Raw genomic sequence first — 72089 nt, 5'->3', positions numbered from 1 at the left:
ACCAGCAGATGGAATATCTCTCTCTCACTTTACCTGTCAAATAAATCAATGCATCCTTTTAAAATTTTTATTTTTAATTAGTTTTAACAGATTCAATGTCATATGTAGATACAATTCTAAGAACAGAATGATATCCCATTCATCTCCTCTTTCCTCCATTCCCCTCTTCCTCCCACCCTCCTTCCTTCCCGTTTTTTTAATATATTTTAAATTTACATTACAGTAAAAAGGCATAATACTTCACCGAATGAAAGTGTAACAAGTAAAGGGCAAAAAGATCCTAGTTTAGTGGGAATATAGACAACAGTTATAAACAATAACTGAATGGAAAAAAATAATCCATCGTGGGAAATTCTTGTAGTCAGCTTTGAAAGTGTCTGGGGAACCGGCACTGTGGTATAGTGGGTTAAACCAACACCTGCAGCACCAGCATCCTGCATGGTGGCTGGCTCAAGTCTGGGCTGCTCTACTTCTAATCCAGCTCCTTGCTAATGTGCCTGGGAAAGTAGTAGAAGATGGCCCAAGTGCTTGGGCCCCTACACCCACATGGGAGAACTGGATGAAGCTCCTGGCTCCTGGCTTCAGCCTTCCCTAGCCCTGGTCATTGTGACCATTTAGGGAGTGAACCAGAAGATTGAAAATCTGTCTCTCCCTCTCTCTATATAATTTTGCCTTTTAAATAAAATAAATAAATCTAGAAAAGAGAGAGAGGAGAGGAGAGAAGAGGAGAGGAGAGGAGAAGAGAGGAGAGGAGAGGAGAAGAGAGGAGAGGAGGGGAGGGGAGGGGAGGGCAGAGGAGAGGAAGGAAGGAAGGAATAAAAGAAAGAAGAAAGGGAAGAGAAAGATGATATGTTTGTCCACGCTGAGTCATCAAATACTGCTTTAATGTTGCCTGTTTTATTTTTATTTTTATTTTTTATTTTTTTTTATTTTTTATTTTTTGACAGGCAGAGTGGACAGTGAGAGAGAGAGACAGAGAGAAAGGTCTTCCTTTGCCGTTGGTTCACCCTCCAATGGCCGCCGCGGCCGGCGCGCTGCGCTGATCCGATGGCAGGAGCCAGGAGCCAGGTGCTTTTCCTGGTCTCCCATGGGGTGCAGGGCCCAAGCACCTGGGCCATCCTCCACTGCACTCCCTGGCCACAGCAGAGGGCTGGCCTGGAAGAGGGGCAACCGGGACAGAATCCGGCGCCCCGACCGGGACTAGAACCCGGTGTGCCGGCGCCGCTAGGCGGAGGATTAGCCTAGTGAGCCGCGGCGCCGGCCCGCCTGTTTTATTTTCATTGTGACACCTTTCCCCATCTTACACTTACGTACAGCAAACACAGAGATTTGAAGGTAAAAGTTATTGGTCATTTTGCTGCTTTAGAAATAAAATCTAGGTGCTTTCTTCAGTGTCTGTTTCATCGTTATTAGCAGTGATGGCTTGTACTCAAATAAGATACACCTGTCTTCTAATGTAATAGCTTATGGGGCAAGCATTGTGGCTCAGCTGCCTCATGGGACACCTTCATCCTACACCAGAGTGCAGGTTCATGTCCTGGCTATTCCATTTCCAACCCAGCTTCCTGCTAAAGTGCCTGGAAAAGCAGCGGTGGGAGGCCCCGAGTACTTGGGTCCCTGGCACTCATGTGGTAAACTTGACTGGAGTTCATGGCTCCTGGATTCAGCCTGGCCCAGGTCCTTGCTGTTGCAGATGTTTGGGGAGTGAACCAGTGGATGGAGGTCCCTCTCTCTCTGTCCTTTTCTCTGATACTCTGCCTTTCAACTAAGTAAATAAATCTTTATAAATATATGTACATATATGTATGTATATACACACATATATATGAAAGACTCAGCCATTATCTTTAACTAATTGTTTCATTAGAAAGAAAGTCCTCAACAAAGGATTCCACTAATGCCGGCAAATTAAGTCTGTCTTTTCTCTTTTTACAGTTGTGCTCCAATAAAGTGACAACAAAATTCATGAGTGCTATTTAATTTTTTAATCATGTTATCAGGGTATATTGCCATGAGGAAATAATCTTTTTCCATCAAAATATATGACAATTAAACAGCTAAATTATACAGTTCTATCATTTAAAACAGTAAGTAGTACCTTAGAAGAAATGAAATCACAAAAGCAAAAAATGTCCAAAAATGTGGGAGGCCTACGTACTATCATGTCCATGTAACTTGGTGCTTCCTAATTCCCATGCCCTTGAAGGGGAAAAACTAAGTTGGGTCATGTCTAAGGTCTCTCTGATTCTATAGCGCTGTGACTCTAACCCATTTATTTAATATCTCCATGAGTAAACCAAAATATTTGTGTAATTCCCCCTATGCAGTTGCATTTGAAGAATTAGCTTCCTCTTTGCAATATATCATGTTCTTCCCTTCTCTTGTCACACTTTCTGAACCTCAGCACCTGGAAGATGTGTTTTCTTTCCCGTGGTTTGCAGCAATAGTCTCTTGCCTTGTGTTGGCTCCAATGAGAGCCCATCAACAAGACATTACTTGGCAGAAAGAAGATTTAGACTGAGCCTAGGACTGGTCATTGGCTGAGGCTGTAGAGGGGCGCTGGCTTCATACCTGTGCTCCTGCCTTTCTAGTCTAAGAATACTATTGTAGAAAGAGCATTGAATTCACATCTAATGACTGGAAGCTGAGCTGGAGAAATGGATCTAACCCTTGTGCACCATCATTCTTCTTTGTAAAATGAGGGCAATTGCAATAATTGATGAGACCATGTGAAAGTTCCTGGCACAGGACTGCACTGTGGGCACTCGTCAAACATGAGTGGAATCTGGATCTGACACTGGCACCGTTGATCGAGCACTCAAAGCATGCACACTGCTCATAGGCATGGAGTGTGTACATTTGTTCAATTCCTCTTCTTCAGTTGCTACCCATGAATGATGTTAGAGTTCACAGGGATTTTCAACAAGAATCCCATAAAACAATAATCTATGTCCCAGGGAGACTAATCTTCTCAGGATTTGTGACAGAGAGGATACCATAAGCATTGGCTGAGCAATCACCTTGTTTAAAGTCATATATTTAAGGCCATGTCAGCTGCTTACATTTAAAAATGGGTAAGGCTTTTTCAGTTTGGAGTCTGTGAGAGAGGAAGAATGTGTTTCTGAAGTAGGTTAAGAAAATGTGCTAATAGATTGTTGTATCCTTTGGAGGGTAAGTGCTGATTAGCATCCATCGATGGAGGCTGAGCTCTGAATGAGAGCCAATGGAATGGGGCTGTGTCCAAGGAGTGGTGTTTGTCAATGTCAGAGTGATCTTCAGGTCAAAAATCAATACATGTAAATTTCCAAACTGGAGTTTTGAGGTTAGGCCTCTCAAGCTTATGCCTTTCTAGTTTGACCTTGTGTCTCCTATGCAGATACGGGGACCCAAGGACCTGTGCCATCTTCCACTGCTCTCCCAGACCAGAAGTGGAGCAGCCAGGGCTAGAACAGGCACCCACATGGGACACCACCAGCACTACAGGCGGTGGCCTCACCCACTATGCTACAGCGCTCTGCTCCTGCAACCACCCACCTCCTCGCTTCTATTTTCAAACCCAGCAATGGCCATGCCACTGCAGAATCCTGGTATTTGTTTTGTTGTTGGTACATACACACATTAAAATGTCAATTCTTCTGTGTGTATTTACAAGTGTACTTAAAAAATATTCAGGGAAAATGGAACTAAAATACAAATTTATTTTTGTGCAATCCATAAACACAAGGAGTGTTCAAGAGTTCGTGAAAAATAATGTTATTATTTAAGAAACTGCATTCAATTCAACATTGTTTTGCATTTAAATAAATTTCTTTTAATTCTAGTTTTTCACAAACTTTTTGAAGTATTCTCTTATATTGGAGTATGTGCTTATTTATATATGTAAGTGTATATACACACAATTGAAAATATTTTTAATAGGATTACAAAATGTGTTGCTAGTAGTCAACAGCCTTGAAATAAATAGGTGTATTTTTAATTTATACTTTTATGTATTTTACATAATTTCAATATTGTGTAAGAATTATTCCTAGAGTCAGACAATACAACAAAATATATTAAATTATTTTAAAAGGAAAGTTGCTTCGCTGTGGCTGCACACCTATCTCTACTTCACCCTCTGGTAACTGTGAAATTTTGTATTCACCAATATTTGTACATAAAGATTTTCGGAATTGCTCTAAAATTGATCAAAGAGGAAAGAGTTCTACATTTGTTTGTTATGTCTACCATAACAAATTACCACAAACTTAGCAAACCGAACAGCATGAATTCATTATCTTCCAGTTTCGGAGGTCTTTTAATGACCAACCCAATGTCACTGGGTGTTCACAGGCTGCATTACTTTCTGAGATGTGAAGGGAAGAATCTTTTAATTTTCCACATTCCACTGTCTGATCCTGCCAGGTAGGTTTCTGCTTTTGAGGACTCCTTTATTAGATAGGATCCACCCACATATTCAGGATAACTCCTCATCTCAAGGCTTCAAGTTCCCTTATTCTGAGCACAGCTACAATTGTTCTTTCTGTCATACGACATGGTCACAAGTTTGGGCAACCGGGATATGAACATCTTTAGGGGACAGTTATTCTCCCTATTGTACCTAAATGTAAAAACTCTTTCTAATAATATAATTCTTGATGAAAGTGTTTCTTAGTTGCTCTATGATTAATACAGGACTTTTGAAAATCCATGTGAGATAAATAACACTGCATAAATCAAACAATTGTTTCAATTCTAACTGCCCTATTTTTTGTGTTTATCTGCTACTTATATTTTTTCTTCTTGAGGTATTAATTGGCTCAGGTCTTTATCCTGTGAGAATGATGCCTTTATGCTAAATATCTCAGGTAATCTAAGTGGCAGGGTTTGATTGCTTTGGAAATCTTCCATTTTGAACTTTTGTTAAGTATCATCATATTATGCAAGAAACCAGAGAGAGCAGGGAGATTTGAAGTATCAGTAAATTGTGAGACCCAAATGTTCAGGGCACCCTCCCTCCCAAAAAACAGAGAACTCTGCATGTAAAGAGAAATGTAAATATAATGTAAATGTAAAAATGTGAAAAAAATCATTGTGTCCAAATTGAGGTTGGAAGTTCAACCGGGGAAGTTGTCAACATGTTGCAGGGGAAAGGCAGAGGGAGGCTGGAAGTACTTTGCACCAGGTCTTTTCTCTGCACTCCTTTACAAAGGGGCTCAGATGAACCTCTTAGAGGTGCAGAGCTGGAGGATCGAAAACGCCTTACACCTGTAGGATCGCCTTACACCTGTAGGATCTCGTTTCCCAGCCTATCGCAGTATTTTATCAGCATGCCAATGAACACAGGTGCTGCCGGAGTCAGTCTCTGCTCTTTCTGTCACCAGGCAGATTACCCTGCAATTGGTCCCCAAATTGGCCAGCATCCCTCTTTTACAGTCTTGGTGACATTTTTCAAAATAAATGTTAAAAATAAGAAAGAAATCCCCCAAATAGCAACAATTAAAAAACCATTCCCTCACAGCCCCATTTCCTCATATATAAAATAGTGTAACTGTTCCTGGTTCTCCAACATCATGCGCTCTCAGAGTGAGACTTTTAATGAAACAGATGGTTTATCTCTACCACAGTCAGAACAAGAGGAAAGCTTATTGACACATCAGTGTTTGAATCCGAGGGTCAGTGTTTGCAAAGAAACAGCAGTACTGCAATAAGAGCTCTTTACCCCATCCTTGACACAAGCAGAGAAGGTCTGGTTCTCTCACCCCTGATGAAGATCAGAGCCACTTCCAGTTGAGTATGCTGTTGAGGAAAGTGTTTTATCTCATTTCCTTGAAAATTCATGATTTGCAGTGGCAATGCTGGCACCTTCTTCCTCCATCCCCTTCTCAAAATGCAGTTTTTAGATTCTCAAAGACGGCCAGTACTGTGGCATAGTAGGCTGAGCCTCCGCCTGCAGTGCTGCCATCCCATGTAGATGCAAGTTTCTGTTCTGGAAGCTCCGCTTCCAACTCAGCTCTCTGCTGTGGCCTGGGAAAGCAGTGGAAGGTGGCCCAAGTGCTTGGGCCTCTGCACTCGTGTGGGAGACCTGGAAGAAACTCCTGGCTCCTGGCTTCAGATAAGCTCAGCTCCAACCTGGGAGAGGCTCAAGTTTCAGGCGTTGATGCCTTTTGGGGAGTGAACCAGAAGATGGAAGACATTTCTCTCTGTCTCTCCTTCTTTCTATCTGCAACTCTACTTCTCAAATAAATAAATATTTATATTTAAAAAATAGATTCTCAAAGGCAGCTGTTTCCAGCACCCTCCAAAGCAGACTCTTAGGGAGAGGAAATAAATAGGAAGAATGGGAGAAGCGCCAGTCACAGAACTTGCTCCTCTGCTTTATGCTTCACTGCCCCAGATGTTGGCTTGATTTTGACTCAGGCCTTGGTAAATAAGTTCCCATTAAAGGCAGACAATCACTTTCTTATTAACATGCATAGTTAACCAGGAAGATAAAAAAAAAACTGCAAAAATGTAGCAGGTTACTTGTAAAGTCTTATTTTCAAGTCAAAAAATAAATTCCACATGTACACATTTTCATGCCCATCCACATTCTCCTTCAAGTTCTTGGAATTTTCAACATGGTGGTGTGGATTTCATTCCTTGAGCCTGAAATCTGGCTGCCACCCATTATACCTCTCTTTTCTCCACTTAGTATGTCAGCAAGTACTTTTGTCTATCTTAAGAATATGTTGCACATACTACAGGGCAGTTGTAATTGAAATAGCATGGTACTGGTACAGAAACAGATGGATAGACCAATGGAACAGAATTGAAACACCAGAAATCAATCCAAACAGCTACAGCCAATGTACATTTGATCAAGGATCCAAAACCAATTCCTGGAGCAAGGACAGTCTATTCAACAAATAAGTGCTGGGAAAACTGGATTTCCACTTGCAGAAGCACGAAGCAAGACCCCTATCTTACACCTTACACAAAAATCCACTCAACATTGATTAAAGATCTAAATCTACGGCCCGACAACATCAAATTATTAGAGAACATTGGGGAAACCCTGCAAGATATAGGCACAGGCAAAGACTTCTTGGAAAAGAACCCAGAGGCACAAGCAGTCAAAGCCAAAATTAACAATTAGGATTGCATCAAATTGAGAAGTTTCTGTACTGCAAAAGCAACAGTCAGGAAAGTGAAGAGGCAACCGAGAGAATGGGAAAAAATATTTGCAAACTATGCAACAGATAAAGGATTAATAAACTCCACAACATCAAAACAAACAACCCACTTGAGAGATGGCCAAAGGACCTCAATAGACATTTTTCAAAAGAAGAAACCCAAATGGCCAACAGACAAATGAAAAAATGTTCAAGAACACTAGCCATCAGGAAAATGCAAATCAAAACCACAATGAGGTTTCACCTCACCCCAGTTAGAATGGCTCACATACAGAAATCTACCAACAACAGATGTTGGAGAGGATGTGGGGAAAAAGGGACACTAATCCACTATTGGTGGGAATGCAAACTGGTAAAGCCACTGTAGAAGTCAGTTTGGAGATTGCTCAGAAACCTGAATATAGCCCTACCATACAACCCAGCCATCCCACTCCTTGAAGTTTACCCAAAGGAAATTAAATCGGAAAATGAAAGAGCTGTCTGCACCTTAATGTTTATTGCAGCTCAGTTCACAATAGCTAAGACATAGAATCAACCTAAATGCCCATGAACAGTAGACTCTATAAAGAAATTATGGGATACGTACTCTATAGAATACTATACAGCAGTCAAAAACAATTAAATCTGATAATTCGCAACAAAATGGAAGAATATGGAAAATATGATGCTGAGTGAAATAAGCCAGTCCCAAAGGGACAAATATCGTATTTTCTCCCTGATGGATGACAACTTACCGAGCACCAAAAAGGAAACCTGTTGAAGTGAAATGGACACTCTGAGAAACAGTGACTAGATCAGCCCTTGTCCTGACTATTGATGAACAACTTAATACTTTATCTCTTTTAGTTTTTTTTTGTTCTACTAATTCCACTGGTTGAACTCTGTAATTAACACACATTTATTCTTAGGTCTTGAAATTTAACTGAAAAGTGATCCCTGTTAAATATAAGAGTTTGAATAAGGGAGGGAGGAGATGTACAATGTGGGACATGCTCAATCGGACTTTCCCCAAACTGTAGAGTTAGAAACATGCCAGGGGATTCCAATAGAATCCCATCAAGGTGGCATGCACCAATGCCATCTCACTAGTCAAAGTAATCAGTTTCAGTTCACAATTGATCATAATGATAGGATGAAGAGTCAAAGGGATCACATAAACAAGACTAGTGTCTGCGAATACTAACTGATAGAATTAAAAAGGAGAGAACGATCCAACATGGTTACGTGGGATACACAATGGACTCATAGAATGGCAGATGTCCTAAATAGCACTCTGGCCTCAGAATCAGCCCTTAAGGCATTCGGATCCAGCTAAAAAGCCCATGAGAGTATTTTAGGCATGGAAAGCCAAGACACTCTGGCAAAAAAAAAAAAAAAATGACCTAAATGAAAAATGTCCTGAGTAAGATCCCAGTGGAAAGAACAGGTCATCAAAGAAGTAGGTACCTTTCTCTGAAGGGAGGATAGAACTTCCACTTTGACTTTGACCTTTTCTAAATATGATCAGAGTCAGGGAACTCAAAAGGCTTCCATAACCTTGGCAACTCATGACAAGAGGCTAGGGTTGTCGCTCCCCGTCTTCATGGAGGAACGACACAGGACCCTGCGCTGTTCTTTTGTCTGCTCGGCCCTCCCCGGGTTTGCTGCTGGTTCTTCCCGGGTTAGCTGCCGACCCTTCCACCTCCGTGGAAGGGCGGTTCCCCCTGCCACATTCCCCACTTCCGCGGGGGAGCGGCATACCGCCGGCCGGCTCTCTCGGGGGCTGCACAGGTGTTCCTTCAGATAGATGTTCCCCCTAGATGTTCCTGGTGCATGTTGTCTCTCTCCTCCTTTATAGTCCTCTTCCGCCAATCCCAACTCTGCTACCCACACGCCGAGTATGCTGCTCTCCTCCAATCAGGAGTAAGTCCCACAGTTTATTGGTTGAACTGGAGGCAGCTGTGTAGAAGCTGTTTCTCCCTTCTCAGCGCCATATTGTGGGAGAGCAGATGCATAGAATAAGTCTTAATTCCAGTAACTTAGTCTAGTCCGGGTTGCTCCCCACAAGGGTGATTACTGATGCCATAAACAAGAGTGTCAATTTGTTAAGTCAACAACAGGAGTCACTGTGCACTTACTCCTCAATCTCTGTCTTTAAAGCCAAGACACTCTGCCCCCCCCCCCCCAAAAAAAAAAAAAAAAGAAACCTAAATGAAAAATCTCTGTGGGTGAGATCCCAGCGGAAGAATGGACCATCAAAGAAGGAGGTGTCTTTCTCTGAAGGGAGGAGAGAACTTCCACTTTGACCATGGCCTTGTCTAAATAAGATTGAAGTTGGCGAACTCAAAAGGCTTCCATAACCTTGGCAACTCTTGACAAGAGGCTAGGGTGATTACTGACATCATAAACAAGAGTGTCAAATTGTTACGTCAACAACAGGAGTCACTGTGCACTTACTCCCCATGTAGGATCTCTGTCCTTAATGTGTTGTCCAATGTGAATTAGTCCTCTAACTAGTGCTCCAACAGTAATTTACACTTTTTGTTTCTTTGTGGGTGCGAACTGTTGAAATCTTTACTTAATACATACTAAATTGATCTTCTTTATATAAATATAGTTGAAAATGAATCTTGATGTGAATGGTGTGAATGGAATGGGAGAGGGAGTGGGAGTTGGGAGGGTTGCGGGTGGGAGGGAGGTTACAGAGTCAAAAAAGCCTCTGTAATCCAAAAGCTGTACTTTGGAAATTTATATTTATTAAATAAAGAAAAAAAGAATATGACCCAAATCCATGCCATTTATGTAAACAATAATGAATAGGATTCATTCAGAGGTTCAACCACAGCTTCTATGTAGGTCTGGGCTGTTAGTACCTTAAGCTCTTACCCCTAACAGCAAAGGGGATAAAGGATCCCAAAACAATAGAAGTGAGGTGATGATATTCCTCCATGGGAAGCAAGGTAGACTTGAGTATGTAAATGGGCGGAAGGCTCAGATTCGCAATAAGCATAACCTGACCTGCAGAGAGGTAAAGAATATGGAGTTGGTAGGAGCAAGATATAAGGTAGCCAACAAGTTTAGTGACTAATTTATATGTTTTCAAAAGAAAAGAAAAGTACATTATGTAGTTGAAGTCAGTCACCTTAATGAAAAGTTGAGATGTCTTGCCCACATCCTGAATGTTGCCTAGTATTAGACCTAATTTCCTCTGATTAAAGAAGAGGATCAGTCACAAGTAGGAGACACACAACACCACTCACAGTGGTTATGATTCACCTAATCTATCTCCAGTAGAACCTACAACTACTGATGTTGCTAGCCATACATTAGTGAAATTTTAAATATATGTTCAGTAAGTATCATGTTAATATCTATACTTTGGTTTTATGAGATCAGGGAATAAGTGGAATTTCAGATTGGTATAGCTCACACTATATACTTTGTATCTGTGGATGCTCTCAGTGGTTATTTTCAAGTCACTGATTGTACAATAGTTGGTAGTTTATAGTTTTCCATCTATGCGCCTTAGTTTGTAGGGTAATAGCTAGCATGGATGAAGGTTAATTAGAAGTCTCTAAAATTACCCCCTTCCATTGGCAACCAAAATAGTTTAGTCAAAGCAACAATGTATTCTTTTGTGAATGACAGAGGTTAATGCCACCTTTAAAGACCTAAGTAATTGTCTAGTTGGTTTCCCACATATTATATCCATTTAATTCACCAGAGTGGTCAATATAAAAAACATCCTGGAAGGAAACCATGGATTATCTCAAATCCACCCAAGTCATATCCTCAACTGCTACTCTTAGGTTAATTTTGGCATATGTATGATACAATAATATGGCTTCATGTGCCTGGTATATGGAAAATGAGTTTCTTTCCATCCCAATCAGGAGACAGACCAAAAGCAGTTTGCAGTCATATAAGATACAGAACATTATTGGTATACTTACAGTCTTAACCTAGACTATGTTAGAATCCTGCTCTCTATAATACAAAGTTCTAAAGCAACTACATTTTTTTTCATTGTCTTCAAGCTTTTTGCACTGCTATGAGAGCTAGGTAATTTATAAAGCACAAATTCATTTCTCACAGTTCTGGAGACTGGGAAGTCCAAAATCACATAGCAAAATGTAGACGGGCAAAAGGTGGGGGTGGGGAGGGACACTGTGTCCTCAGAGAACAACGAAGTAGAAGAATCTGCTGCTCTCAATCTATTTTACAGCAACACTAATCCATAAATTAGGATGCAGCCCTCATGACAAAAACATCTCCTCTCATTAGGCTCCCCATCTCAACTCTGCTGCATTGAGGATTGTTTCCAACACATGAATTTGGAGGGGGGCACATTTGGATCTTGGCAGACATCCAGCAGAAAATTGCATTGATCCATACATCCATGACATGATATTTATTAACCAAGCTGGATGAGCAAGACACAGCAAAAATGTTGGACACTTTGGCAAGTTGCATGTGCTCTAGACAATGGGGAATGAACCTAATGGACGTTCAGAATCCTGTCACATAACTGAACTGTTTTTAAAAGATTTATTTATTTATTTAAAAGGCAGAGTTACAGAGATAGACAGACAGACCTTCCATCCACTGGTTCATTTCCCAAATGGCTGTAATGGCTGGAGCTAGGCCAATCCGAAGCCAGGAGCCAGGAGCTTCCTCCGGGTCTCCAGCATGGGTGCAGGAGCCCAAGTACTTGGGTCATCTTCCATTGCTTTCACAAACACATTAGCAGGGAGCTGGATCAGAAGTGGAGCAGCTGGGACTCAAAACAGTGCTCAAATGGGATGCCAGTGCCACAGGCAATAGTTTTACCTGCTGCATCACAGCACCAAGCCCCATCACTGAACTTTTCAAAGATTCAGTAGTAGGGGTCATAGTAGAACAATACTAAAAGTAAAAGACAAATTAATGGATTTCAGGGGTAAATGTTTAGTGCTCACATCACATACTGCATGGCCTGATGTGAGTCCCCACTCACTTCCAATTCAAACTTCTTGTTCATGTGGACCCCAGAAGGCAGCAGATGGCTGGAGTCACTGCCACTCATGTTGGAGACCCAGATTGAGTTCTGGGGTCCTGGATTTGGCCTGGCCCAATTCCAGCTATTGCAGGCATTTGGAAAGAGAACCAGTGAATTGAAAATCTCTATCTCTCTGTATCACTCTACTTTTCAAGCAAAAATAAAAAATAAGGGGCAGGTATTGCACAGTGGGTAAAGCTGCTACTTCTGATGTTGGAATCCCATATCATAACGTGGATTCAAGTTCCAGCCACTCCACTTCCAATCCAGATGCCCCTTGGAAAACAGCAGATGATAACCTAAGAGTCTGTGTTCCTGACTTCAGCCTGGCCCAATTCTGGCTTGTAGGGCCATTTGGTGAGTGAAGCAGCAGATGGAAGATCTCTCTTTGTCTCTCCCTCTCTCTTTGTTGCTCTGCCTGGCAAATAAATTAAAAATAGATAAATAAATATTTTTTTAAAAAATAAATTTAAAGAAATTTGGGATTATCAAATGTTCATGACTATAAAATTAGCACAGCATTTGATTGGCCTCTGTAAGACATGGAGCCATCTCAGTTATCTTAGGAATACTGCTCTGACCAGTTTTGGGTGACGCAGATTGCTGCCTGCTTTGGGTGCCAGCTACAAAATGCTTCTGATCTTGGCCATGATGCCAGTAGCCCTGCTGCTTGGCCTACATACCCTGGCAGACCAATGGTATCAGAGGTACTTATGGTGGGAGAAGACACTCTGGCATTTGTGAGAAGATTCAATAGCAGAATCACAACAATGAACACTGAGGTGTTGGAGAAAGGCCATGATAGGATTTTATCATTTGAAAAATAGAATCTGGCATGCCACTATGCCCTGGGAGAGACAGACCAACTAATTGTGAGACACAATGACTCCAGGGCTAGATTGACTATCATGAGCTGTTTTTTCTCGAAGCAACCAAGACAAAGGTTTTGGTGGCTTAACAGCAATCCATCACAAACAGAAGAAGTACATTTAGATATTGGCATGGACCAGGTCAAAGGCCAAAGTAACCTACACATGCAAGGAGCTACCATTGGAGCTACCCCTGGAGCTACTGCTGTACCTCAGCTCACAGCCATAGCAGTGTGGGGTCCCTTATTGCCAGTAAAACTGGTTCATGGATGGGTTGACTGATTATATTTATGTAAGCCAAAAATGAATTGCTGCTGTACTGTAGCCCCACTCAGACTCAGATATAGTGCTGAAAGATAGTAGTGAGTCAAAATCTTCCCAATAAATGAGGCTTTAAGTGGTGAACTTGGACATCCACATCCTGAGGATATAGAAGTAGCCTGAAGTAATAATTTATACTAACTCATTGATGGTGATGAAAGGTTTAGTTTGCTAACTTGGGGATTGGAATTAGAATGATTGGAAGATTATTACAAGCAAGTCACAAAAGAGGCATGTGAATATATCCATGGAGACAGGTACAAAGGGTTAAGACCTTCATATTACATATTAATTACCACCAGAATTTTTCCACTGTGATTTGAACCTACCTCCAACACCAGCCACTCAGTGCTTGCACCACGGTACATTAATGCAGACATTTTGGTGACAGAAGTGGAGACTATTCATGGGACTTCCGCTTAGAAAGGCCACTGAGAAATATCTAACCAGCAGCCCCCTGCCCCCCAAAAAGAGCAATACTAAGTTCCTGATAACACTACCATTACGGGAGGAACCCAGTTATTCCCTTACTGGCGAGTCCATTACATTGAAACTCTTTCATTCTGGTGGAATCAGTGGAAAGATCAGCATTTCATCTAAGCAAAATGGACACATAATCTTGGTATTTATATATACACACATATGCATGTGTGTGTGTCCACAGGGTCTTATCTAGCTACCTTCCCTGATGACTTACAGGGTTTTGATCACTACAATAGAATCTTATATAACATGACATCTACCTAAGAGCATTGCTTTACAGAAAAGAAGTGTGTCAATGGGCATGCAACTATGGTAACCATGAACACTACTGCATACAACGGCCCTTGGAAACTGTCTACATGTTAGGAAAGTCAAAAATCCTTGGAAGGCTGAGGTGACCTCTTGATTATGACCTTCTGCGATATGTGGGTGATCCTGCAAGACCACCTGCCACCTGCCAGCAGTCAGGTTAACCTCCTGCATGGGCTTGGCAGGCTGTCTTACAGGATCACCCACAGCAATATCCACCAGAACAGCTGAATCAACCACCTGTACAGTTGCTACAGCCACAGTTCAGGAAAGCAAGAGGTGAAAGTGACAGTTCTGCTTTCTTTTATACCCAGAGAACCACCTGGAGAATACTCTCTTCTTCCCCCAATTTTAAGTTCTCTGTCAGTAGAGATCCCAGTTCCTAATAGGGAATTGTTTCATCAGAGAACAAGAAAGAATCATTTTAAACTTTAAGTCATGTCTTCCACCCTGTTTCTTCAGGTTCTTGGTGCCAAAAGATAAACAAAGAAGAGTTAACCTCTTGTTAGTGAAAATTTTCCCTAATCATAAGGAATTTCACAGTGGGGCCAGGGAAGCACACATGGGAATCCAAGTGATTCACTGCGCATTGCTTGTTGCCTCCCTGCCCGATTTGATGAGCAAATGGACAGCCAGTGAATGTGGCCTGAAGAAGGTATGGTGACTGGGGGATCCCACCTTTCACTGCTGAGTCACCTTATCAAAAATGTCCATCTCCACCAGCAGAGATACTAACTGGGAGTAAAGAGAATCTAAATTGACTTATGTAGGAAAGTGAGTATGCATGGCATTTCAAGGGTAAATTTCAAAGACAAGAGGCTATAGTTCATGCCACTAAACTTCTGTTTAGTTTCCCAAGAAGTGAAATTAGAATCCTAGAGGAACTCTTCTCTAATAGCATGGAATGTTATATGAAGTAAGTGGATCTTGGTAGCCTAATCAACTGTAAGACCCAACAGTAGTTGGGTACCACCCAGATCCCCTAAGACTCTCCTTCCCCAGCTGTTATTGGTGTTGTCAGCCAAGATCTCACAGACTGAAAAGTGATCTCAGCTGAAGCTCTTGGCTTCCTACACACTTACACGTCCTTCCCAGGAGTGAACTCATCAGTGGCTGTGTGATGTGGTACAAAGGCCCAGTGCCATTTCCGCAGTCGAGTCATTTGGAAGGACCGTGAGAGCTCCAGAGCTCCCTGTGGGGGAGGCTGAGGCCTCTATTGTACCTACATTGCACTTAGGTATTTCCTCTGCTGAATTCTGCCTCCTCAGTGCCTCACTGGTGGTGTTCCTGGGAGCACTTCCTGCCTAAATCTTTGCAAATGATGCTCTGTGCGTGGTCTGTTTTCCAGGTCAGCCAACTAAGATAAATACTCATCAAATTACTCATTGCTACTCATTTCATCAACCCAGAAGAGGGTTGATGAAAGCACAGGATCTGCTTATAAGATCATTTCTAGAGTAATGTTCTAGGCCCAATGTTTTAAAAGTGACAATCTGTATAGTCTGGTGAATTACACAGAAAAGGCTTCAAAAGCAGTTTGGATTTTTTTTTAAATTAGACCTTGGTATCTCATCAGTACTGTCTTCAGATTATTGAAAAACTAACAGCTGCAGCCTGCATTGTGGTATAGTGGGTTAAGCTGGTATTCCATATAAGCACCAACTCAAGTCCTGGCTGCTTCACTTCCAATGAAGCTCCCAGCTAATGCACCTGGGAAAACAGCAAAAGTTGGCTCAAGTATCTGGACCCTTGCACCCATGCAGGAGGTGAGAATGACTTGAGATCTGGGCTCCTGGCTTCAGCCTGGCCCAGCCCCAGATGTTACAGCAATTTGGGGAGTGAATTGGCATATGGAAGATCTCTCTCACTCACTCTCTCTCTTCCTCTCTCTCTCTGTAACTCTGCCTCTCAAATAAATAAATACAAGAAAGACTAATATATGCAGAATTTTGGGGGGGGTCACTCCAAAATATACATTTATGATGTCAATGAGTAAAAATTATAGAGATAATTACAATTCTTCATTAAAAGTAGCACAATGACTCAACACCATTCCAACAGTTGAATGAGCAGCTCTGAAAGACAAGGAAGTTCCCTGTCACTGAAAGAGTGTCTTAGTTCATCCATGCTGCTGTAATAAAAATGCCCAAAACTTGGTGACTAAGAACATAAATTTATTGCTTATAGTTCTGAAGGCTGGGGAATTCCAAGATCAAGGTGCTGGTAGACTCAGTGTCTGGGGAAAAGCTTGCTTTCTGGTTCAGTGACGGCACTTTAATTTTTCCTTTATTTATTTATTTATTATAAACACTTTTATTTAGTAAATATAATTTTCCAAAGTACAGTTTTTGGATTACAATGGCTTTCCCCCCATAACTTCCCTCCCACCCACACCCCTCCCATCTCCCACTCCCTCTCCCATTCCATTCACATCAAGATTCATTTTCAATTATCTTTATATACAGAAGATCGATTTAGTATATATTAAGTAAAGATTTCATCAGTTTGCACCACACGGAACATAAAGTGTAAAATACTGTTTGAGTACTAGTTATAGCATCAATTCACATTGGACAACACACTAAGGACAGTGACGGCACTTTTGAAGCCCATCCTCACGTCTGAAAGGGGCAAGGCCGCTCTCTGAGGTCTTTTACATGGGTACTAATCCCAGTTCCAAAAGCTCTACCCTCATGACCTAATCACTCCACAAAGGCCCACCTCCTAAGGCCACCACCTGGGGCTTAGTATTCCAACACGTGAATGAAGGGGGATGGGAACAGCAACATTTATACCACAGCAGGAAGAGATGTAAGGAGACGCTGCATGGTTGTTCATGTGGACGTTCAGAACAAACTGAATGAACTGTGTATTAGTTTTCTAATTACTCTCTAACAAATTATCACAAAGTGAACAACTTAAAACAGTAGAAAGTTATTATCTCACAATATCCATAGGTCAGGAGTCTGGGGCGTCAGCTGGGTCTGTCTCCCCAAGTAGAAATCAAGAAGCCAGATAGGACTGGGTCTCACCTTCTGCCTGGGACCTCTCCTAGGCTCACTCAGGAGGGGGCAGAGTGATCATTTCCTTGAGGGGCCTGCTCTGAATTCCTTGATGTGTGCCCCTCTTTGGCTCTATCATATTCTCATGCTTTCAATTTGTCTTTCAAGAATGGTCCAGGGCTTGCTTTTTTTTTTTTTTTTTTTTTTTTTTTTTTTGACAGGCAGAGTGGACAGTGAGAGAGAGAGAGAAAGGTCTTCCTTTTCTGTTGGTTCACCTCCCAATGGCCACTGCAGCCAGCTCACCGCACTGATCCAAAGCCAGGAGCCAGGTGCTTCTCCTGGTCTCCCATGTGGGTTGCAGGGCCCAAGCACTTGGGCCATCCTCCACTGCCTTCCCAGCCACAGCAGAGAGCTGGACTGGAAGAGGAGCAACCAGGACAGAATCCGGCACCCTGACCGGGACTAGAACCCGGTGTGGCAGCACCACAGGTGGAAGATTAGCCTATTGAGCCACGGCGCCTGCGGTCCAGGACTTTTTTAGTACCAACTTCATTAGGCCAATCCCCTCCAGCAAGTCAGCTGATTTCTGATATCATCAGAGGAGTGATATCCCATCATATTCACAAGTTACAGTCTAGTGGGAGAAAATCATTTGTACATGCATCTCGGGGCCATTTGAGAATCCTGGCTACCACAAAATGACTCTTCACCTACACTTTTTTTTTTTTTGAACTGATATCATCATAACCATCCATGGTGACCATGAAAAGTAAATATTTGGTTCATCTTCAAAGTAAGGTATTGGCTGTGAGTAGACAACTAACTAGCATAACAGCTTGCAGATGTGTGGAAAGTTACAAGTACCTAGCTAGCGTAACAGCAAGGTTACACACACCTGGATAGTTTTTAGGTAAACAAGATGTTAGTTAGGAGAGGTCCAAACAGCTGAAGCAAATGCCAGGAAGATTGTAATCTTGTAGTACTCAGCCAATGAGTAACTGGAGGAGGGACTTACATGCTAGGCACTAAATAGCTCACTGTAAACTACCCGCGGTGTGCTAGCCCACCAGGCACCCAATCTTGCAAGACGGTTCATGAAGTCTTGTTTCAATGACCACTGACTGAAGATCTCCTGGGCTAACAAAGTGCGCCTCCTGGGACTGATTACACAACCCAAATCAGCCTGACTCTAAGCCAGAGAGAGGTGCCTGGGGAGGCTGCATGTTCTGAGCAATGCTTGTAACACTGGCCTCCCTCAGCCACCCCAGAAACACCACAGCTACGGACATTCGCTGGAATCCTGAGCCCTGGAAGAGGCAGTGTGAACACACAGGACACCCTCCGGCTCGGGTAGGTGCATGCTTCCGAGAACAGGCCGGGACTTTCCAGGGGTCGGTTTCAGTTTTCAGCTTTCCATCTGGAGATACAAGGTTAGAACTGTGTACAGGATCACAACAGCAGCTCAAAACTGAGACACCTCTCTGGAGACAGGAGGGAGAGAATTAATGGGCAGGAGTTTAGGGATGGAAAGCCGCACACTCTGAGAGTCTGGCTACCCAGCCTGCAGGCCCTGAAGGAGAGAATCCAGGGACAATTATCTGCCATCCACATTGGACCAGCCTGATCTGCTCTCATTGTGTGTGGCTGCTGCCTTCTGGGATGGAGCCCCTCCAAATCAGGCTAAAAAGAACACATTTGGCTTCCCCAAGGTGAAAAACTGGGAGAGGTGCTGGCTCTCCTGACATTTTGGCTTCCAATTGCTGTATTGTTGGCCCTGGGAGAGCTGAGCCAAGCAAAGAGATTTTTATCTTTGTTCAGTGAGCTGCTCACTTCATCTTGAGCAGGAATCAAGCAACCTTTTAAAACAAAGGTGAACGGTTGGGCAGACCCTAAATAAGGAGCCCTGCATTGTCCAAAAGCTCTGTGCCCACTGATCTAAACTAATCTTCAAACAGAATAAAAGCATGTTATTTTCTAGGATAAGCAGCTAATATTTAGCTAAGCTTTTTTATTTCACTTCTAATCTTAAACCAACAGACTTCAAAAAATACTACTCTCGCTTCTTTATTATTCCATGTTTGTGTTTGTTAGTGTCTTAGTCTGCACACATGATCGTTCTAATGCAAAATAATTACAGAAGACATAATATTCTCAAGGAAAAACATAAAAATTATCTAAATTTTTTCCAGAAGTTACCACTATTAATGTGGCATCACATCTTTGATTTATTTCCTATATATCATGCACACTACTTGGTAGACTGGATTTTTTTATTATAAAACTGTATCATGCATGAGATTATGAGACAGCAGTGTCCATGAACTCCTCAAATCTCAAGAATCTACACTGAAGGTTTTTTATTTATATTTATTTATATTATTTATATTTATTAATATTATTTTTGACATTTAAAAAATTTTGTTCATTTTGAATATCCTTTTTTCTTTTCTGCCTCTTCAATTGTTCATCTTTGTGCTTTGGTAGTATTGAAAGAACTTGATTCTTCTTCTGTTTCTCTTTTGTATATCCACTCTTCTAGTAGATTTTATACTTCTGGGCATTTCCATGGTGATAGCTCTCTTTCTTTGGCTTCTGAATGTTGGACTCCCTTAAACATCTTTTGTAAAGCTGATCTGTAGATGCTGAGTTCTGTCAGTATTCTTTTGTCTTGGAAACTTTTTATTTCTCTTTGATTCATTAAGGATAACTTTGCTGGGTATAATATTCTACACTGGCACATTTTTTTTCCAAAACTTGGAATATGTTTCAAATATTCCATTTACTATTTGAAGATTTCTGCTGAGAAATCTGTTGTAGCATAATGGAAATTTCCTTAAATGTGACTTGACGTTTTCTCTTGTAGTTTTTAGAATTCTGCCTTTGCGTTGTACTTTTGACAGTTTGTCTATATTATACCATGGTGTAGATCTTCTGACTATGTTTAGTTGGGGTGCTGTGGCCTTACTGTACCTGAATGTCCACACCTTTCCCAAGACTAAGGAAGCTTTCAAGTGTCATTTCTTTGAGTAGGTCTTCTATGTCTTCCCCCTTTACAAGCCCCTAAAATTGAAATATTTGTTCATTTAATGATATCCCAAAGATCTCAGAGACTGGAATTATTATTGATTGATTGATTTTTATGACTGAGATATTTTATAAACTTGTACTCAGGTTGAGATAGTCTGTCTTCTGTTTGATCTAGTCTGTTGCTGGGGATTTTAACTGTAGTTTTACATGAATTCTTAAGCTTTTGATATATATATAAAATTTCTATTTGTCTCTTTTCTTTTTAAAAAATATTTATTTATTTATTTAAAAGATAGACTGTTCCATTTGAGCTCCTTAATGGAGTCTCCTTATGGCTTCTTCATCTTTAATTAATGACTTCTGGCAGAGTACACTTGATGGCAAGGTTGGGAGCCTTTCTGACACCAGAAACCATGCAAAGAGAGGCTACACTAGCAGCTCAGATAGGTGTAGTGTACATAGCAGTGGTGTCAGGACACCCACTATACAGCTACTCCAGCAAAGGGAGTGGTGGTACTGGAAATACACATTGAATATTTCCTCATCAGACACTGTGGTGGGTTGAGTGGAGGCATGGACTCCAGGTTGACTGACAGTTAAGGAAGGTGTTACGTAGTGTAGAATACAAGCTCTTGGAGGGAAGCAGCTACCAGAGGGATGCATCAAGCACAAAACTCAAGATCTCCATCATATAATGATGAACTCAGTTCATTAAGAGAATATGACAACTATATACAATCATTAAACATTGGGATAACTAAAAATAAAACAAATATTAACAAGATTGATAGGAAAATAATAATAATAATAGAGACTTCAGTACCCCTACTCTCAACAGTGAGTAGGTTGTCCAAAAATAAAATAAATAAATAAACAGCAGGCTAGAATAATACTGTGGTGAACATAACATATGTATATGTATACATATATATACATATTTCATTCCAATAAAGTAGAATTTACATTCTTCTCATGTGTACATCGAACAGTCTCCGGGATAGATCACATTGTAGGTCAAAAAACAAGTGTTGAAAAACCTAAAAAGGTTGACATTGTATCAAGTATCTTTTCAAACCACAATGGTGTCAAACTAAAAATAATTAGGAATTTTGAAAAAGTCACAAATATATACAAATTGAATAACACGTTCTCGAAATACTGTTGGATCAAAGAGCAATTATAGAGAGAAACCACAACTTATCTCGAGGAAAATGAAATGGAAAACAGCACACCAAAAATTATGGTATACATAATAAGCAGTAAGCCTGAATAGAGAAGTGTATATAAGTACTTATATAAGACTTTAGGAAAAATAAAGACCATCAATAAATTGTTTAACTTGACCTCTCAAGGAACTAGAAAAAGAAAAAAAAGGTAAGTCCAAAGTTAGCAGAAGGAAAGCCATAATAAAGATTAGAACAGTTGCATTGCATCAAACTAAAAAGTTTCTGTGTAGGAAAGGAAACAGTCAATAAAAATTAAAGTGAAACATATAGAACAAGAGAATATTAGCAAATATTATTAGCAAATAATATTCAGAAAATATTAGCAAATTACACACCTAATAAGGAATAGGTATCCAAAATATACAAAGAATTCACATGACCGAAGAGCAAAAAGTAAATTAACTAAATAACAGCTAATTTAAAAATGAGCAAAATACCTGAATAAACATTTTTCTGAGAAGGCAGCAGATACATGAAAAAGTGCTCAACGTACCAATCACTGGGGACATGCAAATTAAAACTGCAATATTTCAGCTTGCAGCAGTGCAGATGGCTATTATCAAAAACAAAATACGACAGGTATTATGGATGACACAGAGAAAAAAAGTCCTTGTACATTGTTAGTGGGTATGTAAGTTGGAACAGCCATTATGCAAAAACAATATGGAGACTCCTAAAAATTAAAAACTAAAAAAGCTACCATAATTAGCAACAATCCCAATTCTGAATTTAAAATGAGAACAGTATCCTAAAAAGCTATATGCAACTCTGTTCATTGCAGCATTATTCTTAATAGCCAATATATGGAAATAACATACTTGTTCATTGGCAGGTGACTGAATGGATAAAGAAAATATAGGACACAAACACATACACAGACACAATGGTATAGTTTCAGAAAGAAAAGAAGGAAACTCTACAATTTCCAAAAACATACATAAGCTTGAAAGACATTATTCCAAGTGAAATAGCTCAGAAATAGAAAGACAAATGCTGCAAAATCTCTCTTACGTAAGAAATTTTAAAAGTTCAAATTCAGGGCAGGCATTATAGCATAGCAGTTTAAACTGCCAACTATGATGCCAGCATTCCATATGGGTGCCAGTTTGTGTTCCTGCTAATGACCTAGAAAAAGCAATTAAAGATGGCCCAAGTCCTTGGGACCCTTCCACCCAATTCGGAGGTTCAGATGAAGCTCCTGATTCCTGGCTTCAACCTGACCCAGCTCCAACTGTTGCAACCACCTAGGGAGTGAACCAGCGGATGGAGTTTCTCTCCTCTCCTATAATTCTGACCTTCAAGTGAATAAATAAATCTTTAAAACAAAAAAAAAAAAAAAAAGCTAACTGACAAAAATCAACTACTTTCCTAAAAAAAAAAGTTTGAGTTCATAGAAACAGATAGTAGAATGATGATTGGGTAATGATGATTGGTAAAAGAGATGTTAGTCAAATGGTACATAATTTCAGCTGAAAGGTAAATAATTTAGAGATAGAATGTACAGCAATGTGACTGAAGTTAGTAATTCATATTATTTGCTTGAAATCTGGTATGACAGCAAGTATCAAGTTTTCTCAGCACATACACACATACAAACAGACACACACACACACACACACACTGCTAACTGTGGGTGGTGATCACTGTGTTGATTAAACATTTCACAGTACATATATTAAGCTATCATTCTGTACACTTTGAGCTTTTCTTTTTGGATTAAATATTTTAAATTAAAAAGAAGACAATCTAAATTTTAAGGACTAAACACAAAATGGATGCACTAAACTCACAGGAGAAATGGTCTGGCATCAAAGATAGCAAAGGAGAAACACACGGACAGAGCACTTTTGGAGGAATCGGGAACCATCTGTGAGACAGCATAACCCTGGAGAGGACGCATTGGCTCTGAGGCTGCTCCAAGGGACCCTGGCCTGCGCACCTCTGTCTCCATCGCTGTCACACATGCTGCCCTCTTTCAGCTTGGTCCTTAGGCCTAGGCAAAATATACTCAAGCTGTGGTGTGAATAACTCTCAAGGGAATGACTTTGGAACTAGATTTCCTGTTTCTTAAATACTTAGGTAAATCATATTCCCAGGAGCACGATATCAATTCCAAAATATCTGTCAGGGATATTGGGAATGGGAGAGCAGAGAAAGAGGTATTTTCCTAAGTACGTAAGGTCAAACACTGGAAATAGGAAATATATACAAGTGTCTGTAACCACTGGTAAATGTCATCATAAGACTCTGGAGACACTGTTTTCCTTAAAATATAAGCATTTCTTCTTACCTCCTTCCTTCCACCCACAGTGCTATTGAGTCCTGTCTAAAAATACAGTAGAATTTGCTTATGTAACAATACTGCACCAGGAAGATGATAAGAGAGGCCTCCCCCAAAAAGCACCATAGAGTACTAAGAAGAGAGTCAAGGTGAAAACTGGGACATTTTGGCTTCTAATTTTAAACACACCTATAACTAAATATGAAGAACTAACCAAGTCAAATAATCTCTCTTAGTTCTTGATTTCTTCATGTGTATGTAAGCAGTTTGGGCAACACGCTATCTAAAACATTCCCAGCTCTACTGTCACATGTGTCTGACAGGTGGTAGGGAAGCTTCTTTCCGACACCATGATCCATGAAATCTCTTCCCTTACATGTTCTATTTTATGAAATTAGTTCTTAAAATTCTTGAACTAAAAATAATTTCTTAGAAAAATCCACAGATAGCCTTGGGAAAAAACATATTAGAAATAAACTAATATAGCCATTTATATTGCCTGAGATGTGCATTCAAATTTTAAGTTTAAAATCTTATTTATTTAAATGGAACATAAATATAGCTCATGAACACACCTCCAGCTGCAAAAGGACAGAATACCACTAATGAAATATTCTGTCTCAGAGAAAAATATTTTTCTTAATTGTAAATATATTAAAATCTAGTGGTTCTCATCCATGGACAATTTTGCCCTCAGGGAACACCTAGCAATGTCTGGAGACATTTTTGATTGTCCTGAATCATGGGAGTTATTGATTTCTACAGGGCAGAGGCCAGGCACACTGCTAAGCACCCCGTGGTGCATGGGGCAGCCCCCAACAACAAAAATGTATCCTGCCCAAAATGTCAGTAGTTCTGAGGCTTAACCCCATCAAGTTCACTTACTCTATTATATCAAATCTGAAATACTCAAGTTGACATTGAAACTAGTAGCTTTGCCACCGAATGATCATTTCAGTTTTGCCTAGAGGTGACTCAAGCTCTTAGATGAAATTCTCTAAAGCATCACTTTTGGGCATGCAGGCGTTTGTTCCTGTATGGTATCCTGAGTTAAAATCCAGCAAGCTCACCTTCTTTGTGTTTCATATTTTACCATCTCACATCTTGATTTTTACATTCTTTTTTAATCAGTCACAAAAATAAACCTCATAATAGTTTTGAACATATTGAGAAATATGAAAATCCAGACAGCCATAGCTATTTTCAAGAATTCCTGAGCTCTACTGAATCTTTCATCAGAGAGCCAAGCTATGATTGCAAGGAGCCCCATCTTCAGGCTAGTTGGGTATCTGTGTCTGTACACTTTTGTGATGGACATAAGCCTTCTCTGTATTTCAAAAAAAAATCACTGACAACTGACATTTTTAAAATAGAAATTATTTATTCAACAGTGGAGACAGAATTTCTAAAGGCTTTTGAAATGAATACAGAAAACTGTATTGGCCAAAGATCAAATTTCTGATCTTACTCATGCCTCCTTTTTTAAAAAAGATAATAATATATTTATTTATTTGAAAGGCAGAGTGGCAGAGAGAGAGAAAGAGAGAGATCTTCCATCTGTTGGTTCACTCCCCAGCTGCTCACAACAGCTGAGGCTGGGCCAGGTCAAAGCAAGGAGCCAGGTCTTCCACCTAGGTAGCAAGACCTAACTATCTGGGCCGTCATCTGATACCTGCCAAATACATTAGACAAAAGCTGTATCAGAAGCACAAATGGGACTCAGTTGAACCCCAGGCACTCTGATTTGAGATCTGGGTGTCCCAAGCAGCAGTTTAACCCACTATATCCCAGTTTCCATCTAACACAATCTACTTTCAAATCTATTGTCCTCCATCAATTATAGGATGGAATGTCTATGCACATAGACATTGCTCTCCTATACATGTATGCCAGTCTCCCACCGGGTGAAGTCTTCCTTCACCCTCTTAAATATGGACTGGGATGAGATTACTTTTATTGTAGCATAGTGAAGACATGTACCAGGTTGGCATCTGGTCTTTAAGAAGACTGCCAGTTTTTTCTTTCTCCCTCTTGAAACCCAGTGCTCTGAGTGAGGAAGCCCAAGCAGCTACATGTCCGACCCAGAGGAAGGCCTCCTGTTCACCTCTCCAAATGAGCTACCAACCAACAGCCATCAACAATTTGTTTACCTCTGGGTTAGCTAGCTTGGATGTGGATCTGTCAGCCTCATTAGGGCTGCCCCAGCTGATACAAAGACAAAATGAATACATTTTAATTCTGCCTAATTTATAATTTCCATCAGTTGCCTAGTGTAATTACAAATTACAAAACTCACAGGTGAATAATTGTTTTCGTTTTGAATTACTAAGTTTTGAGGTAGGCTTTATATAGCAATAGACTACCAAAACATACATCAAAGTCTCAATTAAAAAGTGATTCCTAGTTATGCTTTTGGAACATTCTATAAAAATATTCCACTTATATTACCAAATGTACCATGAGTTATTGTCTTTCTTATAAACTGTATTCTTGGGGAACTTGGAGAAGTTCAAGGATATAAACAATGCCAACTGCATAATTTATTGGTGACATAAATGCACAGCTTTTGCTGCAAAGTACATGTCATTTTCACCATGTTTTCATGACCGCAATGTTCCATACCCATAGTGGCACAGGCAAAATCAGGATATTACACTCTGTGAATTCAGAATCCATTACCTTTACACGAGAGTCCCTACCACCAAGTCCCTACCACCATACCAGCTCCCTCCACTCAACAACAAGCTGAATCCATAGCCTATGGAAAAGCACAATTAGAAAAATAGCTGGAGTAAAGCAGTAGTAAAAAGCCACTACAAAGTCATCACCCTGCTTTGTATTTCCTATTCACAAGCCCCAAACCAGTAAACACTGAATTAGATGTCTTCAAATAGCAGTCGATTATTTTATGTGCAACCTAGGGAGCCCATTTAAAAAGGAAAGTGGCAAGAAATTTGGCTTGTTTTGTAAGAACTTCAAGAAGATTAGCACTTTTTATAAAATCTAGTTAGTTGTTCTGATGTCTTTGAAGTGTATTCCAAATTGATAAAAGCTTGTTTCCATCAGAAATTAAAATCAAATCTAACCTTTACATTTTTCTCTAATTTTTATAAAATGAAATAGCAATTCTAGAGGCCAGAGGGTTGTGGTACTGTAATTGGATATTTCTGAAACTTGTGCACTTTAGCAAAGATAAAATATTCAGTGAAAATATTTGGAACAGACTTTTAATACAAACATGGAGATCACATTTACTTTTTTTTGAATCACCATATCTTGAATATAGAAGGCATAGGCAAAATTTAAAATAGGTACCACATCAGGAAAAAGTATTTTTTTCACTTTATAACTGCAATAGTTAGAGGAAAGGAAGTGTCGAGCACAACTATTTCTGTTGATTTCTCTCTGGCCTCTATGTGGCCTGGTAGTTATTTGAACAGATGAAAATGGAAAGTTTCAATTCCACCCAGCTCAAGGAAGGCACTCGCACGGAATATAACTAGACTTTTATTTCGGGGACAAGAACTCGATGTTTCATAAAGCTTTGTGAATTGCAGTTACTACGAGAGTTAGAGTAGTTAGAAGAGAAACTTCTACAGGCAGCTGAAAGAGAGGTCAGCAGACTGGGGCATTGCAGTAGTTTGGCCAAAGTACATGGAAATTTCTACTGAATCAATCAACTCAGAAGAGGAGTTCAAATGAAGCAGGTCATTTGGGGGTACCTCATTCCAGGTGAATCAATCTCATTGTATAAAGACTTATCTACCCATACCTATCATAGACAGGTTATACTCAAATGTATGTGCCTGGAATATATCTAGTTCATAACTTGGGTGGCCTCTCCAGATGCCCCTTGGAAGTAACCAATATATAAATAATATATATATTAAATAGATATAATAAGTATTACCTATTTGTGCTTGACAGCAGTTATCCTATGAAAACATATATCTGTGTTTTTGCCAATGTATATGTCTTGTCAGTAAGCCAATTGTTGTTTTGTTTTGTTTTCTTAATGGCATTAAAAACACAGAACATGAGATGTAGCCTAAAAATGCTAAGTGCATGTGTAGTGCACCTAGTGATAGGCCAATTCCTCTATTTTTTATTGCTTTCTTATGTTGTTGTAATCTGCAATAACTAAATGTTTATAAAATCAGGAAAAAATATCCTTCTTTTATGGTAAATTTGGTATACAACCATCTGGGATGAGGCCCTAACCACAACTGGTACCTCTCAGATGTGGGAGAATTGTGATGTGAATGAAGATAAGTTCAGTATCCTTCTTGGTAACCAGGTAAGTGAATGAGTACCATCAGAGAAAATAGAACATAAATTCTAAGCGCATGGACTCCGTCTGGGTTTGTGCCCCAACTCTGCCGCCTTTGGAGATCTGTGCTTTTGTATAGCTTCCCTTCTCTGGGCCATTGTGTCTTTGTTTACAAGACAGATATAGAAGCATTACTAACTTACAGGGATATTTTCATGACTCAATGAGAAGATGCCTGCATGAAGAGTGTTAACATTTACATATTCAGACCGTCTCCCCTATTTCACCCATATGAGGAAACTCCAAAAAGTTTGTGGGAAATGGAATTAAGATAGTTTATTTTGGTGCACAGAATTTTTGAAAGCCTTACGGAATCTTCAAAAAAGTTCATGGAAAGGGCCGTCGTCGTGGCATAGCAGGTAAAGCTGCAGCCTAAAGCTCCAGTATCCTATATGGGCACTGGTTAGTTTCCCAGCTGCTCCACTTTTGATCCAGCTCCCTAACAATGTGCCTGAGAAAGCAGCAGCAGATGACCCAAATCCTCGGGCCCCTGCATCCACGTGGGAGACCCAGAGGAAGCTCCTGGCTCCTAGTTTTGAATCATCCCAGCCCTCCTGCTGTGGCCATTTGAGGAATGTACCAGCAGATGGAAGATCTCTTTGTGTATCTGTCTGTCTCTCTCTTTTCTGTCTGTGTAACTCTGCCTTTCAAATAAATTAATAAATTGATCTTTTTTAAAAAGTTCGTAAAAAAACAGGTTAGATTTTCCGTAATAACAATGAGCCTCCAATTCTCACATAGCTCCTGCATGCTAAGATCTCAGCAGACAGTACTCTGAACAGCTGTGAGAATTTTCAGCTCCTTTGGCCTTACGGCATTTCTATGTCAACACATGTTGTCACAACACCCTAACATACCTAGGAGGAGGACAGGAAAATTCACACCAATGCTCAATATTTCCACCCAAAATCAATGCATGTCTCTTTAGATTTTGCCATATTGGCCAGACTAGTTACATGGCTACAACTAAGTGTAGGGGTCTAGAGAGGATAATAGTCTGTATACTTGGAAACGGAGGGGAGATATTTGTCACTGACCATTGTCATAACACAAGGAGTTTTGGCTTTGCCGTGGCTCTTGGGTTTATTCAAGGTAACACATGAAGGGCAAGGTGAGGGGATTGGTTGAAACTGAATTGGAAAGAACAGAGTCCTACTGCCAGGAGAAAAGATACAAAAAGGAGAGAGAGAGAGGAAAGGATGAAGAGACAAAGGGATGGTGTGGACTGAAGTTGTAAACCAGCTTTGAGAAGTTGTATGGCGAGGGTGAGATAAACTTCAGAAACACTTCAAGGGCAGAGGCTCCAGAGGAGCTAGAGAGAGAGTGGAGGGTTTCAAAACATTTTGCTGCATAGTCACAATAATTTCCATTTTGCATTTTTGAGGGAACAGATAATTTATGCACATTGTGTTCTAGACTGATGGTTCTTTGGATCCGATGTTAAGATAAGCTTGTGCTTTACATGAGTTATCCACATCATGCTTTTAGCCTAATAGCTGGCACAAATAAGTTGTTTAACACCTCTTAGAAATTCTCTGAGATGCACACAACTTAAAAAATTTGCCTAAAAGAAAGGGAGTTTGTCTCTCATTTAAGAAGAAATTTGTAAAGTACCTGCTGTTGCTTGTGCATATCGTGGGTGTTATCCCGCGTTGAATGGTGCTCCCCACAAATCCCTCCCAATATCCTCCTATCTTGACCCAATGCTTGGTCACATGACTTGCTCTGGTCTTCAGGACATCCGCACTGGGAATTAGAGGTTATTGTCTTATAGTATCGCTGCTACAGTATAGGGAAACTCTGACTGGGACATATGACCCAATCAAGAACCAGGCACTAGCCACCAGATATGTGAGACCATCTTAGATCAGCAACCCCAGTTAAACAATCACATGTCTGCAGGCTACACACAATCAGCTGAGCCCAGGCCAAATATCAGAATTGTGACCAAAAACCCAACTGCTGTTTCCAGATGTTAATTGTGTGTAATTGGTAGAAGAAGTTGACTTGTGTATCTCTCCAATCTTCATCATTTCCCCTTCCCTCCCTCCACCTTTGCCTATGTTCTTGCTTCTCCTTGAACATGACATGCTTGTTTTGGCTCAAGTACTCTGGGTACCCCAGAAAGTCTGGATTGTCCCATAGTGCAGTTCCTCACTGCATTCAACACTGATCCAACACCTCCTCTTCCAGGAAGCCTTAACGCACGATCCTATCCATCATATAACATATCCATGTACGTTCCTTTTTCATTCCCCATTTTCACTTTATTTTTCTTGATAACTTTTTTTAAAAAACCATCTGGTATATCTCTTGGATTATGAAATCATTCTCTGTCCCCTCCACTGCAGGAGGACATATCTGTCTTGTTCATTGCTGATGGCAGTTGCCTTTCACATAAATGCAATCAGACTTTCTATTGCCTTCTTTTTTACCTTTTGCTGTCTTAATTGAAATACTGGTTTTCCAACCTCTTATTTTGTGTAGAGCCTTCACAGCATATTTATATTACTTCCATTTAATTCTAATAAAATATCTAGGTACTTGATTGCTATAATCTATAAATAATTTTTTTTTGACAGGCAGAGTGGACGGTGAGAGAGAGAGACAGAGAGAAAGGTCTTCCTTTGCCACTGGTTCACCCTCCAATGGCCGCTGCAGCCGGCGCGCTGCAGCCAGCGCACCGCACTGATCCAAAGCCAGGAGCCAGGAGCCAGGTACTTCTCCTGGTCTCCCATGGGGTGCAGGGCCCAAGCACTTGGGCCATCCTCCACTGCACTCCCGGGCCATAGCAGAGAGCTGGCCTGGAAGAGGGGCAACCGGGACAGAATCTGGCGCCCCGACCGGGACTAGAACCCGGTGTGCCAGCGCCACAAGGCGGAGGATTAGCCTAGTGAGCCGTGGTGCCGGCCTATAAATAAAATTTTTAATAATGTAAGATTACTACTTCAATTTTTTTCTTCACTTGGCTACAACTTCTTTATAATGATTGCCTAATTATAAGTATTTTATAGCATTTTAGTTTTTTTAATTTTCTTAAATTATAATTGTTAAACAAATTTCATGTAGTTCAAAAATATGGATTTAGGAACATAGTGACACATTCCCCCTACTCTCCTTCCCACCCATGCTCCAACCCTTCCTCCTCTTCCTTCTCCCATTCCCACTCTTAATTTTTACAAAGATCTATTTTCAGTTTACTTAATGATTGTAAAGTTAACCCTGCACTAAGTAAGAGAGTTCAACAAATAGTATGAAGAGGAAAACAAACAAACAAACAAACAAAAAAAAAAACAAAAAACAAAAAAAAACCACTGTTCCTCAATGGAAGAGACAAGGGCTATAGGCAATCATCAAATCTCAAAATACCTATTTCACTCCAACAAATTACTTTCCAGATACTCAGTTACCTCAGATCAGGGAAAACATGAAATCTGTCTTTCGGGGACTGGCTTATTTCACTAAGTATATTTGTGGCTTCCATCTTGTTGCAAAAGATAGGATTTCTTTTTTTTTCTTTACAGCTGAGTAGTACTTCAAAGTGTATATATACCATAATTACCATAATTTCTCTATCCAGTAAACAACGGATGGACATATGGGTTGATTCCATATCCTAGCCATTGTGAATTGTGCTACAATGAACGTGGGCACAAATAACTCTTTGATATACAGATTTCCTTTGGTTTGGCTAAATTCTCAGGAGTGGGATGACTGGGTCATATGGTAGGTCTATAATAAGATTTCTGAGATATCTCCATATTGTTTTCCACAGTCGCTGCACCAGTTTACATTCCACCAACAGTGGACCAGAGCACCCTTTCCCCACATTCCCACTAGCATTGATCATTTGTTGATTTCTGTATGGGAGCCATTCTAGCTGCAATGAAATAAAATCTCATTGTGGTTTTGATTTGCATTTCTCTGATGGCGAGTCATCTGAGCATTTTCTCAAGTGTCTTTTGGCCTTTTGAATTTCCTCTCTTGAAAACTGACTGTTCAAGTCCTTTGCCCATTTCTTTACAGGATTATTTTTCTATTGTTGAATTTCTTTAGCTTTTTATAGATTCTAGATGTTAATTCTTTATCAGTTGCGTAGTTTGAAAATATTTTATGTCACATTGTTGGTTGCCTCTTTGCTGAGTTTTTCTTTGCAGTGCAGAAGCTTCTCAGCTTGATATAATGTCATTTATCAATTTCGGTTTTGATTGCATATGTTTCTGGGGTCTTTTCCAAGAACTCTTTTTCTATGCCAAAATCTTGCAGTTTCCACAATGTTTTCTAGTAATTTGATGGTATAGTGTCATAGATTTAGACTTTTGATCCATTTTGAGTGGATTTTTCTGTAAGGTGTAAGTATGGGTCTAGTTTCATACTCTGTACATGGAGATCCAGTTTCCCCACCACCATTTGTTGAAGAGACTATCCTTTACCCAGGGATTTATTTTAGCTCCTTTGTCAATGATAAGTTGGTTGTAGGTACATGGCTTTATTTCTAGAGTTTTTATTCTGTTCCATTAGTCTACAAATCTGTTTTTGTGCCAGTACCATTCTGTTTTGATTATAGCTGTCCTATAGTATATCATGAAATCAGGTATTGTGATGCCTCTGGCTTTGTTTTTGTTGTATAAGATTGCTTCAACTATTCAAGATCTCTTGTGTTTCCATATGAATTTTAGCATCCTTTTTTCTAGATCTGAGAAGAATGTCATTGGTGTTTTGATTGGGATCACATTGAATCTATAAATTACTTTTGGTAGCATGGACATTTTGACGATGTTGCTTCTTCCAATCTATGAACATGGAAGATTTTTCCATCTTTTAATGTCTTTTTCTATTTATTTCTTTAGTGTCTTGTAATTCTCATCATAGAGATATTTGACATCCTTGGATAAATTTATTCCAAGGTATTTAATACTTTTTGGAGCTATTGTGAATGAGACTGATCTTGAAAGCTATTTTTCAGCCATGACATTGCCTGTTTATAAAAGGGCTATTGATTTTTCCATGTTGATTTTATATACTGCAACTTTACCAAATACTATATGAATTCCAATAATAGCTTTTTAAATTTAAAATATCCAAGTAATTGTGAAATTGTACTGTACTTGTGTTGAAAAAGACTCATTCTCCACACTCTTAACTTACACTTGCTGAACAAACATTTTTGGTATTAAAATATAATAACTCATTGTTTTCACATAGAATAAAGTTACAGGCCCCCAAATAATACATTCTCCAAAAGAACATGAGCTAGGCAAATCTGAGAGCCTTCTGCAAGGCCACATTAATGTGAACGAATCTCAGATTCCTAACTGACCAAAAGTAGAAAACTTTAATTTTTAAATATTTATTTATTGGAAAGTCAGAGTTAGAGAGAGGGAGAAAGATAGAAAGAGATAAGGGAGAAGGAGAGGGAGAGGGGGAGGGGGAGGGGGAGAGAGAGAGATCTTCTGTCTGCTGGCTGACTCCCCAAATGACCTCAATGGCCAGGGCTGGGGCAGACCAAAGCCAGGAGACAGGAGCTTCTTCCAGGTTTCTCACATGAGTGAGAGGTTCAGATACTTGGGTCATCTTCTACTGCTTTCCCAGGCACATTAGAAGGGAATTGGATCAGAAGTGTAGCAGCCAGGATTTGAACCAGTGCTCACGTGAGATTCCAGCATTGAAGGTGGCAGCTTTACCTGCTGAACCACAGCAACAGCCTCAGCACAAACCTTTAAGAAAAACAATTTTCGGATCTTTTGGAGTGGTAGACTTGAAATTACTGCCTTCTCTGTCTCAGGCCCTATAATTTGATCATGTTCATTAACACAAATTTATCCTCTCTATACTTAAGTGACCACCCACAGACAAATATGTGACACTGCCCCTTGTGTTTAACCAGACTGCATTCTGCTCATTGCTTCAGCTCTTGTTTCTACACTGGCTCTGTGCATCCTAGGACTCATCTCTAACTATACTGGTGCCTCTAACAGTATAAATTTCTCCCCACTCCCCCATTCCTATCAATCCCCTCTCTTTCCATCTCTCATACATGTGTGCAAACACACACCCATATACACATACCCCACACTGTTATCTTATATGGGCACTAGGATAAGAGGCCAGAAGAAACCCGCTCTTCCATTTTCATTTCACAGAACCCACAGCAGTCAACATAGATTTGCCTGCCCTTTCCAGCAGGGACAATAGATTACAAGAGAGATGTGATTGACAGGCCAATAGGGAGAAAGAAGACCATGACTCTTAAAAACAAAAACAGAAAAATGTGATGGAGGTATGATAGAGGTATCTGTGTGAATTTTGTGCACACACATTTATTTGTGTATCTAGCATATGTATGTGTCTGTACATACAAAGATACACATTTACTATACAAATAGGAGTTGAGTTTTACTTTACAGTTGTGTGTATGTGTGCTCATAATTTGATCTCATCCTCATGAGCCACAGCCACCTGGAACCACTTGGGGCAGGAACAAACAAAAAAATCCAACAGTCATGGTGACCAGCTTCAATAAGATGCTTGTGTGTTGTGATAAAAACAGTGGCTTTAAAAAAAAATCAAAGCAATGGTTACATGTCAGTTCAAGTTAATGTCATTCCTACTGACTTATTTGCCAAAAACAACATGCAACGGGTGGTTTGTTTCCATAGGAGATTTCCTTCAAAGACATGAAGTATTGTGTTCAAACTCAACAGGATGATTTTAGGGTCCCTGACTGGTTTATACATGGCATCCAGCATAATGCACAAATATTAGGACATAAACCAGCAGAAGGATCATGTGACATGAGCTCACTACAATTATTAGCTCGTGAATCAGTAGGCAAATTGCAGCCTGTCATTCCCACACAATTGAAATGAAAACCTCAGCTTGAGTCTTATGCTTCTATAATACAATTTGTGGATGTGACATAATTGTTGTGAGATCCATGTTGGACTCTTAAATTCAACAGAAGAGAAAGGATCAGTTTTAGGAAGTGATAAGCAGAAACATTTGATGTGTTATCAAGGTATGAACTAAGTGTCTCTCCTGGAGTCAAGTTTAGGATGGTGTAAAGAATGAAAGAAGGTAATGAATCAGTTCATCTTTAGGAAGACTTCTAACAGAATCAGTTAAATAAGAAGACATGTTTGATGTTCATAAACTCACTTATCCTAAACAGAATAAATTACAAAACACTATGGCTTATGATGATTGTGTTCTAAGTGAACAAAGGAAATATGAAACTGAAATATATTGTGGACCCTTCATTATAAGGTAAAATATTTTACTAAAAATCAGCTTGGCATTTTCACCCATCTGCTCACTTTCCATCCTATAGTACCATTTATTCTCCCAGCCCAGACTCCCACAACCATCTGTGTCAAATTCCAAAGCTCCTGGCTTTTGCCACCATGCCTAAAAGAATATCACCTAGTTATAATAGTTATAATAAAAATCAAACTGGGGCCAGCACTGTGGTGCAGCAGATTAAACCTCCGGCCTGCAGTGCCAGTATCCCATATAGGTGCCTTTTCAAGTCCCAGCTATTCCAGTTCCAATCCAGCTCCAAGTTAATGCACTTGGGAAATATAATAGAAAACCTTGGGCTCCTATACACACGTGGGAGACCTGAAACTCCTGGCTCCTGGCTTCAGATTGGTTCAGCTCCAGCCATTGAGCCCGTTTGGGGAGTGAACCAGTGGATGGAAGACCTCTCTCTCTCTCTTCCTCTCTCTCTCTACCTTTCTTGTAACTCTTTCAAATAAATAAAATAAATCTTTTTAAAAATCAAATAAAGACACATTTATTAGCACACCATTCTATCATTAAAGGCAAAATTGGTGCATACAAGAAAAATGTCCTTAGTATCTGTCAGGGTCTAGTAAAGAGACAGAAAATCATACCAATTAATTTTGAGAAATAATTTTTAAATTTTTAACTCATAATAATTGACCAAGTGTTTATTCTATACATGAATATGTTGTATAATGTCCCATCACAAACATATTTATATCTTCAAATATGTAACTTTAATGGCAAAATCATCCAAAATTCTTTCTTCTGGATTTTGTTGCTGTTGTTTTCAGAGAAATATACAGTATGATGCCGTTATCTGTCATCCTCTTGCTGTGCAGTAGAACAGCAGAATGTGTCTCTCCTAACTGAAAGGGCACGCGTTAATCAACCTTTCCTGAACCCTCCCTCCTCAGCACTCTCCCCAGTCTCTGGTAGTCCTGATCGTATTGTTCAAAATTAAGAAGCCAACTCTCAAAAAATTCAGTGGTCTTTCTACTTTCTACTCTTGAATTCTTTCTTTATCGAAGGATTAAACTTGTGATAATAAAATAAATCCAAAGTTATGTTATCACACAAACTAAAAGAAAAACAAGAAAAAATGAAGGAGGGAGGGTGGAAAGTAACATTATGTTCTTAAAACTGGATATAGGAAATACATAAAATCTGTTCTCTTTATATAAATAAATAATAAAATATAAACAAATAAAAGTTCTCCCTGTAGTACTTGTGTTTCTGTGTTTGGCTTATTTCAAATAACCTAATGACTCCAGTTCCATCCACATTGGTGCAAATAACAAGATCTCATCCTTTTAATGACTCAATAATTTTCCACTGTGTGTATGTACCACCTTTTCTTTATCCATTCATCAGTGGGAGAACACCAGTTTGTTTCCATTTCTTGGTTATTGTGAGTAATGCTGCAATAAACACAGGAGTGCAAATGTCTCTCTGACCTATGGATTTCATTTTCTTAAGATAAATACCCAGGAGTGGAATTGTAGGTCTTGTGGTAGTTCTATTTTTTTGAGGTGCCTCCATGCTGTTTTCTAGAATGGCTGCACTAATTTCCGTTCTCACTGATAGTGTACAAGAGCTCCTTTCTCTCTACAGATTTTATAACACTTGTTATCTTTTATATTTGTTTGAAAATAGTCTATATGACTGGCATGAAGTGATGTCTTGTAATTTTGATTTGCATTTCTCTGATGATTAATGATATTGAGAATTTTTTCATATCCCTCTTGGTCATTTGCATGTCTTTCCTTGAATAATGATAACTCAGAATTATTGCTCATGTTTTTTTAAAGATATATTTTATTTATTTAAAAGACAGAGTTACAGACAGAGGTAGAGACACAGAGAGAGGTCTTTCATCTGCAGGTTCCCTCACCAGATGGCTTCAACAGCCAGGGCTGGGCAGATCCAAAGCAAGAAGCCAGCAGCCAGGAGCCTCTTCAAGTTCTCCCACATGGGTACAGGGTCCCAAGGACTTGGGCCATCCTCCGCATTAGCAGGTAGCTGGATCAGAAGTAAAGTAGCCAGGTATTGAACAAGTGCCCACATAGGATGCTGGCACTGCAGGTCGGGGGTTTAACCCACTGTGCCATACCACCAGCCCCTACTGACCAGTTTTAATTGAATTATTTGTGAGTTTTGGAGTTTTTTCTTTTTTTATTATTATTATTGAATAATTGAATCCCTTACATATTCTGGTCATTAAGCCCTTGTCAGACTATGGCTTGCAATATTTTCTCCCACTCTCTGTCTCTTTACTCTGTTAATTGTTTCTTTTACTGAGCAAGAGCTCTTCAGTTTGATAAAATCCCATTTGTCTACTTTCGGTTTTGTTTCCTGTGTTTTGGGGATTTTAGTGAAAAAAAAAAAAAAAAAAAAAAAAAAAACCTCTGAAGAATTCCTTTAATAGAGGGAATGTCCCATCCACAATGTATAGAGCAGTGAAAAAAGGTGAGGAGGAACTGAAATCGCATGAAGAATCCGCTCAAGTCTCACAAAGGTAATAGGGCACAGCTCCTACCACTACGCTTGAAGGATCAGAAGGGAAAAGGTCCGAGGTTTTCAACCCTGGGATCTTAGAGATGGGAATCCATGACTCTGAAACCCAGGCCTCAGAGGAGTGCTCAGCCTTTGGAGGCTAGTTTCTTTCGGCTCAGGAACAGGCTTGTGTGGGGCTGTCCGCAGACCCACGAGGAGGGAGGGCTGGATGGCGGGAGCCAGGGCTCCGGAGAGAGCACACTGCTTTCTAAGTTGGAAGACTCCTGCCAGAATGACCTGGTAGGTCTGGGATGCTGAAGTGTTGCTGACAAGGACAGGGGGTACGCAAGCACTCCTTCCCCTCTGTCCAGGCTTCCAGCTCCCTCCTCTTTCCTCATTGGCAGAACCCCAAAAGAGTCGGCAGGGCAGAGCAGGTGCGTGCCTGTAGTCTCCACTGCTCACAAAGCTGAGAAAAACGAGTGGGTTGGAAGCTGCAGGTCAGTCGTTTACTAACTAGCACACCCGCATGGTTTTCAATCGAGTAGAATGACTTCTGGAGACCACTAGCGAAGGTATCACGTAATTGTCAGCCAAGGAAGAAATGGGAGGGTCTGCTCACTTCCCATCCACTTGAATGTGCAGTAAATATTAAGTGTGTCTCTTTAAAAATGATTGCTGAGTTCAGATGCGGTTGTTACTGCAGCTCCTCCTCCCCGACCACCCTCGGGTCCTGCAAACAACATGTGCTGTGCCCCAGCACACAGGAGCTTGGCCCTGGCTACTCTCATGGGGCCTATCTGTCCTCTTGCTTCAGAGACACCATCACCCCTTCTTCAAAGAACTCAGGACTTTACAAAAGACAGGAAAAACCACACTTTGGATGGCTTTTATATTCAAATCATGAAAACATCTTCAAGCATGAAAATACTAAGTGGCTACCTGCCTGCTTGGGAAAAAGAAACAGGAATTAATATTTTAATTTACTCTCCTGTCACAAAACTATAATGCCTGTGGGTTTATTTTTTAATTTTTAAAAGTATTTATTTATTTGTATTTAATTTGATAGACAGAAAAACACAGAGAGAGAGGGGTCTTTTATCTATTGGTTCACTCCCCAAATGCCTGCAACAGCTGGGGCTGGGCCAGATCAAAGCCAGGAGCCTGGGATTCAATCCGGGTCTTCCCATGTGGGTGGTAGAGCCCCAAGTACATGAGCCATCATCTGCTGCCTCCCCCAAGAAGCACATAGGCAGTATCAGAGCCAGAACTCAAACCTAGCACTCCAATATTCAAAGGAAATATCCTAAGCAGTACCATAACTGCTCCACCATATGTCCACCCCTACCTATGGGTTTAGAACAGTTTAACAGTATTCATGGATTTATCGGATAAATTGTAAATACTAATAAAAAAGACGAGCAGTTCTCTTTTGCTATATAATCTTTATTACCATTTTCAAGACAGATAAGGCTCCAGTTTCATCAAGTGTTAACATTCCCAAACTACTGTGTTATTGGAGTTCCTGAAAGTGTTTCCAATTCTCTGGCACTTTCCCCCAGCAGAACAGTCAGACTGAAATTCCCCTTAATTTCCAGTGCTAGTTGCAAGCCCCCGGAGATAATGGATGTGCTAGGTGATTTATATATTAAATGTTACTTGCCAGCATGATTTGAGCTCTCCAGCCCCCTTGTGTGTGGTAGCGTTTGTGCCCGTGTAAGAGTGTTGCCTCAGAGCCTCTGTTTAGGAAGGCCTTGGGAAATGAGGCTTGTGTTCTGCGAAACAGTGCCAGGGACACCTATTACCGGCAGGTGTTAGACTTCTGTAGTGCTATGAACACTGAGAAATCACTTCCCAAGGGAATCCTCTGCCTTCACAACTCTCATACCACAACCTCTGCATTGAACGAAATATTAAAGCATCTATGCTTTGGGTATAGTCTCTGCCAGAGATGGATCTACTAAACTGTTGCACCCCAAGAAAAACTGACAATAATGATAATAAGACACAGTGTTGGGGGGAATAGGGTTTCATATCACCAATCAGAAAGAAAACCATTATCTGGATGCTTCAGAACTCAGCACATCACAAGCAACAGAGAGATTGCAATCCAAAGAGGCTGTTCTTTCTACTTGGATCTCACATTTTGAAGCTTCTCCCTCAAGACATAGACAAATCTAAGGGAGAAAGATGGCTCCACCACATATCTCTACCTATTCTGCCACTCAGTGTGTTTTAAAAATAAAAACATTTCATCTATCATATCCACTACTTCACAAAAGATCAATAAAAGGTATACTCATAAAAAGACATACCCATGAAAATACTTATCTCCAACTTATCCCAACATAATAGAGAACATAACCATTCAAACTACAAGACTTATGCTTGGGTGTTTGTGAGCAGTCCAAAAGAAAATTAATGGAGTTGCAAGACTTTTTCTTTTACAGTTTTGCACACAGAAATTGTATTCAGTCTTTTTGAAAACAAGCAAATGTACAATGATAAGCAACCCTTGCATTTTCACTTTGCAGTTCCCCTTTTTTCTCTCCAACACGATAGCCATACTCTTTGTAATAAGGTTTCACCCTCCTACCATTCCTCGGGGGCACCCAGGAAAAATAGTAAATTAAGGTTTGTGCTCATGAATCACTAAGATTTTTCCAACCTCTCTGAGACCAAGAGATTTATGTGATGAAACCGCTAGCTTTTTGCAACCTGTCTTACAGTGTGCATTGTCTGCACAATAAGATATGTCTTCCTCTCTTCCTCTGTGCTAGCTTGCCTCCAAAGGTCACAGGAACTAAATCTAGAGATAATGACACCCAGTAACAACTCTATTGCCAAGAGACTACTAGCTGACTACAATGCAGTGCATTCATTAATGCAGAGTAGCATTTCCCTTAGTATTTATTATGCTCCTGTGCATAGATTCAAATCAGTTTATGTGTATTGTAAAGAATAAGCTACTCCATACTGAAAGAAAGATAGAGGTGTTAATCATCATCATCATTACACGGCTAGCTTGGACTTTGCTGTTGTTTTTGCTTAGGTAAGAAATTTCCAAAGAAATTACCCAACAGATGACTTTGTTTTAATCCCATGAGCCAGACTTTATGTGTAGATAAAAATTATTTATTCCCATGAGAAGTAGATATTGCCTTACATAAAACTCTAAACCAAATTCCCAATTGAACTATTAGTCTAGGAGCTCATTAACCTGTAGGAGGTCAGGAATCCCTGAAACTGAAAGTCTGTTTTGGTCATCCCTTGGCACTAGAAATAACTTAAAAACAGCTTTGGAGTCCATACACACAGAATGAAGAAAAAAATAAGACAGTTTCTTGCTAGATGTTAATTTTCCCCTGTTCTGATATCAGCAATTTTTCTTGTTCTATGTGCAACCCAATCTCTTCAGACAGAATGCATCCTAGTAGCCAAGTTCTGATGAAGACTAAAAGGAGCTGTAACTGCATTTGCATAGTATATTATCTGAAATCCAATAAAGGCACAATGCAAATGCCAAATCTTCTCTCCTTGCCTCACAAGACCATAGACCAAATAAAAGCAAAACAAACAAAAAAAAACCTGAGATCTTCCAGTGCAGACTCTTTGTGAATAAAATGGAGAGATTTCAGCCTTCCTTTGCTACCTCGAGTATGGCACTGGAAAGCTCTAGCAGGTGCACTCCACAGACAAGACATTAAAGTACAGTTGTGGGTGAGAAACAACCTGACATCAAAGCCTCTCCAGAAAACCACATTCATTAGACATGAAAACAGCAAGCAAGAAAAGTTAAATTTTGCCCTCCAAAGAAGCATGATGTGTTAAGATTCTAAGGTCACACTAAATCCTAGAAAACCAAGAATAATCTTTGATCAAGTGGCTTTGATAGGAGAGGGTGGAGTACTTAAAGACTATGTGACATTCAACCCTAATGGCAGGTCATGGTTGCCGCCAAATGCTCTTGCTTACATGCCAACCCATCAAATCCCAGAGGAGAAGGAAGGAGATGACGTAACAAACCTCACTCCCAGCAGAAAAGGAGGCATAGAAAGAACTCTGAGCTTTGATGGATCTGTAAGGCAAAGGACAGAGGGAGCTCAATGAATTTCCCATCGCTTCCTCATCTGATGTCCAGGAAGGAAGTAGACTCAGAGTTAAGGATCTGATTTTCATTCCCATTTACATTACTAGATATGAAAACCTCTAAGAGCAAGCAACTCCTTTTCCTTTTCTTAGCTTCCTAGTTATTAAATCCTGAAATACATGATGCTCACTCAGTCCTTCCAAAGAGACCTGTGCTGCCCTGTTCTGACCATCTGTCAGCCTCTAGCCAGTAAGTAGAAAGTGCACCTACCCTACAAGAGAGATGCTTTATTCCCACTGGAACTATGTTTTCAGATCTCCCTTCCCCAGATTCAGGTTGGGGTTGGACACAAAGGAAATTCACGTTAAGATCAGGAAGTGGGGGTGTAGCCACACCATTACACCCCCTACAGCTCACACACATTCTGCTGGTGCTGTGGCTCGCCTGTTGTTGCATGCGGGAGCAGCCAGTTGACCCCCACCAAGTCTGCTCTCGTTTTTTTTTCCAGGCCCGCATGAAGCTGTGCAACAGAGTCTCAGCTCCTTCTGCAGATGCTTCTGTGTAGTGAGAGAGGAAGCTGATGTGAGTTCCAGTTTGTCATGTGAATTCCATTTCTGCAGGTTGAGGAACGTCCCAGCTCTGCATGTCTTTGCTACTGCCTGTCCTTCTGACCCTCTGAGCCTCTACCCTGTTCCAGTTGCAGTAGCAGGAGCTGTCCTTAGGCTTCTTGACCTTCATGGCCCCTGATGAGTGAGTCTTCCCTGATTCCCTCATTCAGACTTCTGTTTCCCTTGCTTTCTCTTACAGCGTTATCTTGTCTACTCTCCATAATGATAGAACATGCATTTAAGCTCAATCATTCCTTGATAAATTCCACCTCATAATTTTGTGAGTCAGGAACTCAGGTGGCTCTCCGGTGGGTAATTCTCTGCTCCCTGGTGTAGACTGGGTCCCTAGCAGGTACTCGGTGGCTGGACTGTCTTGAGAGTCACATGTGTGACACCTCCCAGGGCCATCCGAAAGCTGGACAATGCACAGCTCCTCTCGTGTAATCTGTTCCAGTGCACACTTAAACTGCTTGCAAAGTGGTTCCAGGCCCTGGAGGAGCAGACATCTGTCAGTCTTCTTGGAGATCAGCCTGCAACTGGCATAGCATGACTTGCTACATTCCAAGAGTTATAGCAGTCACAACACAACCCATAAAAGAGGGACAAGAAGTGGTTCATACTGCAGTGGGAGACATACCAGAGAATTCTCAGTCATGTTAGTCCACTACACAATGAGACTGGCCTTGATGAAGTGCTAGAAGTTAGATCAGAATTCGGTCCTTCCCTCATATTTCTCCTTGCCATTTTTCTTGCTTTTTTCCCATCTTTATTTATTTATCTATTGATTTACAATTACTTCATGGGTCACTTGAGTGTGTCAACAACCTTCATTTAGCCATCTCTACTTCCCAAAAGAGATTATAACATCTTCCAGAAATAGGATGGATTGCTCTCCTGTACCTCCCTCCTATCCACCATTGTTCCTAAAATTGTAACCTCTGGAAAGGTCAGCGATAAGAAATCTGGTCTATGAGAGGCCTGGGGGTCAGAAATGGTGGAGTCCCAGCCGCTGAGGAGCAGGAAGTGTAGAGGAATGCTCTCTGTGGAGTGCCTGCCCAAATAGCAGCTCAGTGATAGGAAGTCATGGCACTTTCCCACAGCATCAGTGTCAGCATCCTTTCTTACTAACCAAGAGTGTGCGAACAGAACATTCTCTAGCTCATTATTAAGTTAATATGCACCAGGGTGGCACAGTGGTATTGTAGGCTAAGCCTCAGCCTGTGGCGCCCACATCCCATATAGGCACCAGCTCATGTCCTGGCTGCTCTTCTTCCAAACCAGTTCTCTACTATGGCCTGGAAAAGCAATAGAAGATGGCCAAAGTCCGTGGGCCCCTGCACCCAGGAGGGACACCAGAAGAAGCTCCTGGCTCCTGTCTTTGGATTGGCAGAGCTCTGGCCATATGGCCATCTGGGGAGTGAACCAGCAGATGGAAGACCTCTCTCTCACTCTTTCTCTCCCTCTATCTGCGCCTCTATAACTCTGTCTTTCAAATAAATAAACCTTTTTTTTAAAAAAAGTTGTGGATATTACACTTTTTTCTTCAAAACTTTTGATTTTGGAAAACTTTTACTCTCATGTAAAGGTTACAAAGATATCATAAAAAGTCCCTGTGTACCCTCACCAAGCTTCTCCAAAATATAACATTTAACCATAATAAAATATTCAAAATTAGGACATTGTGTTTGGTATGATGCTATTAAGTAAACTACAGACTTCACTTACATTTCACAAGTTTTTGTACATTCTGTTTTGCTCTTAGAGTTTGTGAAATATGGCCACATGTATAGATTCATGTAACTCCAACTTCAAGTCAAGATGTAGGATTATGACTTCACCTGAAAGAAATTTCTCTGTGCTACATTTTCATGGTCACACCTATGCTGGCCCCATCAAAGGTAACCCAGTGCACAGTGGTGCCATTGGGAACAGGAGAATAGCAACACACAATTCCATCCACAAAAGGAAACATGAGAAACACACCACAGGCATTAATCCTCAGACGTGGGTAATTCTGCACGAGCAGTCTTCCGACAGGAGGCAAACCCTCTGAAAGAGATTAACAGATTTTCTAGAGCATGTTCTTGATCATGACTTCTGTGAAGAGACGGAAAAATAATCAGGATAAGGAAGATGAAAAAGTCAATCCTTGGGGCCGGCACCGTGGCAAAGCAGGTAAAGCTGCCACCTGCAGTGCCAGCAACCCATATGGGTGTTGGTTCAAGTCCCAGCTGCTCCACTTCCGATCCAGCTCTCTGCTATGGCCTGGGAAAGCAGTAGAAGATGGCCCAAGTCTCCCGTGTGGGAGACCCAGAGGAAGCTCCTGGATCCTGCATTGGCCAACTACAATGGCAGTCATCTGGGGAGTAAACCAGTGGTTGGAAGATCTCCCCCCGCCCCCGTGTAACTCTGACTTTCAAATAAATAAATAAATCAAAAAAAAAGATAGTTGACCCTTGCTATAATCAAGGGGAGCTTCTGTCAGTGCTGGGGGTTTCTTAGTATGGGCTGTCCTTTCCGTACTGTCCACGAGCAGTCCCTAGAGCTGAGGGGGTGTCACGATCCAGGACGATGCAGCTCTCCCAGCACCAGGGGTGATGATTTCTGCAATCTGGAAGGAAGTACTGAGCATGCTACAAAACAAAGAAGCACTCTTTCAGGTCCTCGGTCACTGGTCTTCATGCTTACAGAGGACAGAATGCACTGCCCAGATACTGAGAGCAGGACGGAGGCCATTGCGGATTGGGAAGAGAGTGCTCTGTATGCTGGGGCAACACATGAGAGGACTGGCAGTTGGAGGCCAGTGGGGTGAGGCTTTGATGGGCTCAGTTGTCTCTCCACCGGACTTCCATGTCCTCATTTCAGGAAGGCAGAGTTATCTCTGGGAAAGGCTGTTCAGGCCTGCACTTGGTTTCTCACACTGCCCACTGCCAAAAGTTAGGATAGCCCTGTGACTGATCTGGGTGCAGGGAGATAAAACAGAAGTGATGGACACTCTGACCACGCCTGCCATGGTCTCAGCTGTACTCCCCAAAACTCCTCTCTCTGGTTGGGTGCCATGGACTCCAGCCCCTTGGGCACTAGGAAAACATAGGCTGAAGACAACAGAACCTCAATCAGCCTGGATTTCACATGATGGCATGAACGAGGGACTTCCATCACCCTATGCACCTGCCACACATTGTCATGGGAGCAGACAACAAGCTTGAGGCCTTATGCTGCTTTGATATTTTTGTTGTGACGGCTAGCTGTACATGATAAGACACAACACAGACACACGCACACACACGCACAGATAGTTCAAAATACATTGTTTTTACAATATACTATTTACAGTCACCACAAAGATATAAAGTTTCTTGGCAGAAACATAAGAAACTTTTCAAAGCCTTCATGGAGAAAATTATTAAAGCTTCTTATAAAGCATTAAAGGAAACCTTAGTGAGAGAGATCTCTAATCCCAGGGTGGGTGGGGGGGTTTGGTGTGGAGGACTTTGAAACAGAGTGGAGTTATGTCCATGTACAGGAAGATTAAATAATGTAAAGGTGTCAGTTGCCCTAAAATTATACTAAAGACTAAATGCACATCCTGCTGGTTGTCATGAACTTGACAAGTTTATTTTAAAATGATATAGAATTTAAAAGTGGCCCAAAATAACCAAGACACTGCTGAGTGAGAACAAGGTGATGTAACTCTCCTTTCAATATATCACTTTTTGAAAAATTATTAGAATTAAGATAGCATGGCATTAGCGTAGAGCCAGAGAAGCAGCAAAGTGCGAGACTACAGGGCCCTGAAATAGATCCTACGTGTCCTGGAAACTGAGCTATGATGTTCAGCATAGAAAGGAGAGACCGTTTGATAAATGGGACTGAAGAAAGAACGTATCATCCAAAATTAGATTTTGACTTGATGGGAAAAAAGCAAATCCCTTTAAAAATTTTAGAGGAAATATCAAGTAATATTATTTTGAGCTGGAGATGAGAATGTTTTTTAAACAAAGCCCATGAGCCATAAAATAAATGACTGATTGAATACATTAAAATTATAAACCTTGGTTTATCAAAATATACTATGAAAAAAGTGAAAATGAAGCAGTAAAACTTCATGAGAGCAATAAGATACAGCCTGATAAATATCATCAAAATATATGCATGAATATATGTCAGTAGGAATGCACACATACCACTGTTATTAATCAATAGAAACAATACAAAATTGGTCCAGTATTTTCTTAAAAGGTTGGATTTTAACTTCATTCGCATGAAAACATGGAAACCCATGTCACAATGCTCATGTAGAAATATTTTAATAGTGAAAGTCTCAATGTCTGTAGGCAGAAGTTGGATAAATTGGGGTAGACATATGCAAGCATTCATGACTCAGCAGTAAAAGTTACTATGCTATAGCAACATGCTTCAATATGTGCAGGTCTCAGATAGAAAAGGATAAATTTTAGAAGTTAGTTTAGAGGAATTTATATACATATATCTTACAATTTACAGTTTCCAAAACTTTATATTTCTAGATATATATATTTAAAATGAATTCCAATGATAATAAAAAGTGAATCAATACTGAGCATGAAAACCAGAGATACAGTTCGGCCATAGAGCATTTGTGGGTCTGTGATGGGGCTGGCAGCTGACTCACTTGCTCGAAGAAGCTAAGGTAAAAAGTTGCCCGGGAAAGAATTCCTGAAGATGATGACAGTGGAGTTGAGTTTCGAAGAAATAAGGCGTGAGCAAATGAAAGGTGAAGGGAGAAGAGAAAGCAGGAGAAACAGCAAGGAGATGAGAGGGAGCAAAGGGAACACCGAGAGTAGTGCTGGGCTACACCTGGCTATCGGGAGAGGCAGGTGCAGAGGTTTGCTGAGAACGATATAACGAGCGGATTTCCAGTGGTGGGAAATGAATCTACATACATGATACATGTACTCTTATACACACTTAATATATAAATACATACAAATGTATAAATAATTTTATTGATATGACAATGTGTAGCCAATTATTTACAAATAATAATAAAATATATAATAATACAATATTGTATATACAATAATAATAATAAAATATACAATACTCTATTTACAGAGAGGCAGAGACAGAGAGAGAGAAAGAGAAGTCTTCGTTCCACTGGTTCACTTCCCAGATGGCCTCAATGGCCAGAGTTGAGCCGATCTGAAGCCATTAGCCAGGAGGTTCTTCCCTGTCTCACACGGAAAGCTGGATAGGATGTGAAGCAGCCGGGACTCGAACTGGCACACATATGGGATGTCGGCACTGCAGGCAGTGGCTTTACCAGCTATGCCACAGCATTGGCTCCACAATACTCTTTATTATAAATCCCAATTGAGGCTCAAAATAAAATGATTTTATTGGTTGGGTATTTGGCCTAGCTATTAACATGCTGGTTGAGACACCTGTGCCCTCTATCAGATGTTTTGAGTTCTGGCTGTGGCTTCTGATTCCAGTTTCCTGCCAATGCAAACCTTGGGAGGCTGCAGATGATGAAACAAGTACTTGGTCCTCTGGACACCACGTGGAAGACCTGGGCTGAGTTCCTCCCTAGCTCTCAGCTTAAGGCCATCCAATTCACAGCTGTTGAAGTATTTGGGGGATGAATTAGCCGTCTGTATATCTCTTTCTCAGTCTCTCCATCTCTCCATTTCTATGCCTCTTAAATAAATTATTTTTAAAAAAAATGCTTCCATCAATTTCTGCCAAATTCTTGTTTTTTGACTGACCTATAACTGCAATTCAACCATGATTTGAGAATTCAACTTAATGCCATTAAATTCGTTAATGACAATTTTCTTAAGAAAAAAAAAAAAACCTTTATTGGGGAACATTAATAGCATACAGAGAACTGCATGTAGCATTTATGTACAACTTTGTGAGTTTGGATAGAGCACCACAGTCCATCACTTCCCAGTTTCCTTTGTCCTGTTCTTGCTTTTTTTTTTAGTGTGTGTGTGTGTGTGTGTGTGTCTATGTCTATCAAGAACACTAAACATGAGATTTACCCACTTAACCCAATTTGAAGTGCACAGCACCATATTGTTCATCATAGGGCACTATTCCATACAGCAAACCTCTAGAACTTTTTTTTTTTGACAGGCAGAGTGGACAGTGAGAGAGAGAGACAGAGAGAAAGGTCTTCCTTTGCCTTTGGTTCACCCTCCAATGGCTGCCGCGGCCGGCGCACCGCGCTGATCCGATGGCAGGAGCCAGGTACTTCTCCTGGTCTCCCATGGGGTGCAGGGCCCAAGTACTTGGGCCATCCTCCACTGCACTCCCTGGCCACAGCAGAGAGCTGGCCTGGAAGAGGGGTAACCGGGACAGAATCCAACGCCCCAACTGGGACTAGAACCCGGTTTGCTGGCGCTGCAAGGCAGAGGATTAGCCTAGTGAGCTGCGGCGCCGGCTTCTAGAACTTTTTAACATAGCATAACTAAAACTTTAAATGTTGAACAAATCCCCATGTCACCCACTGCCAAGCCTCAGCCAGCCACTACTGCATTGCCTGCGTCTATGGGCCTCACTGTCACAGACACCTTATCTAAGTGGACTCATGCAGTATCTGCCCTCCCGTGACAGGCTTATTCCACTTAGCACAATGTCCCCACACTTCATGCATATTATCTCACATACAATATTCCCTTCATTTTAAAGGTGAATAATACACCTTCTGTGTTTTGGCCACAGTTTCTATACCCATTCCTCTGGTGATGGATGCTTAAGGGCTCCCACACCTTGAACACGTGCTACCATGAACAGTGCTGCAATGAATCTGGAGGTACAGATGCCTCCTTAAAATCCTCATTTCAGCTCTTTTGGGAATATGAATACACCCAGAACTGAGATGGCTGGTCATATGGTAGTTCTATTTTAATTTCTTTAAGGAATCTATGTGACCTACTTTTAAACAGTTCCTCACTCTTACACAAATTATCTTCATTAACCCAAAACCTCTTTCGGTTTCATTCCTTCATCAATGATGTGAACAACTTCTTGGCTGGTTTGGGTAATAATTTTGAATGCTAGAAGAATATTTCCTCAAGCTGGTACTACCTACTATGTAGTGGCTATGGACACAGCACAATTTTAAATGCTCTCTCAATCAGTTTCTTAAGTTCCATTACCAAACAATAAATCAAGCCCCGATTGGTAGTTTTCACTATTGCCACAGGACATGTGTTCCCATCTTAACTGATCTCAAGTTACCAGTGTGGACCTGAGGAAGGATGTAAATAGTGCACTGTCTACTTCCATTGCCCAGATACATTAGACTAAATAACTTCAGGAGTGTACTTAAGAAATAAAAGATATGGGGTCAGCAGGTGAAGCTGCGACACAGATATCCCATATCTGAGTGCAGGTTTGAGTCTGGCTGCTCCATTTCCAATCCAGCTTCCTGCCAGCACACCTGGGAAAGCAACAGAAGAGGGTACAAGAGGTTGGGCCTCTGCCACCCACGTGGGAGATCATCCATCTGCTGATTACTCCACAAATGTCAAAAGCCAGATCCAAGACCAGGAGCCAAGAACTCAATACTGGTCTCCCACAGAGTGGCAAGGTACTAAGTACCTGGGCCATCTTCTGCTGCCTCTCCATGATCAGAGTAGCCGGGCCTCGAGCTGCCACTCAGATGTGGGATGCTGGTGCTATTGCAAGCAGCACCTTAACCTGCTATGTCACAATGCCAGTCTCATTTTTAAAAAAGGTTTATTTATTTGCTTATTTATTTATATGAAGTTTAGACAGAGACAGAAAGAGAAGCAGATGGTTTTACATAGTTAGCTTTACATATGTTTAAATATTAGCTTTATCTAATTAATTTTTAGTAAGGGGCTCTAGTTAACAACCGGCATTCCAAATTCCTAAATGTTTGACTGTGAGCTCTTGCACACTGGTAAAGATCCATTACAGCCCACTGCTCAAAGGATGGCAGTAGACAGGCTGGGCAGGAGCAGACACAGGACACCTGGTGACAGGGCCTGCTGGTGCCCACCCACACCATCCAGGAAAGCAGGTGTAGTGCAGCTCCCTGACACAGGATATGGGCCTTTGCACTGATTTCAACTAATGCAGTGAGAGTGAGAGTGCTTCCAGGCTTGTCCAATGACCCTCCACACCCACCTGTCCCCATAATGAGGTCAGAGCTCTCTTTCCCCATCTGTCATCTGAATGGCCGGGACTTAGCAGACCCAGAAGACAGAGGCACAAGGAGCAGGACCTCAGCTTCTTCAGAGCTGTGTCGAGCAGAATACCTTCCCAAAGGACCCCTCTCCCCACTGACCCAGCTACATGCAGACCAGAAGAGGTCTGAGAGGAACAAGAAAATAATTTTACTTTATTAAGTTTACTGAGATTTCAGGGCTTATCTGCTCTAGTGACTACTCTTTTTTTTCCTTCCCTCAACAAATACAAATCAATGAGAGGTTTTTTGCTTTGTTCACTTTGCAATAGGAGTCTTACCTGTGCTTTGTGTCCGTCTTCCAGGCTTGTCCATCTTACCTTCAGGTTTAAGCTCCAGGTTGGAGACTTGGATGGAAGAATAGGCCCCCACAGAGTAGGAATTACATTGGAAGACAAAACCTCACTCTGCTCTGACAGCCTTTTCTTCCAGAAACAGCTTCCAAGCCTGGGGGTAAGAAATTCCTTAGAGCCAAGAGGAGCCGGTGGGTGGGAAATCATAGCCAGCCCCTATGGAAAGCGTATCTCCCAACAAAAACAGATCAAATTTTTATCCCTGAACAGCAAATTAAAGAAAGTAGCAAATAAGAGCACGGTAAAAAAATATTTTAAGAAAATCCGGTCTCCCCAAGGAGCCAGCGGGTATCTCCTAGCAGCGGAAGCACCGCCCACAGCACAGCCTTCGGGCATTGGTCCACCCCAGGTGGAGGCAGCCCTGCGGGCCGACCTTTCAGTAACGTGTGCAGCATTATTCCTCGCTGCGTGGGGTGTCCTTATTTCTTGTTCCTTTTCATTGGGAGGGCTTCTGCCTAACTTTAGCAATATTATCTTTTACCGTCTGGGTTCTCTTTTTTTTCCTTCTCTTTTCCTAGGAGTCTTTTAAATGTTTCCTGGCTTGAGTCCTTTCTTTGTTGATGCTGCAGGGAAAGATAAGGAAAGACATTTACTCAACCCTCACCTTCTTAGTGACCCCAAACTACAAACCACGGGGTTGTGTCACTTTCTCACCCTCCCTTCTCAAAACTTTCCATTTTCTCCCAGCAATATTATTTTGTTTTTGGTTTTTTTTTTTTTTTGGGGGGGGGGGAGACAATGAGATACAGCCTTTGAAAGTGCAATGAAATTAAAATTAGCTAAAAGAATTACTTTCTGATACAAAAATCCCCAAATTACCTGAGAGATATAAAATATTGAAAGTGCTTCATTTAAATTATAAGGCCCCTTTCAAAGATTATCAAAATGCTAAATAAATGCCCTGCCCTGTAAGAGATTGCTCGGCAAACATTATTATAGCAATGATGCATAAGCAAGTCCAGCAGGGCGTCTGCTCAAACTTACATCAGGTTTCCTATTCTCAACCTGTTTCCATCATCAACTCACTGCATTTGTGCTTTTTCATCAACAATAAAAATGGCAAAACCTGTCTTTCAGTATCTTAGAAAGATAAAATAAAGAGACTGAACAGTAGGTTTTCTGCTTACTACTTGTTGAATTCTTTATTTGGTGGAGGGTTAAGCTTGTGATTATAAAATCTATCTAAAGTTTATCATTGTAAAAATTTTTAAAAATTAAGAAAGATGGAAGGATGGTGGGAATATGGGTGGGAGGGAGGATAGTGTGGAAAATATTGTTATACTGTTAAATCTGTAAATACATGAAATGTTTTCACCTTATATAAATAAAAATTTTATTAAAAAAATAGAGACTTGAGAAATGTGCATGCAGAGACTGATGGCCATGTGAAGACATTGAGAGAAGTCTCAGAAGAAACCAAACCTACTGACACCTTGAACTTGGACTTCTAGCTTCCAAAAGTGTGAGAAAATCACAGTTTTGTTGTGAAAGTCACCCAGTTGGTGGTATTTTGCAGCCCTAGCCAACTAATACAGGGATCATGGGGAAAATAAATTAGCATTTTTTGCAAACAAAAAAAACTTTCAAGTCCCAGTGCTGTGACTTTAACACCCAGCTTTCTGTGGGCTTTAAGGAAGAACTATGAAGGTCGTGGATTGTTGATGCCCTCCATTATTTCATCACGGCTTTTCTGGTGATTGCATCTCAAGTCCTCTCTGTGTGCTCTCCTCCCCTCGCCGTTAGCTCTGTGCTTTAGGAGCCTCTCACTGCTGACTCAAGCGCATGACCTCAGTTTAAGCCAATCAGAGCATTTCTCAGTAGGCAGTGCTGATGCAGGGAAGGGCAAATAACCAACTTAGCCATGATGAGAAACAGAGTTACTCTTCCTGGAGCTGTATCAGTTCCTCTATAGCTATTTCTCTTTCCTTAGTCTCAGGGTCCCTAAAATCATTCCCCACACAAACGATGTGCACAAATATTCTCATCTTAGTGTCTACTTCAAAGACCATAAGGGAGGCGGGGTCAGGTTAATATACTCATTATAGTTCATCTTCTACCAGGCCATCAAAATTAGCTTTTTAACACCAATTAAAATCAACTCCTCCCTATCCGGAAACTGCCAGTGGCTTCATCTTACTATATAAAGTAATAATAGTAATCAGTCATCTGATAGTCTTGTGGGGGCCCTTAAAGCATGAACGTTTTTGCCTCTAATCTGCTTCACATACAACAGTCTCACCACATGCAGCTAGAATTCGGTGAGCTCACTTTTGTCGCAGGACACTTGTACTTGCTGTTTCTTCTACTTTGGACAATCTTGTGACATTTTCATAGCTGTTTCTTCCTGCAGATTCTACTTAAAAAATCACCTTCTAGGGTCTGGCGTTGAGTGTGGCCAGTAAAGTCACTGCCTGCAATGCCAGCAACCCATATGTGCACTGGTTCGAGTCCCTGCGGCTCCACTTCCCCCAGCTCCCTGTCTGGAAAGGAAGCAGAAGATGGCCCAGGTTCTGGGGGCCTTGCAGCCATGTGGGAGACCCAGATGAGGTTCTTGGCTCCTGGCTTCAGCCTGGCCCAGGAAATTGGGGCGTGAACCAGTGGATGGAAGATCTCTCTCTCTCTCACTCTCTCTCACTCTCTCCCTCTCTCCCTCTCTCCCTCTCTCCCTCTCTCCTCACTTTCTGTGACTCTGCCCTCCAAATAAATAAAAATAAATCTTAAATCATATTCTAGGTCACACTTCAATGTAATAAAGGCTATATATGACAAACCGATACCTGACATCATATTGAACTGTGAAAAGCTGAAATCATTTCCTCTGATATCTAGAATGAGACAAACATATCTGTACTAACTGCTCTTATTCAACATAGTAATGGAAGTTTTAACCAGGGCAACTTGGCAAGAGAAAGAAAGAAAAACAAATAAGAAGTCAAATTATCACTGTCTAAAGATGACATGATTCTGTATATTGAAAGACTCTGTCAAAAGTCTATTAGAGCATTTTTAAAAGTATTTATTTACTTATTTATTTATTTATTTTAAAAGCAGAGCAAGATAGAGGGAAGGATGGAGGGAGAGAGGGGAAGAGAGAGAGAGAGAAGGAGTGAGAGAGAGAGAAAGAAGAAAGAAAGGGATATTTTCCAACCACTGGCTCACTCTCCAAATGGCCACAACAGCCAGGTCTGGTCTATGATAAAGCCTGGAGCCAGGGAGTCATCTTGGTCTTCCACATGGGTGGCAGGGGCCCAAGCACTTGGGACTATTAAGGTTTATAAATAAATTCAGTGACATTACTGGATACAAAATCAACATAATAAAATCAGTCATATTTTTATACACCAATAGCAAACTCATTGAGAATAAAATATAAGAGCAATATCATTCATAATACCTACAAAACAGAATAAAATACCTTAGAATAAATTTAAACAAGGATTTCTAAAATAAAAGTTTTAAAACACTAATGAAAGCAATTGAAGAAGACTTTGAACATCCATGAGTTGGAAGAATTAATATTATTAAAATATGAAAATTACCTAAAGCAACTTAGACTTTCATCATTATGCCCATAAAAATATCAACATTCTTCACAGAACTAGGACAAACAATCCTACAATCGTATGGAAACACAAAAGACCCCACGTAGCCAAGATTATAATGAACATAAAGAACAAAGCTGAAGGCATGACAACACCTGATTTCAGTACATGCTATTATAACCCAAATAGCACTGGACTAGCTTCAAAACAGACACATAGACCAATCAAATAATAGAGACCCCAAAAACAAATCTGTGCCTGCGTAGTCAACTGATTCTTGACACAGGCACCAAAACTCAACATTTTAGAAGGGATAATCTCTTCAATAAATGGTGCTGGGAAAACTGGACATCCATATACAAAATACTGAGACTTGCCCCATTCTATCTCTCAGCTTATATGAAAATAAAATCATAATGGATGAAAGAGCTAAATATCAAGAAATCAAATTATGAAACCATAAGAGAAAATAAAAGAAACACTTCAAGATATTGTATAGGCAACATTTTGGGGGGAACTGGACTCCAGAAATAAAAGCAAAAAAAGACCTAGAAGTATAGGGTTATATAAGTATCACTACTCATCAGGAAAATGGGTATCAAAACCATAATGAGGCATCATCTCCTTCATGTTACAATTGCTATTGTCAAAGAGACAAAAAGTAACAAGTGCTGGCAATGATGTGAAGAAAGGTGAACCCTTACACAGTGTTGGTAAGAATGCAAATTACTTACAAAGAGTGACATGGAGGTTTCTTAGAATAGCATACAACCCATTCACACCACTTCCTGGAATATACTCAAAGGAAAGGAAATCAGCATATAAAAGAGATACCTGCATTCCCGTATTCACTGCAGCACTATTCTCTGTATTCAAGACATGGAATCAACCTTGGTGCCCACTAATGGATGAATGATAAAGAATGTGAAACACATACAAACAGACAATGGATGAATGATAAAGAATGTGAAACACATACAAACACACACGCACATATATACACACAATGCAATATTACTTGGCCATGATGAAATGGATGAAATCCTAATATTTGCAGCAAAATAGATGGAACCAGGTGTCATTATGTTCAGTAAATAAGCAAGACACAAAAGCAAATGCCACATGTTGTCTGACACATGTAAAGTATTTTTTAATGGTTAACCTGAACTTAGGAGAGTGATTACTAGAGATTGGTGATGGTTGAGGGAGAGGGAAGAGGGAGGTTGGGTGAAGGATGCCAAAACACTGATAGAGGGAATATAGGTTCTAATGTTGCATAGCACAGGGGACAATCACAGTTCACAGTAATGTGTTACATACTGTATAAGAACTGGAAGAGAGGGACCAGCAAACATAATGGAGGACTCCAAACATAACGAAAAGGAAATGCTATCTTCCTGATTGATCAGCTTACCCTGAACACATGCGTTGGGCAATTCCCCAAAAAAGGTGTAAGGATTACATGTTAATTTAAATTTTTAAAATAAAAAAATGAACCTCCAAAAAGTTAAAACCCTGTCTGAAGCATTCACCCAATCACTAATTATCTGTCATGATTCTATACTTAATGCCCGTAAACACTCAAACTTTTTTACTGAGATCTCTTTCTCCCCAGAATCCAAGCTGAGAATAGAGCCTGAGGCTATTAGAGTATTAGATGGTGAAGCAAGACCTGGAGGAGAAGAGAACTGGGGTGCAAAGTGACACTGAGAAGGATATACTCAATCCTGGTGACACTGTTTGACACCCAACCTCAACAGCACCACTTTGACCCTACTCTTCTTAGTTAAATCACATATTATATCTTTCTCAGGTGCCTGCAACATGAGTTTTCTTTGACTTGAGTTCAACAGACTGTATGGTCTCCACTGCACCAAAGAGAAGTTAATGAGGGCATCATTTAAAGACCAAATAGGGGCCCACACCATGGCACAGCAGATAAAGCCACCCCTGCAGTGCTGGCATCCCATATGGGCACCAGTTCAAGTCCCAGCTGCTCTGCTTCCAATCCAGCTCCCTGCTAACATACCCAGGAAAGCACTGGAGGGTGGCTCAACTGCTTGGGTCCCCTGCACCCATGTGGGAGACCCAGAAGAAGCAACTTCCCAGTCATTACTACCATTTGGGGAGTGAACCAGCAGATGGAAGATCTTTCTCTCTCTGTCTTTCCCTCTATCTCTGTAACTCTGCCTTTCAAATAAATAAAGTAAATCTTTAAAAAAAAACACCTCTTAGAGAAGTTGTTGTAAGTGGTCATGAAACAGACAAGAGGAAAGTTTGGTACAGCTAGTAAGGCTGAAAAACATCTAAAATGTTTAATCAGTGTTTTGACATAAATTGCTAATGGCAATGTGCAGTGCTCCTCTCTGGAGGTCCTTCAGAAAGTGTCTCATGTGTCTAAAGTGAGTGAACAGACACCCAATCTGACGGCAGAGGGAGGACCAGAAGGCCCTCTGGCTCCTGTTGATCCTGTCATACATACAAAGCATGTAAAGTGTCTCAGCTGCAAAAACTGTCTGTTAAAAAGTGGCACTATTAAGGAATAATACAACGTAATAAAAGGGACATCGGACTAAATAAGAATATATGCAGGGGAAAACCAAGTGGAAGAACAATGTTCTTTATTAGGGAGGGCAAACTAATCCTACTATTAGTCACTGGTCCAAAGTACCTGCAGGATGGAACTGGAGTGCCTCATATCACGTGGGTGTGCTCAAAGTCCTGTTCTGTCATAAATGGTATCAGGATTCTAACAACTGGTATCTGGGACCAAGTATAATTTAATGATTGTGCAACATATTCATTCCAATAACCTATATAATAATTATTATACTTGCAGCAACTCAACATCTTGGAGCCATTTCTAAATGTCAAGTCTGTTGTAAATACTAAACACATAGTTTTCTTTGAATTTCTCAAGGAAGTAGATACTTTTAATTTCTCCATTTTATAAACAAAGTAACTCACATGGAGAAAGCATTTATTCTTCTGTCAGATGAAATGCCAAAGCCTCAAGGAAGGACAACTGAGAACAGGTGCATCAACTGCAAAGTTCAAAGCAGACTGAAGAACCTAAGAACAAGGAAATTTGATCCTTATTCAAATTTAGGTCTGGTACTTTTTTGGACCTCAGCTATTGAGAATATTTTCCTGGAGCTCAACACTCATTATATTTAGTACATAATACTATGCACATAATAGTATGCACAAATCAGAAAGAATCAGAAACTTTGTAACGTGTCATAGCACCAGAATGTGCCAATTTGCATTCAGCATAAGGCAAAGACTTTTTCAATGTCAGAGAAGAGGCTGTTGAAGCCAGGCTACTTAAGGAGATCAAATGGCAAAGAATTCAATCAGACCAGATTGTGTATGACAGAGGAAATGACAATGTGCCGGTGAGGAAATAAAAATAGACGTTGAAAGAACTTAATCCATGCAAGGATTTTTTTTTTTCCATAAAAGAAGTCCACTTGAAAAGCTTCTGGAAGAATAAAATGTTGAAATGAGGTTTTGAATGAGTGAAGAGTTAAAAATACTTTTAGCCTGATACAACTTTGCTATAAGGTCTAGTAGTTTCATTGTGGAGTAGAAATGATGTAATTAAAAGCATGAATCTCACCACGAAGCAAAAGCAACCTGGAACAGCAAGAAAAAAGTTTTGATTGCAACTATGAGTTGAGTTCTGTGCTTGCCAGCTTCCTCTCTGATAAAAGGAAAATCCTTTTTTTCGCCAAACTTTTCACTGCCTCGAGGATATGACACCTTCTGTAGCAACTGAAAAAGTCTTTAGAAACAAATCAGTACTTGACAATCAAATCATGGATGCAGTGATAAAGAAAAGTCACTGAAGGCTACACACCAAGACACTCAGGCTGTGACGATGGCTCAGGGAGACCCTCTCAATCTGCCTGTCTTAGCTCTGAGCCTGTGCCCACCTATACGCATACATGTTCCCCTGTACAAGAGGTAGTGTGGTTTGACTGAAATGAGGTTTGACTGGAACAATCTGATTTGAAAGGGAATTTTCAAAACAAAACAGTAAAGAACTGTCTCTCTTGGGTGGTTGGTGGTGACCCTGCTCTGGAGGGAAGGTTTGAGTTCACTCCCCGTCTCTCTTCACTTCTGTTTCTGAGATTCAAGTAGTCTGAAATTCCAGAGCACCTCCCCACTGAGACGTCCACTCCAGAAAGGCCCGCGGGGATTCTTTCTTTCTCTTGAACACATAAAGATATAGAAACCAGGGGTTTTTACAAACAGCTTAGCCAAAAGGACCAACAGCACATGCAGCCTGCAGTGAGGACTATTGGAATCCTGAACACTCCTGTTCTCAACTTGGGGTCTCAAGTACATAAGCTGATTATTTTTATCAGTGCTTTTTGATTCTTCCCATCATATATTTTTAGTTTATTATGAGAAGTGGAAATCACAGTCTACGAAATGTCATACAACTAGCACAGCAAATCCATTTGAAATCGTGTGGCATGATTCCAACCTGCCTGCCTCCTTTTCTTGCTGGCTTCTGCTAACACACCTGGCAAAATCAGAGGTGCAGCAGGAGTCCCACTCTGAGTCTTTTTAAAACATCAATTGGAGACTGAAACTCAAAGCAATGTGACCCCTGCACAACCTGAATCCTACAAGTTTCCCAAGGCTCTTCCGTGAATTAAATGGCCAAGTTTCAAAAACACGCACATGGCATTTGAATGAGGTTCAGGGCAGCTGGTCAGAAAAAGGAATGGAACAAAAGAGCAACCTTAGACTCAGTAAAAGAGCAGACAACTGGACAACAAAAGCAGGCAGACAGTGGCACAGTGGCCATGCTGAGTGTCCCAGGGCACTGGCCCAGAGAGGGCTCCAGAGGGTTTAGCAAGAGTGTAACTAATTGGGTAGTCCAGGATACCAAGGGGCAAAGCACCATGTGGGCTGCCAGACATGACTGGAGCAGCTTCTTAGTTGCCACCTTCTCTAAGGATGCCTTGGAACTTTCTGGTCCAATGTAAAGCAATCCAGTGGTGCATCCTGGGATTGCTAGTATGTCAGTCTTTATTTTGAATGTGCCCTTGGATTAGGACAAGAATTCTGTCCTACCTCCTATTCCTTTCACTTTGTAAAACAGTGGCCTAGGCCAGCTTCTATCACAGTGGAATCCACAAGGCTTAGGAACATTCATATTGCCATCTTTCCATAAGGATCTGTGAGGTATCCAGGACTACACAATCACTGCCACTAAAAATACAGGAAGACATCACCCTACCCATGAAATTCATCACTATTTTGAATATAAAATCTACAAATCCACAATGGTGCCATAATAATGGCACAGAATTGTCCTGAAATGCAACTTGTCCTGTCAGAGAGTTGGTCTTATATCCTCTCGCAGAATATAAAACCCTCAGGTGCACAACCATCACTTTTGTGTTCCCTGCAGTGCTTAGCTGGATGCTGAGCACATGGCTGTGGAAGGTTATTTAATTAATCCACTGGGTACCCGATGTGCCTGACTTTCTTGGTCATCAACTCCCTGGAAGTAGCAGATACGGAGGCAGGTGAGACATGTCTTGAGCATATCCAAAAACCCGTTCTGGTTTGCAAAGGGCACTCTACCTTATTTTTGTTTTTCTATTTTGAGGTCTACAAGGTGATTTTGTCTCATCACTGTTGGGGGTGGGGAGCATCTGGTAATCAAGTCCCAGCAATGATTTGCCTGTCAAGCTTCCTTGCCACTCTGATCTGTATCTGGCAAGGTCACCAGTATTTTCCTACTGAGTTCATCGGGCAAGAGGACAGTAGGCGAGATGCAGGAACACCTTCTGGCATGCAGAGTGTGCTGGATGGCACCACACATGAGTGTATGTGCACATGGAAACACATTCACACACACACACACATACACACATACACACACAAACATCAAATAAGACACAAGATGATTGCAGAAAAGAGAACAACCAGCTCAACAAGAATTTGCTGCTTTTCCTCGTGCAGAATTAGGAGTCGGGGACAAGGATGGAGGGAGGGCACCATCCTTGTTTGAAAAGTTTCAGATGAAAGTAGTTTGGGCAAATTACATAACCTGTATATTGATCAGTTAGGAGGGAACCTTCCCACCACCTGGACTTTCTTGTAAAGAGAAATGCATACCAACTTTGCCCAACCTGAGCCAACTCTAGCTGTGTTTTACAGCCTGTTTTGCTATTCTTTCCCAAAGAAAATAATAAGACTGCATCATTCATCTGTATAACCACTACTTACTATCCACTGTGTTCTACTGATTGTAGAAGCCAAGAACACAGTGTTGAGCCAAAGACTTCTGTTTAATGCATTTATAATTAGTGATGACTGTCAGAAATTATTAGTTACATAACTAGTTATATAACTATTGTACAGGGGCTTCACAAAGTTAATGGAAAATGGAATTAAAAATGATGCACAGGGGGCTGGCACCATGGCACAGTAGGTTAATCCTCCACCTGCAGCACTGGCACCCTCTACGGGCGCTGGTTCTAGTCCTGGCTGTTCCTCATCCAATCCAGCTCTCTGCTATGGCCTGGGAAAGCAGTAGAAGATGGCTCAAGTACTTGGGCCCCTGTACCCGCATGGGAGACCAGGAAGAAGCTCCTGGCTCCTGACTTCGTATCAGCGCAGCTCCAGCCATTGCAGCCATTTGGGGAGTGAACCAGCGAATGGAAGACCTCTCTCTGTCTCTCCCTCTCACTGTCTGTAACTCTACCTTTCAAATAAATAAATAAAATCTTAAAAAATGATGCACATTACTTACTCCTCATGTAGTATCTCTGTCCTTAATGTGCTGTACATTGTGATTTAATGCTATAACTAGTACTCAAACAGTATTTTTCACTTTGTGTTTCTATGTGGGTGCAAACTGTTGAAATCTTTACTTAATGTATGCTAAACTGATCTTCTGTATATAAAGAGAATTGAAAATGAATCATGATGTGAATGGAAGGGGGGAGGGAGAGGGAAAGGGGAGGGTTGTGGGTGGGAGGGAAGTTATGGGGGGGGAAGCCATTGTAATCCATAAGCTGTACTTTGGAAGTTTATATTCATTAAATAAAAGTTAAAAAAATGATGTACATTTTTCCATGAACTTTTTTGATGTTCCCTTACATGTCATTATAAATAGTGATATATTATTATAACTAGTAATAGCTATGAAAGTTATTGTAACTAGAGATACTCTCTTGAGGGCTAGGTATTTCGTACAGTAGATAAGTTGCTGCTGGGACACCTGGATCCCACATAAGACTGCCAGCATTTGAATCCTGGCTCCACTCCCACTGCCAACTTCCTGCTCATGCGCAACGAGTAATGGCTTGAGTTCTTGCGTCCCTGCCACCTGGGGGCAGACTCAGAATGCATTCCCTGCTGCTGGCTTCAGCCTGTTGTGGCCATTTGGGGAGACCTCTCTGTCCTCTTCCTCTCTATCTTTCTCCCTCTCTCTGCCTTTCAAATTAATAAAAATAAAAAACAAGCAGAGCAACAGTGCTTTACTGAAGGAAATCAGAGCAGCATGGTATGATGTTGGTGAGAGATGGTAGACTGACAGCCCGCAGCAGGGTTGGAGGAGGAGGTAAGGTTTACATTAAGAGCTGAATGGCACAAGGGGACAGCATATCTGGCACAGAGAAGAGCAACGGCTAAGGCCATTGCTTTTCTTAATTTACTTTTGAGAATGACCATCCTGATCCCTGACCCAGTCAGTCTCCATAGCCTTGAAAGCCATGGCTGGGAGTGGCTCCCTTCCGACAGGTTGTCCTTCCAACTTCCCTGAAGGTGGAGGATAGAGGACCTTAGAGACGCTTCCTCAGTCCTGAAGGAAAGGAGAATGCATCAGGAAAGGAAGAGTCACATCTAGCCAGGGCACATTTCCCACCACTCCGGTGGCAATGATCCTTAGAGGCTTGAATAACCAAAATTACATCCAAGTGTCTAGAAGGAAGAATTTGAGAGCCCTTTCAAAAGCCCATAAAAAATGGAAATAAAAATAAATTGATTTTGATGTGAAAAGTTTTAGAAATTCATGCATAGCTTTTTATAAGACATATTCTCTATGAACTTTTTGAAGACCCTGCTGATGCATGGATTTCAAACATTTTTGAAACCAAAATAAATTCATATTTTAATTCAATTTCCCATGAACTTTTGGATATGCCCTTGGAACAGGGTTCTTTGTTGGTCACACAATTATAGCAGAGCTCATAGTGGCATAGGCCAAGGTGGATTCAGAGACAGACTTTCACGATAATTTGTATATCTCCAAGATTAATTTAACATTGGGAGCAGAATTTTGCCTACCTCCACCACCACCACAGCTCCCCGCCCCCAATTCATACAGCAAAAAGAACAAGGCAGAAGGTAGCTTGCTCTTGTGTCTTTTTTTTAAGATTTATTTTATTTATTTGAAAGGCAGAGTAGCAGAGAGAGGTAGAGACAGAGAGAGAGGGGGGCCTTCCATCTGCTGGTTCACTCCCCCAGATGTCCATAATGGCTGGAACTGCACCGATCCGAAGCCAGGAGCCAGGAGCTTCCTCCAGGTCTCCCACGTGGGTGCAGGGGCCCAAGCACTTGGACTATCTTCTGTTGCTTTTCCAGGCACATTAGCTGGAAGCGGAATCAGAACTGGAACAGCTGGGACTGGAATCAGTGCTCACATGGGATGCCAGCACTGCAAGCTGGAGTTTTACCCGCTGTGCCACAACGTCAGCCCTGCTCTCACTTCTTTAGTTCCCTGTCCTGATACCTTTCTGAGCCTTCCTACACTTGTAAGCCTTCATCATTTGACACAATTCAGCAGCACTGTTAGAAACAAAAATTTCTTTTAGCTACCGAAAATCAGGTAAAAAATGATATTTATCTTTTGGGGAGTGCTTATTTCAGTAAGTGTAGTGGTTTCCAGTTGCATCCATGTTGTTGTGAAAGACAGGGTTTCATTCTTTGTTTCATTCTTTTTTAGAGCTGAGTAGTATTCCACAGAGTATTTGTAACACATTTCATTTTTTTTTTTACTTTTATTCAATGAATATAAACTTCCAAAGTACAGCTTATGGATTACAATGGCTCCCCCCCCCCATAACTTCCCTCCCACCCACAACCTTCCCCTTTCCCACTCCCTCTCCCCTTCCATTCACATCATGATTCATTTTCAATTCTCTATATACAGAAGATCAGTTTAGCATATATTAAGTAAAGATTTCAACAGTTTGCACCCACATAGAAACACAAAGTGAAAAAAAAATTGTTTGAGTCTTAGTTATAGCATTAAATCACAATGTACAGCACATTAAGGACAGAGATCCTACATGAGGAGTAAGTGCACAGTGACTCCTGTTGTTGACTTAACAAATTGACACTCTAGTTTATGGCATCAGTAATCACCCTAGGCTCTTGTCATGAGTTGCCAAGGCTATGGAAGCCCCCTGAGTTCACTGACTCTGATCATATTTAGACAAGGTCGTAGTCAGAGTAGAAGTTCTCTCCTCCCTTCAGAGAAAGGTACCTCCTTCTTTGATGACCCGTTCTTTCCACTGGGATCTCACTCAGGAGATCTTTCATTTAGGTTTTGTTTTTTTTTTGTTTTGTTTTTTTGTTTGTTTTTTTTTTTTTTTTTGCCAGAGTGTCTTGGCTTTCCATGCCTAAAATAATCTCATGGGCTTTTCAGCTGGATCCACGTGCCTTAAGGGCTGATTCTGAGGCCAGAGTGCTGTCTAGGACATCTGCCATTCTATGAGACTGCTGTGTATCCCGCTTCCCATGTTGGATCGTTCTCTCCCTTTTTTATTGTATCATTGAGTAATTGCAGACACTAGTCTTGTTTATATGATCCCTTGGGCTCTTAGTCCTATCATGATGATCAATTGTGAACAGAAATTGATCCCTTGGACTAGTGAGATGGCATTGGTACATGCCACCTTGATGGGATTGAATTGGAATCCCCTGGTAAGTTTCTAACTCTACGGTTTGGGGTAAGTCAGCTTGAGCATGTCCCGAATGGTACATCTCTTCCCTTTCTTATTCCCACTCTTATATTTAACAGCGATCACTTTTCAGTTAAGTTTCAAAACTTGAGAATAACTGTGTATTGATTACAGTATTCAACCAAAAGTATTAAGTAGAACAAACAAACAAAAAATACTAAAAGGGATAACGTATTACGTTGTTCGTCAACAGTCAGGGCAAGGGCTGATCAAGTCACCGTTTCTCCTAGTGTTCATTTCACTTTAACAGGTTTCCTTTTTGGTGCTCAGTTGGTTGTCACCAATCAGGGAGAACATATGATATTTGTCTCTTTGGGACTGGCTTATTTCACTCAGCATGATGTGTTCCAGATTCCTAACAGGGGTCACTTTTCAGTTAAAATTTAAACACCTAAGAATAATTCTGTGTTAATTACAGAGTTCAACCAATGGTACTAGAACAAAAAAAAATACTAAAATGGATAAAGTATTACATTGTACATGAACAGTCAGGAAAAGAGGTGATCAAGTCACTGTTTCTCATAGTGTTCATTTCATTTCAACAAGTTTCCCCTTTGGTGCTCAGTTAGTTGTCGTCAATCAGGGAGAACATATGATATTTGTCCCTTTGGGACTGGCTTAATTCACTCAGCATGATGTGTTCCAGATTCCTCCAGCTTGTTGCAATGACCGGGTTTCATTTTTTGACTGCTGTATAGTATTTTATAGAGTACATGTCCCATCATTTCTTTATCCAGTCTACTGTTGATGGGCATTTAGGTTGGTTCCAGGTCTTAGCTATTGTGAATTGAGCTGTAATAAACATTGAGGTGAAGACAGCTTTTTTGTTTGCCAATGTAATTTCCTTTGGGTAAATTCCAAGGAGTGGGATGGCTGGGTTGTATGGCAGGGTTATATTCAGGTTTCTGAAGAATCTCCAGACTGACTTCCATAGTGGCTTGACCAGTTTGCATTCCCACCAACAGTGTGTTAGTGTCCCTTTTTCCCCACATTCTCGCCAGCATCTATTGCTGGTTGATTTCTGAATGTGAGCCATTCTAACTGGGGTGAGGTGAAACCTCATTGTGGTTTTGATTTGCATTTCCCTGATTGCTAGTGATCTTGAACATTTTTTCATGTGCCTGTTGGCCATTTGGATTTCCTCTTTTGAAAAATGTCTATTGAGGTCCTTGGCCCATCTCTTAATTGGGTTGTTGGTTTTGTTTTTGTGGAGTTTCTTGATTTCTTTGTAGATTCTTGTTATCAACCCTTTATCAGTTGCATAGTTTGCAAATATATTTTCCCATTCTGTCGGTTGCCTCTTCACTTTTCTAACTGTATCTTTTGCAGTACAGAAACTTCTCAATTTGATGCAATCCCAAATGTTAATTTTGGCTTTGACTGCCCGTGCTTCTGGGGTCTTTTCCAAGAAGTCTTTGCCAGTACCTATATCTTGCAGAGTTTCTCCAATGCTCTCTAATAATTTGATGGTGTTAGGTCGTAGATTTAAGTCTTTAATCAATGTTGAGTGATTTTTTGTGTAAGGTGAAAGGTAGGGGTCTTGTTTCATATGATTCTGCATGTGGAAATCCAATTTTCCCAGCACCATTTATTGAATAGACTGCCTTTACTCCAGGAATTGTTTTTGGATCCTTTATCAAATATAAGTTGGCTGTAGATGTTTGGATTGATTTCTGGTGTTTCTATTCTCTTCCATTGGTCTATCCATCTGTTTCAGTACCAGTACCATGCTGTTTTGATAACAACTGCCCTGTAGTATGTCCTGAAATCTGGTATTGTGATGCCTCCGGCTTTGTTTTTGTTGTACAAGATTGCTTTAACTATTCGAGGTCTCCTGTGTCTCCATATGAATTTCAGCATCATTTTTTCCAGATCTGAGAAGAAGGTCTTCAGTATCTTGATTGGTATTGCATTGAATCTGTAAATTGCTTTTGGTAGAATGGACATTTTGATGATATTGATTCTTCCAATCTATGAGCATGGAAGATTTTTCCATTTCTTGGTATCCTCTTCTATTTCTTTCTTTAAGGTTTTCTAATTTTCATCGTAGAGATCTTTAACATCTTTGGTTAAGTTTATTCCAAGGTATTTGATTGTTTTTGTAGCTATTGTGAATGGGATTAATCTTAGAAGTTCTTCCTCAGCCATGGCATTGCCTGTGTATACAAAGGCTGTTGATTTTTGTGCATTGATTTTATACCCTGCTACTTTGCCAAACTCTTCTATGATTTCCAGTAGTCTCTTAGTAGAGTTCTTTGTGTCCCCAAAATAAAGAATCAAATCATCTGCAAAGAGAGATAGTTTGAGTTCTTCCTTCCCAATTTGTATCCCTTTAATTTCTTTTTCTTGCCTAATAGCTCTGGCTAAAACTTTGAGAACTATATTGAATAGCAGTGGTGAGAGTGGGCATCCCTGTACGTTACCAGATCTCAGTGGAAATAATTCCAACTTTTCCCCACTCAATAGGATGTTTGCCATGGGTTTTTCATAAATTGCTTTGATTGTATTGAGGAATGTTCCTTCCATACCCAGTTTGCTTAGAGTTTTCATCATGAAAGGGTGTTGTATTTTATCAAATGCTTTCTCTGCATCTATTGAGATAATCATATGGTTTTTTTCTGCAGTCTGTTAATGTGGTGTATCACATCAATTGATTTGCCCACATTGAACCATCCCTGCATACCAGGGATAAATCCCACTTGGTCTGGGTTGATGATCTTTCTGATGTGTTGTTGCATTCTATTGGCCAGAATTTTACTGAGGATTTTTGCATCTATGTTCTTCAGGGATATTGGTCTACAATTCTCTTTCAATGCTGCATCTTTTTCTGGCTTAGAAAATTAAGGTGATGCTGGCTTCAAAGGAAGAATTTGGGAGGATTCCCTCTTTTTCGATTGTTCTGAATAATTTGAGAAGAATTGGAGTTAATTCTTCTTTAAATGTCTGGTAGAATTCAGCAGTGAATCCATCTGGTCCTGGGCTTTTCTTTGTTGGGAGGGCCTTTATTACTGTTTCAATTTCTGTCTCGGTTATGGGTCTCTCTAAGTTTTCTAAGTCTTCCTGGTTCAATTTAGGTAGGTTGCATGTGTCCAGGAATCTATCCATTTCTGATAGATTTCCCTGTTTGCCGGCATACAAGTCCTTGTAGTAATTTCTGATGATTCTTTTCATTTCTGTAGTGTCTGTTGTTACGTTTCCTTTTTCATCTCTGATTGTATTGATTTGGGTCTTTTCTCTTCTTTTTTTAGTTAGTTGGGCCAATGGGGTGTCAATTTTGTTTATTTTTTTCAAAAATCCAGCTCCTCGTTTGGCTGATTTTTTGCAATTTTTTTTTTTTTTTGGATTCAATCCAATTGATTTCTTCTCTGATTTTAATTATTTCTCTTCTCCTACTAGATTTGGGTCTGGTTTCCTGCAGATTTTCTAGATCATTGAGATGCTGTGAAAGCTCATCTATTTGGTGCCTTTCCAATTTCTTGATGTAGTCACCTATTGCTATAGACTTTCCTCTTAACACTGCTTTTGCTGAGTCCCATAAGTTTTGGTATATTGTGCTGTTATCCTCATTTACTTCCAGAAAATTTTTGATTTCTCTTTTAATTTCTTCTATGACCCAGAGTTCATTCAGGAGCATGTTGTTCAATCTCCATGTGTTTGCATATGCTCTAGGGATTCCTGAGTTGCTAATTTCCAACTTCATTCCTTTATGGTCTGAGAAGCTGCATCGTATGATTCTAATTCTTTTGAATTTGCTGAGACTTGCTTTATGGCCTAGTATGTAGTCAATTCTAGAGAAGGTTCCCTGTACTGCTGAGAAGAATATAAATGTTTTATGTTTAGGATGAAAAGTTCTGTAGATATCTGTTAGATCCATTTGGGCTTAGTGTCATTTAAATCTACTGTCTCCTTGTTGATCTTCTGTCCTGTTGATCTGTCTATTTCTGAGAGTGGAGTATTGAAGTCCCCCAGTACTATTGTATTGGAGTCTAAGTCTCCCTTTAAGTCCCTTAACAAATCTTTTAAATAAACCAGTGCCCTGTAATTAGGTGCATACACATTGATTATCATTATACCTTCCTGTTGAATTGATCCCTTAATCATTATATAGTGCCCCACTTTGTCTCTCTTAACATTTTTTGTGTTAAAGTTCATGTTGTCAGATATTAAGATGTCTTCGACCGCTCTTTTTTCATTTCTGTTGGCATGGTATATCTTTTTCCAGCCTTTCACTTTCAGTCTGTATGGATCTTTGTTGGAAAGATGTGTTTCTTTAAGTAGCAAATAGATTGGTTTTGTTCCTTAACCCAATCAGCCAATCTGTGTCTTTTAACTGGACAGTTCAGGCCATTAACGTTCAATGTGACTATTGATAAGTAGAACCTTTGCCCTGCCAATTTTCAAAGATATTTTCTAATATATGTTTTGAACTTCCTGTGATCTTTTGCTGTGAGGTTTCCTTCGTTTATCTTCTTTCATATTGATGACCGTGTTTCTGTGTTTCTGTGTGCCACACATCTTTAAGCATCTTTTGCAGGTTTGGACAAGTGGCGACAAATTCTTTCAATTTCTGTTTGCTGTGAAAGGTCTTTATTTCACCTTCATTCAAATGAGAGCTTTGCAGGATATAATATTCTGGGCTGGCAGTTTTTCTCACTTAGTACCTGGGCTACATCTCGTCATTCCCTCCTAGCTTGTAGGGTTTCTGATGAGAAGTCTGCTGTAAGTCTAATTGGAGATCCTCTGAGAGTAATCTGACGTTTCTCTCTTACACCTTTTAGGATCTTTTCTTTATGTTTCACTGTGGTGAGTTTGATTACAATGTGTCGTGGTGAGGATCTCTTTTGGTCACGTTTATTAGGGGTTCTATGAGCTTCCTGTACTAGGATGTCTCTGTCCTTCTCCAAACCTGGGAAATTTTCTGCTGGTATCTCACTAAAAAGGCCTTCTAATCCTTTCTCCCTCTCCATGCCTTCAGGAACTCCTAGAACCCAAATGTTGGTTTTTTTTTAATAGTATCCTGTAGATTCCCAACACTATTTTTAGATTTCTAATTTCTTCTTCTTTTCTTTGGTTTGACTGTATGTTTTCCTGTTCTCTGTCTTCTAAGTCTGATATCCTCTCTTCTGCTTCGCCCATTCTGTTTTTAAGGCCCTCTAATGTGTTTGTCATTTGATCTATTGAATTCTTCATTTCATTATGATTTCTTGTCACTATCACAGTTTCCTGTTCTACTAGTTGTTTCATTTCATTTTCATTCCTCCTTAATATTTCATTTTCGCAAGAGAGATTTTCTATCTTGTCCATTAAGGCTTTCTGTAGTTCAAGAATTTGTTTTTGAGAACTTCTTAATGTTCTTATCAATTTTTGAGATCCGTTTCTTGCATTTCTTCTATCTCATCATCTTCATAATCTTGAATTGGGGTGTCTTTTTCATTTAGGGCGTCATAGGGTCTTCCTTGTTCTTGTTACCTCAGTTTCTGCGTTTGTTGTTTGGCATATTGGAGATATTCTTTGGTTTCTTTGCTGTGGTGTTTTTTTTCATTATACTATGACTCTAGATTAAGTGGACTGTCTGCTTTTGATGGATCCTTAGAGGCTGTGATGGGTGTAGCCAGAGAGCTCTGTTTGTTTCTTCAGGGTTAAGGGTGTGCCAAAGGTGACTCACCCAGATTGTTCTCTCACTAGCTCGCTCTCTCTCTTTTTTTCTTTTTTTTTTTCTTTTTGACTCAGTTGGGAAGTAATTCCGCACAGCTGAGTGGAATTGAGGGTAGTTGATGTATGAAATCTGGTCCCTGTGGGTATTCGTCTGCTTACCCCTGGGACCACACAAAGAGTTTTATCCACATTTCTTAACAGAGTACAAAAAATGTAATGCATGTAAGCAAAATTGATATTTTGAAATTTGATTATTGTTTACAGCCATATCTCTACTCTTTCTATGCATTAATAGTAACTTTACTTAGTGGAGGGTTAATCTTATGATTAGAAAATAAACTAAAAGTGTGTGTGGAGGGCAAGTGGGAGCTTGGGAGCATGGGAGGTTGGGAAGTATCACTACACCTTTAAATCTGCATATGTGAAATTTGGTCAGCTTATATAAATAAAAAATCATCATTTCAATTTTTTAAAAAAAGAAATGAAAAGTTCTGGATGGAGTCAAGCTACCTAGGCCCCAATCTGGTGGCCTGGCTGACTGGCTGTTCAAATCAGAACAGGTCACGTCTCTCCCAGCTCACAATTCCTCATCTGTAAAACAGTGGTGATTGGCATCCTCTGAAGCTGGCCAAGCATGAGAAAGATTGGGCAGTTGAAGCCAGCCTGCACAGGGTGCACCTGCTCAAAGGTGGCAGTCGCAGTCCATGAGGGGCAGGTGCAGTTAGCGTCAGGGTGACACTCAACCCCCAGCATCTATCTCATATGCCGCAAGAAATTTTGGCTCTACTGGACACTTCAGTCCCTAGATACACCCTCAAAAACCTTGGATGGGAGGAAAAGGAGAAAAAGTGGTATTTTCCCCCTCAGGCATTTTACCATGTTCTCAGAATGCTCTAATGGGGCTCAAGGACTGAAAGTACGTTTGCTCAAGTAAATATTAAACAATTGCAAAAATTAGAGCAAAGACAAGCTGTTTTGCAGATGTCTGGCCATTCATAGTCATCTTGTTTTTGGATTGTTCCCAACTCATGAAGAGAAGAGGGAATACAATTTCAAAGTTTTGAGCTCCCCATGAGGTCACTCCAGATTTTATTGTAACAGTAGACTTCCAGGTGATTAGTAATTTTTCAACAATATGCCTGCAAGCCAAAGAGGCACTAATCCAGCTCGTTCCCTGAGGGCTTGTAAACATTTATTATTTTGTGCCCTTCTGTTCTCCTTTTCTATTAGGCTAAACATTTTCCAAGACCAGAGACCAGGCCTGTTCTTTTCTTATGCCAATAACCAAGATGGTCAGTGTGTGGTTGGTTATTCAGCTAATGTTCCTGGGCTGCACCTCTTCAGCTTGGGGGTCTGCTGAATGTTTCAGAGCCATGGAGTATTATATTACTAATCTTTGTTTTCCAAAAGCCTGTCATAGTTCCTGGAACGCTGATTTCCACTCAAGGTTACAATGGAAAAAAATGTATATATAACGATGTTAGGTACCACTACAGAAATGTAACAGAATGACAGTAGGAGAAAATTAAAACCAGTACGTCAGCATACATGGTTGAAGATTTAATCTTCATTCAAAGAAGATTAAATTAAAATTAAAAATAATAGTCCAAGTAGAGTCAAAATAAGATTAAAAGTTAAAATAGGATTACAAATAATATTCCAAACAGAGTTAAAAACAAGATTAAAAGTTAAAATAAGATTTAAAATAATATTCCAAGTAGAGTTAAAGGGCTAATAAGGGTTTCTTTTTTTAAAAAAAATTATGTATTTATTTGCAAGGTAATTACAGAGAGAGAGAGATTTTCCATCCCCTAGTTCACTCCCCAAAATGGATGTAGAAAGCA

General features: G+C 40.5%; 1 long non-coding RNA gene across 1 annotated transcript; it reads left to right on the top strand.

Annotated features, from left to right (window-relative positions):
* Positions 1-18158: 18158 nt before the first annotated feature.
* Positions 18159-44878, top strand: LOC108177273 (uncharacterized). Its single transcript, XR_001794091.3, has 3 exons — positions 18159-18505; positions 42395-42468; positions 43776-44878. It is a non-coding gene; the product is annotated as an uncharacterized lncRNA (long non-coding RNA).
* The last annotated feature ends 27211 nt before the right edge of the window (positions 44879-72089 follow it).

This window comes from Oryctolagus cuniculus, chromosome 14 (genome assembly GCF_964237555.1).
Source record: "Oryctolagus cuniculus chromosome 14, mOryCun1.1, whole genome shotgun sequence".
NCBI lineage: Eukaryota > Metazoa > Chordata > Mammalia > Lagomorpha > Leporidae > Oryctolagus > Oryctolagus cuniculus.
Note: the sequence above shows the minus strand (reverse complement) of the source record. Positions and strands in the feature narration are given on the sequence as shown.